At 47.1% G+C, this 72,089-nt stretch overlaps 1 protein-coding gene across 1 annotated transcript; it reads left to right on the plus strand.

The window, feature by feature from the left end:
* The first annotated feature begins 4,391 nt into the window (after positions 1-4,391).
* Positions 4,392-50,471, plus strand: gpr139 (G protein-coupled receptor 139). Its single transcript, XM_041206152.1, has 4 exons — positions 4,392-4,464; positions 16,276-16,367; positions 19,029-19,116; positions 49,537-50,471. The coding sequence occupies exons 1-4, from the start codon at positions 4,392-4,394 to the stop codon at positions 50,469-50,471; spliced, it is 1,188 nt and encodes a 395-aa protein (XP_041062086.1).
* The last annotated feature ends 21,618 nt before the right edge of the window (positions 50,472-72,089 follow it).

A 72,089-nucleotide genomic window follows, 5' to 3' on the forward strand; every position in this document is an offset into this window, starting at 1 on the left:
AATCTGGTTGTGGGAAGCTGGTTGTGGGAAGTTGGTTGTGGGAATCAGGTTGTGGGAAGCTGGATGTGGGAAGCTGATTGTGGGAATCTGGTTGTGGGAAGCTGATTGTGTGAATCTGGTTGTTGGAAGCTGATTGTGGAAATCTGGTTGTGGGAATCTGGTTGTAGGAAGCTGATTGTGGGAATCTGGTTGTGGGAATCTGGTTGTGGGAAGCTGATTGTGAGAATCTGGTTGTGGGTATCTGGTTGTGGGAAACTGATTGTGGGAATCTGGTTGTGGGAAGCTGATTGTGGGAATCTGGTTGTGGGAAGCTGATTGTGGGAACCTGGTTGTGGGAAGCTGGTTGTGGGAATCTGGTTGTGGGAATCTGGTTGTGAGATGCTGGTTGTGGGAAGCTGATTGTGGGAATCTGGTTGTGGGAAGCTGATTGTGGGAATCTGGTTGTGCGAATCTGGTTGTGGAAAGCTGATTTTTGGAATCAGGTTGTGGGAAGCTGATTGTGGGAATCCGTTTGTGGGAAGCTGATTGTGGGAATCTGGTTGTGGGAATCTGGTTGTGGGAATCTGCTTGTGGGAATTTTGTTGTGGGAATCTGCTTGTGGGAATCTGGTTGTGGGAAGCTGTTTGTGAGAAGCTGGTTGTGGGAATCTGGTTGTGGGAAGCTGGATGTGGGAAGCTGGATGTGGGAAGCCGATTGTGTAAATCTAGTTGTGGGAAGCTGATAGTGGGAATCTGGTTGTGGGAAGCTGATTGTGGGAATCTGGTTGTGGGAAGCTGATTGTGGGAATCTGGTTGAGTGAATCTGGTTGTGGGAAGCTGGTTTTCGGCATCTTGTTGTGGGACGCTGATTGTGGGAATCTGTTTGTGGGAATCTGGTTTTGGGAATCTGGTTGTGGGATGCTCGATGTGGAATGCTGATTGTGGGAATCTGGTTGTGGGAAGCTGATTGTGGGAATCTGGTTGTGGGAAGCTGATTGTGGGAATCTGGTTGTGGGAAGCTGATTGTGGGAATCTGGTTGTGGGAATCTTGTTGTGAGAAGCTGATTGTGGGAATCTGGTTGTGGGAAGCTGATTGTGGGAATCTGGTTGTGGGAATCTGGTTGTGGGAAGCTGATTGTGGGAATCTGGTTGTGGGAAGCTGATTGTGGGAATCTGGTTGTGGGAAGCTGATTGTGGGAATCTGTTTGTGGGAACCTGGTTGTGGGAAGCCGATTGTGGGAATCTGGTTGTGGGAAGCTGATTGTGGGAATCTGGTTGTGGGAATCTGGTTGTGGGAAGTTGGTTGTGGGAAGCTGATTGTGAGGAGCTGGTTGTGGGAATCTGGTTGTGGGAAGCTGATTGTGGGAATCTGGTTGTGTGAATCTGGTTGTTGGAAGCTGATTGTGGGAATCTGGTTGTGGGAAGCTGAATGTGGGAATCTGGTTGTGGGAATCTGGTTGTGGGAATCTGGTTGTGGGAAGCTGGTTGTGGGAATCAGGTTGTGGGAATCTGGTTGTGGGAATCTGGTTGTGGGAAGCTGGTTGTGGGAATCTGGTTGTGGGAATCTGGTTGTGGGAAGCTGATTGTGGGAATCTGGTTTTGGGAATCTGGTTGTGGGCAGCTGATTGTGGGAATCTGGTTGTGGGAAGCTGTTTGTGGGAATCAGGTTGTGGGAAGCTGGTTGTGGGAAGCTGGTTCTGGGAATCTGGTTGTGGGAAGCTGATTGTGGGAATCTGGTTGTGGGAATCTGGTTGTGGGAAGCTGATTGTGGGAATCTGGTTGTGGGAATCTGGTTGTGGGAATCTGGTTGCCATCATTGTCTCCTGTCCATTGAAACCTGAATTCCAGTGGTCAAATCATCCATGTAATGACTAGTGTGGGAACGAGTGACTGTCATTGACATCCATCCATTCATTTTCACCCCACTTCTCATGGTGACGAAAACAATGGCATTAAGCTGGGCAGGGCCAAGCAGACTTTGGTCAGCCACAGATTCCAGCTCCTCTGGGGGATTCCCAGGCATTTCCAGGCCAGCCGAAAGCTGTAATCCCTCCAATGTGTCCTGGGTCATTCTCGAGGTCTCTGCCCAGTAGGCCATGCCGACTACAACTCCAGCAGGAGTCTACCAGGGGCATCCTTATCAAGGATAATACCTTCGATGATAATAATAATAATATCCTCATTAAGACTGTATTTGACGTGTGGCATCAAGGAGCCCCAGCAAAACTGGAGTCAATGGGAATCAGGGGGTAAACTCTCCGCTGGGTGGAGTCATACCCAGCACAAAGGAAGATGGTTGTGGTTGTTGGAGGTCAGTCATCTCAGCTCCAGGACATCACTGCAGGAGTTCCTCAGGGTAGTGTCCTCGGCCCAACCATCTTCAGCTGCTTCATCAATCACCTTCCCTCCATCATAAGGTCAGAAGTGGGGATGTTCGCTGATGGTTGCACAATGTTCAGCACCATTCACAACTCCTCAGATACTGAAGCAGTCCATGTCCAAATGCAGCAAGACCTGGACAATATCCAGGCTTCGGCTGACAAGTACCAAATAACATTCACACCACACAAGTGCCAGGCAATGACCATCTCCAGCAAGAGAAAATCGAACCATCACCCCTTGATGTTCAATGGCATTACCATCACTGAATCCCCCACTATCAACATCCTGGGAGTTGTAACTGACCAAAAACTGAACTGGACTAGCCATACAAATACTGTGGCTACAAGAGCAAGCCAGAGGCTAGGAATCCTGTGATGAGTAACTCACCTCCTGACTCCCCAAAGCCTGTCCACCATCTACAAGGCACAAGTCAGGAGTGTGATGGAATACTCCCCACTTGCCTGGATCAGTGCAGCTCCCACAACACTCAAGAAGCTTGACACCATCCAGGACAATGCAGCCCACTTGATTGGCACCACATCCACAAACATTCACTCCCTCCACCACCAACGCACAGTAGCAGCAGTGTGTACCATCTACAAGATGCACTGCAGGAATTCACCAAGGCTCCTTAGACAGCACCTTCCAAACCCACGACCACTACCATCTAGAAGGACAAGGGCAACAGATAGATGGGAACACCACCAGCTGTAAGTTCCTCTCCAAGTCACTCACCATCCTGACTTGGAATCATATCGCCGTTCCTTCACTGTCACTGGGTCAAAATCCTAGAACTCCCTTCCTAACAGCACTGTGGGTGTACTTACACCACATGGACTGCAGCAGCTCAAGAAGGCAGCTCACCACCACCTTCTCAAGGGCAACTAGGGATGGGCAATAAATGCTGGCCCAGCCAGTGACACCCACATCCCATTATTGAATTTTAAAAATTAGAATTTTTGAAAAAGTTCGGAATAGTAGGACTAGAATCAGAGGTAATGAGGTTAGATGTTAGGAAGTATTTATTTTCACATAAATTTACCGATCTCTGGAATACACTGCTGATTTGTGACGAATTTGGACTTGCTACCTGTACTTTAAATGGTAACTTCATAAATTCCTGAGAGAGGCAACATTTCCATTTGTAAAAAGTGAATTGTCAGTTGAGAGTTATTATAGTGCATCACAGACAGCTGAGGTCTCTGGAGCTTTGTTTGATTCCCAATTTTATCTAAGTGTTTATATTAGACGCAAATAATTGTATATAATTATAAATGCATTTAATTAGCTACATCATTATGAAATCTATAATTATAAGGAAATGAAGACTTTACAAAACATTAAATGTTAAGTAATAACTGGAAACATATCTCATTATTTAAATACACAGGCAGCCAAGGTTGGCTTGAGTCTCCATGGGGAGTTTACAAATCTTTTGAATAAAGGATTGACATTTAAAAGCAGAATCCTCAAGTTATATTGAGAATGAACAGGATTGAAGTTGGTTCTGGCCTATTATTGTAAATGGATCACACACACCAACTGGGAGGCCTAAAGTTCACCACAAACTGGGCCTTGGTCCTCATCAGCTTCATTTGGGACCAGCTGCTGGTGCCTGTCACACCCCCACATGCAGCTCCCGTTTGCACCAGTTTCCCGTGTGAATGTTGAGCTGCCTGGCTCCCTGACAACAGCCTCAAAAGCCCTGGAACGTGGGTCACAGTGGCCACTGGGAAACCCTGAGCAGACAAGGCCCAACACCTGTCCACGCCTAACGTTTCATAAAGTGTGAAGATTTCAGTCGAGACCAGTAACTTTTTTTCAAAAAGGAAGAAATCCAAAATCCCAGTTATTTACTGTACGGGTGAAGCCATAAGAGTCTCCACTTTAAAACGAGAGAATTTTTACTATACAAGAGTCAAACTAGGCAAATATCAATTACCATCGCTAAATCCAAGAATCACCATAGGCCAGACATGAATTAACAGGCAAACTGGTGTTGGTTTTAAAAATAAATTACATCAGCCTGTAATGTCGGAACTCCAGGGCAGTGTATTTGGGGTTTGTCCCAAAGATGTTCTGGGGATCCCCACCAACTCCAACCGTAAGTTCCCAGGGGAGGGCTGTACAGAAATTACCCAGAAGGTCAAATTCCTGATGGGCAGTTGCCCTGTACTGGGAACCATCTGAAACTCTGATTTAAATGACAAACTTCGGATGGTTCTGACAGTGTCACAGCAACAGTTACCCAGAAAAAGTTACAAAAATTAAAACCAATTCTAGCTTGTGGGTACATATTGTACTGACCCATCCCGACCCCCCATGGGACCCCTGACTACACCCCCCAATACACCCTCCAACTTCCCCATGGGACCCCTGACTATCCTGCACTACACCTCCCCGACCCCATTATGGGACCCACCCCCACCCTTCAAACCCCACAGGATCCACCCTACACCCACCCCACCAGCCCCCACTGCCAACCTCACATCCCTTGACTGCCCAACTACACAAGCCCCCCCCCCCCCCCTCAGACCACCCCACAGCCCCCCATCAGGCTGCCGTTCCACCAGACCGCCTGACCTCCAGCAGCCCCCCAAGGCTGCCCATCCTCTCTCCACCCACAATCGAGCAGGGGCCGCTGGCAAATCTACAAGAGCAGGGGGTGGGGGTGGGGGTGAACCTGTCCGATTGGGGCAGCCAGGAGTGTTGTCAATTTGCAGATTCCTGCTGTCCATGTACAAACGTTAAAGGTCTGAAATGTGGGGAAAACAGGTCCTGGCAAAATCAAACTTGGGACACAGGATAATCACCTCTTCATTAAAAATCATCAAATCCTGGGATGGTTGGTCACCCTGAGGTCATCAACCTCAGTCAGAGCAACCTTCAAACTTTGCCTTCCTCATGAAGAATTTCAGCTCCTCATCTTCTCGGATTTAATCGGATTTCCCACTGACAGCAGCAACTCACCCAACCCGAGTCCCAGGGGCACAAATAGCCCAGAACCTCCTCAACTCGCTCTTGATGCTGTGGACCAACCCATCTTATCATCACATAGAAACCGCTGCAGCTGCTTATTCTCAGCTGCTGGGTCGAGCCTGTGTCTCCTTCAGCTTGCACTGGGGTCATCATCTGGGCTCTGGCTCTGTGTCCTTCTCATGTGGCTTCAGTTTTAGTCTCCAGAGATGTTTTGCCTTCCAATCTCAGTTTCAGTCTTAGGCCTAGATTTTCACAGAGTCACAGAGACTCCAGGGTCTATCCAAAATGGTGCCGGGAACCCGGATTCAGACGTCCCATCCCCATTTCCGACAGATCCTATTTTTGTCAGTCGGGGAAAGGGGGCCAGACATGGGAAAAACCCAAGCCCAGCAGGGCTACTTGGACTCAATCCCATTTCCATTTGAACAAGGCCCTGTGTAACTGTCAGGCTGCCAAGTTATTCAAACAACCTGCCTGTATCTGAGCTGAAAGAAAATCAGTGCTTGCAGCTTCCCTGGATGTTTGTTGACACAAGCCATTAATTGGCCAGCCAGCCTGAAATTGTAATCAGGGGCCGTTTGCAGTCAGGGGTCCATTTCCCAGACCCTCCCAGGCCCACCAATCACACACGCCCACCAAGGGTAAAATTCAGGCCCAGATCTGGTCTCACCAATGCCCTGTACAACTGAAGAATAACCTCCCTACTTTTGTAATCCATTCCCCTCACAGTAAATGATAACATTCTATTAGCTTTCCTAATTACCTGCTGTACCTGCATACTAACCTTTTGTGATTCATGCACTAGGACACCCAGATCCCTCTGAATCTCAGAGCTCTGCAATCTCTCACCATTTAGATAATAAGCTTCTTTGTTATTCTTCCTGCCAAAATGAACGATTTCACATTTGCCCACATTATACTCTATTTGCCAGATCTTTGCCCACTCACCTAACCTATCTGTGTCACTTTGTAGCCTCCATACGTTCTCTTCACAATTTACTCTCCTACCTATCTTTGTGCCATATGCAAGTTTTGCAACCATTCCTTCGGCCTCTTCATCCAAATTATTTACCTAATTTGTAAAAAGCTGTGGCCCCAGCACCGATCCTTGTAGCACACCACTGCTCACATCCTGCCAATGGAAAAAGACCTAGTTATGCCAACTCTCTGCTTCTGTTAACTAGCCAATCTTCTATCCATGTCAACATGTTAGCCCTGACACCATGAGCTTTTAATTTTCTGCAATAACCTTTGATGTGGCACTTTATCAAATGCCTTCTGGAAATCCAAGTACAGCACATCCACCGGTGGTTCTTCTTTATCCACAGGACATGTGGCTCCTTCAAAGAACTCCAATAAATTGGTTAAATATGATTTCCCTTTTACAAAATCATTTGACTCTGCCTGATTGCCTTGAATTTTTCTAAGTGCCTTGCTGTAACATCTTTAATATTAGCTTCTAACATTTCCCTATGAGAGATGTTAGATTAACTGATCTATAGTTTCTTGCTCTCTGTCTCCTTCCCTTTTTGAATAAAGGAGTTATATTTACTATTTTCCAATCTAATGGAACCTTCCCCAAATCTATGGAATTTTGGAAAATTAAAACCAGTGCATCAACTATCTCACTAGCCACTTCTTTCAAGGCTTTAGGGTGAAGTCCATCCGGATCTGGGGATCGATCAGCCTGCAGCCCCAACAATTTGCTCAATACCACTTCCCTGGTGATTGTAATTTTCCCGAGTTCCCCCCTCCCTTCCACTTCCTGGTTTACAGCTATTTCCAGGATGTTACTTGTCTTCTCTATAGTGAAGACCCAAGCGAAATACTTGTTTAATTCATCCACTATCTCTCTACTTTCCATTATCAATTCCCCAGATGCACTCTCTATCAGACCCTCACTTTGTTAACTCATTTCTTATTTAAATATCTATAGAATCTCTCACTGTCAATCTTTACAGTACTAGCTAATTTTCTCTTATACTCTAATTTTTCTCTCCTTATTAATCTTTTTGTTATTCTTTGCTGTTCTTTACATTCTTTCCAATCTTCTGACCTGCCACTTGTCTTTGCGTAATTATAAGTTTTTTAAAATTTGTTCCTGAGATGTGGGTGTCACTGGCTGGGCAACACCCACATCCCTGATCACCCTCGCTCAGAGGGCATTTAAGAGTCAACCACATTGCTGTGGGTCTGGAGTCACATGTAGACCAGACCAGGTAAGGACAGCAGATTTCCTTCCCTAAAGGACATGAATGAGCCAGATGTGTTTTTACAACAATCGCCAATTGTTTCATAGTCATCAGACTTTTCATTCCAGACCTTCATTGAATTCAAATTTCACCATTGGCTGTGGTGGGATCATGAACACAATCCCCAGAGGGTTACCCTGGGTTTCTAGAATACTAATACCAGTGACAATACCACAGCCACTGCCTCCCCTAACTTCTTTTATATTTGAAACTGCCTTTAACTTTTTTAGTTAACCACAGATAGTGGACCCTCCCCTTGGAATTTTTCCTGCTCGTTGAAATGTATATATTCTGTACAATCTGAAATATCCCTTTAAATAGACTCACAGACATTTACAGCACAGGAGGCCATTCGGCCCATCGCGTCCACACCGGTCAACCAAGATCTGGCTACACTAATCCCATTTTCCAGCGCTTGGCCCATAGCCCTGGAGGCTTTGGCAACGCAAGTGAATATCTAAATACTTCTTCAATGTTACAAGAGTTTCTGACTCAACCACCCTTTCAGGCAGTGAGTTCCAGACTCCCACCACCCTCTGGGTGAAAAAACTTCTCAACTCCCCTCTTAGCCTTTTACCTCTTACCTTAAATCTATACCCCCTGGTTATTGACCCCTCCACAAATGGAAAGAGTGCCTTGCTACCCACCCTATCCATGCCCCTCATAATCTTATACATCTCTATCAGGTCTCCTCTCAACCTTCGCTGCTCCAAGGAAAACAACCCTAGCCTATCCAAGCTTTCCTCATAGCTCAGACCCTCCAGCCCAGGCAACATCCTGGTAAATCTCCTCTGCACCCCTCCAGTGCAATCACACCTTTCCTATAATGTGATGACCAGAACTGCATGCAGTACTCCAGTTGTGGCCTAACCAGCATTTTATACAGTTCCAGCATAAGCTCCCTGCTCTTATGTTCTATGCCTCAGCTAATGAAGGCAACTATCCCATATGCCTTCTTAACCACCTTATCTACCTGTTACCTTCAGGGATCTATGGACATGCACACCAAGGTCTGCCACTGAACTTCTATTGGCCTATCCCTTAACCTCCTTTGCCAGTTCACTTTAGCCAGCTCCGCTCTCACGCCCTCATAACTGCCCTTATTTAAGTTTAAAATACTAGTCTTGGACACACTCGCTCCTCCCTCAAAATGAATGTAAAACTCAGTCACATTATGGTCACTGCTACCTGGGGATGTCTTCCCCAGGAGGTTATCAATTAATCCTATCTCGTTGCTCAATACCAGGTCCAGTACAGCCTGCTCTCTGGTTGGCTCCAGAATATGCTGTTCTAAGAAACTACCCCAAAAACATTCTATGAACTTCTCATCTACAATACTTTTGTCCATCTGATGTTTCCAGTCTATATGTAGATTAAAATCCCCCATGATTATTGCTGTATCTTTCTGACAAGCTCCCATTGTCTCTTCTTTTTTACTCTGTCCTACTGTGTAGTTACAATTAGGGGCCTGTACACCACTCCCACAAGTGACATCTTGCCTTTATCATTCCTCATCTCAATCCAAGCCTCTTCTATATCCTGCTTTCCTGAACTTAGGTCATTCCTCTCTAATGTGCTAATACCATCATTAATTAACAGAGCTACCCCTCTAGCTTCTCCTAACTTCCTGTTCTTCCTAAAAGTCACAGACCCTGCAATATTCAGATCCCAATTTATATCATCCTGCAGCCATGTCTCTGTAATGTTTATCAGATCGTACTTATTTATTTCTATTTGCGTTATCAGTTCTTCTGTTTTGTTCTGAAGGCTACGTGCGTTTAGATACAGAGTCTTTAGTTTTGTTCTTTTATTATTTTTGCAGCACCTAGCCTTATTTGCTGATTTACTCTTAGATTTGTACTCTCTGCCCTTTCCTGTCACAGTCTGTTTATCATTTCTCATATTAATACCCGTCTTTCTTGCCTTGTCTCTATTCTTTGGTTTGCCACATCTTCCCAAATTTGATCCCTTGATCCCCACTATTCAGTTTAAACCCTCTCTACTTCCCTAAATAGGCAGCTCACAATGACCCCAGCTCCAGCAGGCTTCAAGTGTAGACCGGCCCAAAGGTACAGATCCCACTTTCCCCAATACTGGTGCCAGTGCCCCATAAATCGGAAGCCACTTCTCCCACACCAGTCCTTGAGCCATTCAGTCATTTCTCTAATCTTATTTGTCCTATGCCAGTTTGCATGTGGCCCAGGTAATAATCCAGAGATTACTACCTTTGAGGCTCTGCTTCTTAATTTTGTGCCCAGCTCCTCATTCTGACTCTGCAGAACCTTCTCCCTCATCCTGCCTATGTCATTGGTGCACGATGGACAGAACGTGGTCGAGTTTGTTAATCATCATGTTCAAAAAATAACACCACTGATAGGAAATGACTATGAAACACCTACTCATTTACTCTGTGTGCTGACTCTAGAATTCCCAAAGTCCTTCAAAATGTTGTTGATTTCTAAATCTCCCACAATTCCAAATTTGTGCCTCTCCAATCAGGGACTGGCTTTTACACTGGGGTTGGGGGTCCCCTTCCCTGATGCGAATGTTAGGAGCGAGGCCACCCCCGCGTTGCTGGCTAACCCACAACCTTCTCACACCATCAGGTGGGGAGAAAGTCCCGCCTCAGAGATCTGACAACCAATCATATGGCTGGCAGGTCTCTGCACCCAGCAAAGCCTCCAGGAGCAATGGCCACTGCTGGGACTGTAGTGTGTCCCAAAGGGAAGCAAGCTGTGACAGAGTGGCAACTTTGAGGGAAGTCCAGGGTCTTTCTGGGGCCAGGCTGGTAAGCCGGAGCAGGGGTGGACAGGACAGGGGAGGAGAAGGGAAAACATGGGAGCCTGTCAGGAAGGCACCACACCCCACCTCCCCCACCACCACCCTTGGCCAGCCCAGTCAACTTGCCGGCCGGACAATTGACACTGGCCTCCCCCGACAGGATAAAATCCCAGTGGGGGTGAGGAATATGGTGCCCTGTAAAACCCAGCTCAAGGAGTCGAACATTTTCCCCCATGATTGGTTAAGCTTCCTTGGTGCTGTTAATTCATGATCTTGATATTCATTGGGTATCTGACATGCAATTGCATAATATCCTTTAATTGCCCGTTAAATCAGCACTACACACATTAGCTAAGTCCTTGTAAATCATTATTATGAACAAACATGCCCCAAGGTATCAATGCAACACTGCGAGGTTGAGAAAAATGGGTTTGGGAATATTTTTACTTTTCAGTGTTCTCGCACTGCTCAGTTGCTGCCAGTTTTTACTTTGCATAAAAATACAGCCACTTTTCCAAAGGCTGAGATTTGTAATTTCTTTCAATAGCTGTTCATGTTAAGTGTGAAAAATGGTAGGTTTATCTCGGTCTTCAGCACAACACTGGTTATCTTGACAGTAAACACTTCTGTGAAAATCTTGATACGTTGCAGTTTTGAATTAATTGAATTATATTTGAGTTATTTATATTTATTTGAATTTTATCCCTCTAGAAAAAATAGTTTTACTGAAATCAGGTGTCCTATATCCTGGTTCAGTCTTTTATTTCTCCATAGAAATTCAGATTTATTTTGGGTGCAATGAGTTCTTTTTAAGCACCTCTCATTATGAAGTTTTTAACAGACTGTGGGGGTTATTTTGATGTGTGTTAGCTGGGCACCAGCGGCAGTGTGAGAAGGATTGATTTTCTTTCCGAGCTTCTAATTCTAATATAATTGATATACAAGCGGTACAAAGCATGCTTCCCGATAGGCAGCTCAATGATCTAGAGATGGGGACTAGGGTTGAATGGGAAAGGTCTGTAACAGCACCTTAAAGGTGAAGGATCCCATTGTCCGAACTGAAAGAGGTTACATTTCAGAGCTGCAGGGAACGTGTACAGAAACCACAGCAGCAATCACAAAGCTTAATTGTCCAAAACCGTGAAGCGAGCAGGGCTCCCTTATTCAGGGAACCTTAGCATTTCCATCAGGTGTACAACGTTAGCCCTGCTACCACCATGTGATTATGCACTGACCAATTGAGGGGCATCCTGGGTTAGTCACAATCACTTACTACAAATAGGCAGAAATCCAAATTTAAATTCAAAATCAATAAATAAAATTCTCCCAATACAGTCACTCCCAATAAGTTACTGTGAAAAATATTTATGAAAAAAGCTAAAGCATTAAACTGGTAATTTCACAATATTCAGATTAGTCCAATTTGCTAACAACACTAACATGAATTTCACATGGTTTTCCTCATTTATTTATAGAACACTTTTCATCACCTCAGGACTTCCCAAAATGCTTTATAGACAAGTCCTTGTTCTGAAGAATAGTCACTGGGATATGAAAAGTAGCAGGCAATATGTGTGCACAGCATGGGGCTGGGGTGCTGTAGCCGGGGTAGTGTAGTGGTATTGTCACAGAACTGCGAATCCAGAGACACAGGGTAGTGCGCCAGGGACGCGGGTTCACATTTGAATTCAATAGAAATCAGGAATTAAAAGTCTAATGATGACCATGAAACCATTGTCGATTGTCATAAAACCCATCTGGTTCATTAATGCCCTTTAGGGAAGGAAATCTGCTGTCCTTACCTGGTCTGACCTACATGTGACTCCAGACCCACAGCAATGTGGTTGACTCTGAAATGGCCTAACAAGACACTCAGTTGTATCAAACCAATACAAAGTCACAAAAAAGGAATGAAACTGAACGGACCACCAGGCATCAACCTAGGCACCGGAAACAACAGCAGCAAACTCAGCCCTGTCAACCCTGCAAAGTCCCCCTTAGTAACATCTGGGGGCTGATGCCAAAATTGGGAGAGCTGTCTCACAGACTAGTCAAGCAACAGCCTGACATAGTCATCCTCACAGAATCATACCTTACAGATAATGTCCCAGACACCACCATCACCATCCCTGGGTATGTCCTGTCCCACCGGCAGGACAGGCCCAGCAGAGGTGGGGGCACAGTGATATACAGTCAGGAGGGATTTACCCTGGGAGGCCTCAACCTCAACTCCGGACCCCATAAAGTCTCATGGAATCAGGTCAAAGATGGGCAAGGAAACCTCCTGCTGATTACTATGTACCGTCCTCCCTCAGCTGATGAATCAGTGCCTCCTCCATGTTGAACACCACTTGGAGGAAGCACTGAGGGTGGCAAAGGGCACAGAATGTACTCTGGGTGGAGGACTTCAATGCCCATCACCAAGAGTGGCTCGGTAGCACCACTACTGACCGAGCTGGCTGAGTCCTAAAGGACATAGCTGCTAGACTGGGTCTGCAGCAGGTGGTGAGGGAAAAACATACTGACCTCATCCTCACCAACCTGCTTGCCACAGATGCAGCTCTCTATGACAGTAAAGGTAGGAATGACCATCAGACAGAAGTGCCGAGTGGATGATCCATCTCGGTCTCCTCCAGAAGTCCCCAGCATCACAGATGCCAGTCTTCAGCCAATTCGATTCACTGCACATGACATCAAGAAACAGCTGAAGGCACTGGATACTGCAAAGGCTATGGGCCCTGACAATATTCCGGCAATAATACTGAAGACTTGTGCTCCAGAACTTGCTGTGCCCCTAGCCAAGCTGTTCCAGTACAGCTACAACACTGGCATCTACCCAGCTATGTGGAAACTTGCCCAGGTATGTCCTGTACAAAGAGCAGAACAAATCTAACCCGGCCAATTATGCCCCATCAGTCTACTCTCCATCATCAGTAAAGTAATGGAAGGGGTCATCAACAGTGCGATCAAGCGGCACTTGCTTAGCAGTAACCTGCTCACTGATGCCCAGTTTGGGTTCTGCCAGGGTCACTCAGCTCCTGACCTCATTACAGCCTTGGTTCAAACATGGTCAAAAGAGCTGAACTCGCGAGGTGAGGTGAGAGTGACTGTCCTTGACATCAAGACAGCATTTGACCGAATGTGGCATCAAGGAGCCCCAGCAAAACTGGGGTCAATGGGAATCAGGGAGAAAACTCTCCACTGGTTGGGAGTCATAGCACAATGGAAGATGGTTGTGGATGTTGGAGGTCAGTCATCTCAGCTCCAGGACATCACTGGAGCAGTTCCTCAGGGTAGTGTCCTCATCCCAACCATCTTCAGCTGCTTCATCAATGTACTTCCTTCCATCATAAGGTCAGTGGGGATAATCGCTGATAATTACACAATGTTCAGCACCATTCGCAACTCCTCAGATACTGAGTCCATGGCCATGTGCAGCAACTTTCCCTATATTGACTGGGAATCACTTAGTGCTAGGGGTTTGGATGGTGCAGAATTTGTAAGGTGCATCCAGGAGGGCTTCCTGAGACAATATGTAGATAGTCCAACTAGGGAAGGGGCAATACTGGACCTGGTATTAGGGAATGAACCCGGCCAGGTGGTCGAAGTTTCAGTTCGGGACCATTTCGGGAAAAGTGACCATAATTCAGTAAGTTTCAAGGTACTGGTGGATAAGGATAACAGGAATCCTCGGGTTAAGGTGCTTAATTGGGGGAAGGCTAATTATAACAATATTAGGCAGGAACTGAGGAATCTAGACTGGAGGCGGATGTTTGAGGGTAAATCAACAACTGACATGTGGGGGGCTTTCAAACGTCAATTGATAAGAATTCAGGACCAGCATGTTCCTGCTAGGATGCAGGATAAGTACGGCAAGTTTCAGGAACCTTGGATAATGCAGGATATTGTGAGATTAGTCAAAAAGAAAAGGGAAGCATTCATAAGGGCTAGAAGGCTGGGAACAGATGAAGCCCATGGAGAATATAAAGAAAGTAGGAAGAAGCTTAAGCAAGGAGTCAGGAGGGCTAAAAGGGGTCATGAAAAGTCACTGGAAACCAGGATTAAGGAAAATCCCAAGGCCTTTTATACATATGTAAAAAGCAAGAGGGTAGCCAGGGAAAGGATAGGCCCACTCAGGGACAGAGGTGGGAATCTGTGTGTGGAGCCAGAAGAAATGGGAGAGATACTAAATGAGTACTTCTCATCAGTATTCACCAAAGAGAAGGACTTAGTGGTTGATTTGTCTAGGGAAGAGTGTGTAGATAGCCTGGATCATGTTGAGATCAAAAAAGAGGTGTTAGGCGTCTTGAAGAATATTAAGGTGGATAAGTCCCCAGGGCCAGATGGGATCTACCCCAGAGTACTGAGGGAGGCAAGGGAGGAGATTGCTGGGGCCTTGACAGAAATCTTTGTATCCTCACTGACTACAGGTGAGGTCCCAGAGGACTGGAGAATGGCCAATGTTGTTCCATTGTTTAAGAAGGGTAGCAGGGATAATCCAGGAAATTACAGGCAGGTGAGCCTTATGTCAGTGGTAGGGAAATTATTGGAGAAGATTCTTCGTGACAGGATTTACTACCATTTGGAAGCAAATGGGCGTATTAGTGAGAGATAGCATGGTTTTGTGAAGGGGAGGTAGTGTTTCTCTAACTTGATCAAGTTTTTCGAGGAAGTGACAAAGATGATCGACAATGGAAGGGTAGTGGATGTTATCTACATGGATTTCAGTAAGGCCTTTGACAAGGTCCCTCATGGCAGACTGGTACAGAAGGTAAAGTCGCATGGGATCAGAGGTGAGCTGGCAAGATGGATACAGAATTGGCTTGGTCATAGAAGACAGAGGGTGGCAGTGGAAGTGTGCTTTTCTGAATGGAGAGCTGTGACTAGTGGAGTTCCGCAGGGATCAGTGCTGGGACCTTTTCAGTTTGTGGTATACATAAATGATTTGGAGGAAAATGTAACTGGGCTAATTAGTAAGTTTGCAGATGACACTAAGGTTGGAGGAGTTGCAGATAGTGAAGAAAATTGTCAAAGGATACAACGGGATATAGATCGGTTGGAGACTTGGGCGGAGAAATGGCAGATGGAGTTTAATCCAGACAAATGTGAGGTAATGCATTTTGGAAGGTCTAATACAGGTAGGAATTATACAGTAAATGGCAGAACCCTTAAGTGCATCGACAGGCAGAGGGATCTGGGTGTACAGGTCCACAGGTCACTGAAAGTGGCAACGCAGGTGGATAAGGTAGTCAGGAAGGCATAGGGCATGCTTGCCTTCATCGGCAGGGGTATTGAGTATAAAAGCTGGGAAGTCATGCTGTAGCTGTATAGAACCTTGGTTAGGCCACACTTGGAATATTGCGTGCAATTCTGGTCGCCACATTACCAGAAGGATATGGAGGCGTTGGAGAGGGTGCAGAGGAGGTTTACCAGGATGCTGCCTGGTCTGGAGGTTATTAGCTATGAGGAGAGGTTGGAGAAACTCGGATTGTTCTCACTAGAGCAACAGAGATTGAGGGGTGACTTGATAGAGGTTTACAAAATTATGAGTGGCATGGACAGAGTAGATAGTCAGAAGCTTTTTCCCAGGGTGGAAGAGTCAATTACTAGGGGACATAGATTTAAGGTGAGAGGAGAAAACTATAGAGGAGATGTGTGGGGCAAGTTTTTTACACAGAGGGTAGTGAGTGTCTGGAATTCGCTGCCAGAGGAGGTGGTAGAAGCAGGTACGATAGTGGTGTTTAAGAGGCAGCTTGACAAATACATGAATAGGATGGGAATAGAGGGATACGGACCCCGGAAGTGCAAAATGTTTTAGTTGAAGGGCAATATGATCGGCGCAGGCTTGGAGGGCTGAAGGGCCTGTTCCTGTGCTGTACTTTTCTTTGCTCTTTGTTCTGAAGACCTGGGCAGGGGTTTCCTGGTGGTTGGGCTGGCTTGGTGGCTGGACCCGGGAGCCGACTGCCACCCACAATCAGGCTCCGACCACGATTTGGTTGGTTAATCCCAGCCAGCGGGAAAGGTGCAGCACAGCGCTCAGTGCTGTCGGGGTGGGGGGAGGGAGGAGTGTCTGCACACAGCACAGAGCTGCCTCAGGGACCTGAAGAATTTTGAAAACAAAAAATAAAGAAGTTAAAAATGTTAATAACACGTCCCTGCTCTTTTGACTCTGTCACGTGAGCAGAGACATGTCGGAAATTAGTCTGAATTTTTAAAATTTTTTTAATAACTGATTGAAATGGATGAGGTTTTGCAGAAAATCCAAAGAAATTAAATTTCATTCAATGAGTCCTGTGATGGTCTAAACAGGCCTGTTAATTGTCGGCAGGTGCACCCACCAACCGAAATATCGCACATGTGCGCGATGATGTCACAACACTCGCCTGACATCGTCACAAGTTAGTTTACGCTTGTTCGGGTCGGGAACGTGCCTACCAGACGAGCAGAATATTCCGCACCTGGACAGTATCAGGGTCGGGGCTGACAAGTGGCAAGTAACATTCACGCCGCACAAGTGCCAGGCAGTGACCATCTCCAACAAGAGAGAATCCAACCATCACCCCTTGACGTTCAATGACATTAACATCACTGAACCCCCCACTATCAACATCCTGGGGGTTACCATTGACCAGAAACTGAGCTGGACCAGCCTTATAAATACTGTGGCTACAAGAGCAGGTCAGAGACTGGGAATCCTGCGATGAGTAACTCACCTCCTGACTCCCCAAAGTCTGTCCACCATCTACAAGGCACAAGTCAGAAGTGTGATGGAATACTCCCCACTTGCCTGGATGAATGCAGCCCCAACAACACTCAAGAAGCTCAACACCATCCAGGACAAAGCAGCCCCGCTTGATTGGTACCACATTCACAAACATTCACTCCCTCCACCACCGACACACAGTAGCCGTAGTGTGCACCATCTACAAGACACACTGCAGAAACTCACCAAGGCTCCTTGGATAGCACTTTCCAAACCCACAACCACTACCGTCTAGAAGGACAAGACCACCACCTGGAAGTTCCCCTCCAAGCCACTCACCATCCTGACTTGGAAATATATCACCATTCCTTCACTGTCGCTGGGTCAAAATCCTGGAACTCCCTTCCTAACAGCACTGTGGGTCTATTTACATCACATGGACTACAGTGGTTCAAGAAGGCAGCTCACCACCAACTTCTCAAGGGCAATTAGGGATAGGCAAAAAGCAAGTTACCAGAAACAGCAATGTGTTAATCAGCAGAGAATCTGTTTTACTGATGTCGGTTGTGGGGTAAATATTGAGCAGGACACCAGGGAGAACTCTGCTGCTTTTCCTAATTGTGCCATGGGATCTTTCATATCCACCTGAGAGGCAGAGAGCGCCTCTGTTTGTTTAGAGATGGGACTTCCATCGGAACAGCATCTCATAGCAATTAACATGACAGCCTAGATTTTGTGCTAAGTCTGTGGAATGAATCTTAAACACCACAACATCCTGAAACAGGAGTGTGATAATCTGATGTGTAATATACCTTGAGAAAAATGTTATAATGGAAGATCACGTGATCTTAGTATCCAATAGCAGAGTAGCATGGGCTACCTTAGTCGTCGCTATTCAGTAGTGAGTAGTCTAGAGTAAGAGTCTGTAGTGTAGAGAGAGGGTTTTAGTTGTAAGCACACAAGTGTAGCTGCTGAGTTCCTTTGTAAATAAATAGAATGTGTTCTACATAAGAACTGTCTGCTGATCTACTCTGTCTATGGTACTAACTCAGCCATCCCGAAACAAGGGTGCTAGCTGCATTCATTAGTCCAACTAAACTAGTGACCAGGATGTACTCATTGTGACTATGGGTGAAGAGGATTTGCTTTGATAGGATAATTATATCTGGATTCTGAATGGAATGGCCTTAATAATTGGAATAACATTTTCCTGTTCTGGACTTATGTCCTTAGAGAAAACTTTTCTTCAGTTGGTAAAGTAAATGAGACAGTAACTGTGGTTGGACAAATGGTTTAGTGAAAAGAATAGGTCTGATATTCGGATCTGTTGCTTCATTCTGTCATTGTCTAATTTCTCTTCTCATAATCAAAGAATTGGTTATCCTGAGCTAATTGATTGAGATGTAAGAAGCTGAGTGCATCGGGGATTGTATGTCATCTCCTGGTGGGTACCACCTGATTGAGGCTCAGTCTCCAACTGAGACTTTAAATTGAGATATTATCTTCAGGTTCCAGCGGTTCCATTGAGCATTTGCTAATCACATTGAGCTAATTTGCAAAAGGATTGCTGAATTAAACAAAATAACAATAGTTCATGTGCTTCCTTACATCAATAGTAGGGAAAATGCTAGAATCTACAACAAAGGATGTGATAACAGGACACTTAGAAAATAATAGTATTGGGCTGAGTCAACACGGATTTATAAAAGGGAAATCATGGTTAACAAACCTGTTGAAGTTTTTTGAGATTGTTACTAGCAGAATTGATGAGGGGGAACCAGTGGATGTGGTATATTAAGATTTTCAGAAAGCTTTTGATAAAGGTCCCCCATAAGAGTTGGTAAATAAAATTAGAGCACATGGAATTGGGGCGATTATACTGGCATGGATTGTTAACGGACAGACAACCAAAAGTATAAACTTAGAATAAATAGACCATTTTCTGGTTTACAGGTTATGATCAGTGGGGTCCAGCAGGGATCAGTGCTTGGTCCTGAGCTATTCATAATCTATATCATGGATTTGGCTGTGGAGATTGAAGGTATTTTGCAGATGACACAAAACTAGGAGAAAGTGTGAGTTTGAGGAGGATGCAAAGATATTTCAAGGGGCTTTGGAAAGGCTAAGCGAGTGGGAAAAAAATTGGCAGATGGAATATAATGTGGAGAAATGTGAGGTTAATCACTTTGGTAGAAAGAACAGAAATAGAGTATTTCTTAAATGGTGAGAGGCTGGGAAGTGTTGAACTTCAAAAGGATTTGGGTTCCTTGTTCTTGAGGAGTCACTTAAAGCGAACATGCAGGTACAGCAAGCAATTAAGAAGGCAAATGGTACGTTGGCCTTTATTGCAAGAGGATTTGAGTAGAGGAATAAAGATTTCTTGCTGCAATTATATAAAGCCTTGGTGAACCATCACTTGTTGTATTCTGTGCAGTTTTGGTCTCCCTGCCTAAGGAAAGATATACTTGCCATAGGGGGAGTGCAACAAAGATTCACTAAATTAATTCCTGCAATGGAGGGATTGTCCTATGAAGAACAATCAAATAGACTGGGCCTTATTCTCTGGAGTTTTGAAGAATGAGAGGTGATCTCATTCAAAAATACACAATTCTTACAGGGCTCAACAGGGTAGATGTAGGAAGGATGTTCCCCCTGGCTGGGAGATCTAGAACCAAGGGGCACAATCTCAGAAATAGGGGCAGTTTTTTTAGGACTGAGAGGAGGATGGTGGATATTTGGAATTCTCTTGCCCAGGGAGCTGTGAAGGCTCAGTTGTTGAATATGTTCAAGACTGAGATTGAAAAATTTCTATTTATTAAAAACATCAAGGGATACAGGGAAAATGCAGGAAAATTGTGTTGAAGTAGAAGATCAACCATGGTCTCATTGAATGGTAGAGTGAGCTCGAAGGGCTGAATGGCCAACTCCTCTTATTTCTTATGTTCTTATTGCAAAATACCTCAGTGCATGGGAGCACTTTTTGACATTTTAAGAGTTGTGATAACATGTTATATCAATACAAGCCAACTTTTCTTTCCTAACCACGCTGTGTAAAAACCTTGCTTTTCTCATGTCACCTTTTGTTCTTTCCCATTCACCTTCAACTTGTGCCCTCTGCTTCTTGATCATTCCACCAATGGGAGCAGTTTCTCCCGAGCTACTCTTTCTCAACCCCTCATGATTTTGAACACCTCTATTGAATCTCCTCTCAAACTTCTCTTCTCTCAGACATTCATTCACCTTCACCTCTCATGTTTGGTTTCTTGTGGCACTGCATTCAGGCCCTTGGGCCCACAACTATCTGTTCCCTCTGTCTTTTGACCAAACATCTCCTCATCCTCTCCTGATACAGAGAGCAGAATTTTACACCCGTGGGATTTTACAGTCCCGCCAAATTCAAAGGAATTTTGAATGGCTCTCCGCATCTTATGGCCTCTTCCCTGAAGGAGATGGCTGTAAAATTCCACCCAGGACAAATCTGCTCTTCCACCACAAGCTCCAGTGCAGCATCGGAAAATGTTGGAGTCCGTTCTCTCCCATGTGGTTCCATTCTTCACTGCGTGCCAGGTGAGATTCCCTTCCTGCATGACTGCCTACCACCTCCAGCCAAAATGCATCTCCCCTCTAAGAGGGCATACTGTCTTTAAGCAACGCAGGTTTGGGTTTAGTAGCATTTGCCACCCAACATATTGACTGTTTTTATTGTTTGATGGGGCATGAGCGTCACTGGCTAAGCCAGAATTTTTAGTGCACACTCCTAAACTTCTTGAGCTGCTGCAGTCCATGTGGTGTAGGTACACCCACAGTGCTGTTAGGGAGGGAGTTCCAGGATTTTGACCCAGCGACAGTGAAGGAACGGCGATAAATTTCCAAGTCAGGATGGTGAGTGACTTGGAGGGGAACTTCCAGGTGGTGGTGTTCCCATCTATCTGCTGCCCTTGTCCTTCTAGATGGTAGTGGTTGTGGGTTTGGAAGGTGCTGTCTAAGGATCCTTGGTGAGTTCCTGCAGTGCATCTTGTGGATGGTACACACACTGCTGCTACTGTGCATCGGTGGTGGAGGGAGTTAATGTTTGTGGATGTGGTGCCAATCAAGTGGGCTGCTTTGTCCTGGATGCTGTCAAGCTTCTTGAGTGTTGCTGGAGCTGCACTCGTCCAGACAAGTGGGGAGTATTCCATCACACTCCTGACTTGTGCCTTGTAGATGGTGGACAGGCTTCGGGGATTTAGGAGGTGAGTTACTCGTCACAGGATTCTTAGCCTCTGACCTGCTCTTGTAGCCATAGTGTTTATATAGCTAGTCCAGTTCAGTTTCTGGTCAATGGTAACCCTGCAGAATGTTGATAGTGGGGGATTCAGCGATAGTAGTGCCATTGAACATCAAGGGGCAATGGTTAGATTCTCTCTTGTTGGAGATGCTCATTGCCCAGCAATTGTGCAGCACAAAGAAGTGACAGATGGAATACAATGTGGGGAAGTGTGAGGTCATGCACTTTGGTAGGAAGAATAGAGGCATAGACTATTTTCTAAATGGGGAGAGAATTCAGAAATCTGGAGTGCAAAGGGACTTGGGAGTCCTAGTCCAGGATTCCCTTAAGGTTAACTTGCAGGTTGAGTTGGTAGTTAGGAAGGCAAATGCAATGTTGGCATTTATTTCAAGAGGACTAGAATATAAAAGCAGGGATGTGCTGCTGAGGCTTTATAAAACTCTGGTCAGACCACATTTAGAATATTGTGAGCAATTTTGGGCCCCGTATCTCAGGAAGGATGTTGTGGCCCTGGAGAGGGTCCAGAGGAGGTTCACGAGAGTGATCCCAGGAATGAAAGGCTTAACATATGAGGAACGTTTGAGGACTCTGGGTCTATACTCAATGGAGTTTAGAAGGATGAGGGGGGCTCTGATTGAAACTTACAGAATACTAAAAGGCCTGGATAGAGTGGACATGGGGAAGATGTTTCCATTAGTAGGAGAGACTAGGACTCGAGGGCACAGCCTCAGAGTAAAGGGAAGACCTTTTAGAACAGAGATGAGGAGAAACTTCTTTAGCCAGAGAGTGGTGAATCTATGGAATTCATTGCCACAGAAGGCTGTGGAGACCAGGTCATTGAGTGTATTTAAGACCGAGATAGATAGGTTCTTGATTGGTAAGGGGATCAAAGGTTACAGGGAGAAGGCGGGAGAATGGGGTTGAGAAACCTATCAGCCATGATTGAATGGTGGAGCAGACTCGATGGGCCGAATGGCCTAATTTCTGCTCCTATGTCTTATGGTCTTATGAATGTTACTTGGCTGCCAGTATTTCACATGTGTCGGTGCAGACTCGATGAGCCGAAGGGCCTCTTCTGTACTGTATAATTCTGTGATTCTGTGATGATTCCAGCCTATGAAGAGCACAGTTGGCTCCAACTGGACACTGACCTTATTGAAATAAGCCAAAAGCATGAAATAGGTGCAATGCCAACATTGCAATCAATGGGCAAGGTTCATCACATTTAGCATCTGAGTACTTTCCTTTTTGCCTGGATGAGTGCAGCTCCCACAACACTCAAGAAGCTTGACACCATCCAGGACAAAGCCTGGTTCTCAATTGTTATTCCTACCTAACACCAGTCAGAAGCATGCTTTCTTCTTTATCTTAATCTCTACCCAATTTGTCATCCAGGGACATCTGGATTTGTTGGCCCTACCCTTCCCTTTCGAGGGAATATAACTTGACTGGGCCTGAACTCTCTCTTCTTTGAAGACAGCCCATTGCTCAGCTACCATTTTTCCTTCCGACCTTTGACTCCAATTTATTCTGCCCAGATCCATCACCCCTTGATGTTCAATGGCATTACCATCACTGAATCCCCCAATATCAACATCCTGAGGGTTACCATTGACCAGAAACTGAACTGGACTAGCCAAATAAATACCTGGGCTACAGAGGCTAGGAATCCTGTGGTGAGTAACTCACCTCTAGACTCCCCAAAGCCTGTCCACCATCTACAAGGCACAAGTCAGGAGTGTGATGGAATACTCTTCATTTGTCTGGATGTGTGCAGCTTCCTCAACACTCAAGAAGCTTGACACTGTCCAGGACAAAACAGCCTACTTGATTGGCACCACATCCACAAACATTAACTCCCTCCATCACTGACGCACAGTAGCAGCAGTGTGTACCATCTACAAGATGCACTGCAGGAATTTACCAAGGCTCCTTTGACAGCACCTTCCAAACCCACTGCTACCATCTGGAAGGACAAGGGCAGCAGATAGATGGGAACACCACCACCTGGAAGTTCCCATCCTGATTTGGAAATATATCACCATTCTTTCACTGTCGCTGAGTCAAAATCCTGGAACTCCCTCCCTAACAGCACTGTGGGTGTACCTACACTACATGGACTGCAGCGGTTCAAGAAGGCAGCTCACCGCCACCTTCTCAAGGGCAACTAGGGATGGGCAATAAATGCTGGCCCAGCCAGCGAAGCCCACATCCCCTGAATGAATAATAAACGAATAACATCCAAAGATGCCTTTTTTTCCTGTGTTTCCTTCTTTTGTTTACTAAGTCATTTTGAAAAAATCATTTTCAAGGAACTTTTGTTGCCTTGTTTGCAAAGATTCCAAATTAATTTATGGCTTCACCTACATCAAAAATTACATTTGACTTAACCTAAAGGATTTGGTAATGTAAATATCAGTGCATGTGGGAACACTGGAGAATTTATCACCGTTAACCTGAATGCTGAGCTGAGGCACAGTCCAAGGGAAAAAGATAAAATATCAGGAGAGATCTCAATGAGTTCCTACAGCTCCATGACCACTAAATCCAGAACAGGCTCAGGCTGCGACCAGAGCCTGCTCTCTCCATGATAGGGGAGACATTTGAGGGAGATGAAAAGAAATGTAGTAGCCTATTCTGAAACAGGATAAGGGTTTCACACTGCGCAAGTTCTGTATTGTTTGTATTCCTGTTGACAAAGGAAAGATTGAAACTCCGTGATATAGGCAGAGCTATCCTCTCCCTTAGAGTTACAAGAGATTGACCTAGATTTTGGGAAGCTGTTTTCTTTAATTCATTCATGAAATGTGGACATCACTGGATAGGCCCGCATTTATTGCCCATCCTTGCTTGCCCTTCAGAAGGTGGTACTGATAATGTCTATGATTCTTTTGTAATTAATAATCAGAAGGAGCAGTTTGGGTCTAGGTAGTACTTGGAGATTACTCCTATTTTAATTTTACTTATAGACCTCAGAGCTTAGATGGTGCCAACAGGTCCTGTTCATTTCACATAAATAAGGGATAATAACAAACAATCCTTAATCACTTGAATAAACACGAAAGTACCTCCTCCAGAGAGGGTACCTGGCGTTTCTGCCACAAAATAGTTGGTAGGGGGTTTACCTCCTATATTCCCAGTGGATGAGTTAGCAAATGTGGAAGAGGTTGGTGGATCTGAGAATAGGTTCAAAAGTAATGTTATTGCCAGCAGTTTCATACGGCATTTAGGCTTCTCAAATTGTGTGATGTAAAGTATATCTTTAGAGCCTGTCACTTTTACACTGTTCAAAACTTTTATACAACTTTACAGCCCTTTTGAATGCTTAGTGAGCATGCTCATATTGCAGTGTACATTGAAAACTGGTATTGCATCGGAATCTTAACGGCTCTTCACGTAACAAATCCTTTCAATCCACCCAGTGGGATGATGCATGTTCAGCGAAGGATGGTGAATAGGATATGATCAATGACACCCCCTCCCAGCCTAAACTTTAAAACCAGCATTGAAGGGTAGTTGGTCAACTGTTACTATTCAAAGAAAGGAGATGTTGATGCCAGTAACTACAGAATGTGCATCAGTCATTAGTTTGATATGTCTCTGGGCATTGGTTCTCCTCTGCTTCTGCCAGTGTATTTGGGCCTGCAGATCTAGACTGAGGTATAATGAAGGGTATGTCAACACTGTCACTTGATCTCATGACAAGACTTTTCTGACTCTCTTTACCATCAAACATGGAATATTGTTACAGAGATACTTTGAAAACGAGCCTTGTCTTGCTTTTATAATGAAAGAAAGGCACCAAACACCCACAAGGGACCGTGTAAACATGTTGTGGGTTCATTTATTGAGGATAGGCATGTGGGAACATTTATATATAGATATAAATCTTGAAGACATGAGAGCGGCAGAGCTCTGTGTGTGTGTGTGTGTGTGTGTGTGTGTGTGCTCAAAGCAAAAGTGAAAGTAAAACAGGATAACATGACACACTTCCTTTCTAGTGATGTCATACTGCTATCCCTTAAAGGCATATTACAACATTCCCTTTTTTTAAAAATATACCCCTGTCAGGAAGATATAATAATTTTCATAGAGTTATTGGAATTTATTGTAGATTAACAGTGGGGCCTGTGCCTTTGGGTGTGTGTGTGTTGGGGGGGGGAGTTAATTGAATTAAAGGAAGCTGGTCTGAAGGCTTTGATGTATCAGAAGATAAGCTAGATTTGAAATGTTAATTCGATAAACATGGGGGAAATTTTAGAATGTGAGGTGTAAAGGGAACAATTGCATTTTAAATAAACCAGACTAACCTGAATTCAAAGGAGGGGTGAAATGTTTCACCCAGCCAGGAGAAGTTAAGAAACAGTGTGTTTATTTTTCCCAAAGATTACTGGTAAAATTGGTACTATGAGAGATTTTTATTATTAGAGGTAAAGTCCAAAGACATAGTGAAACAATGGGAATTTGCATTCAAAGGGGAAAATTTGTATAAAGGAGAAAAGGCTGTGTGTAAGGGAAAGCATTCTAAGATCTAAAATAAGTGTGAAAAGCATCTAGCATTTAAGCCTCGAGCTGCTGTCTACAAAGAACTGAAGTTAAGAAAACTCACTTTGAATTGGATTGTTCAGGGTATCAAGTTTCTTTGCCTGGGTCTTTTAAAATCTATGTGTTGCCTTAACAAATGTGTAACTGAGAGTAAGATAAAAGCAAAAAACTGCGGATGCTGGAAATCCAAAACAAAAGCAAAAGTACCTGGAAAAACTCAGCAGGTCTGGCAGCATCAGTGGATAGGAACACACTTAACGTTTCAAGTCTGAATGACCCTTCAACAGAACTAAGTAAAAATAGAAGAGAGGTGAAATATAAGCTGGTTTAAGGGGGAGTGGGACAAGAAGAGCTGGATAGAGGGCCAGTGATAGGTGGAGATAACCAAAAGATGTCACAGACAAAAGGACAAAGAGGTGTTGAAGGTAGTGATATTATTTAAAGGAATGTGCTAATTAAGTGTAGAAAGCAGGACAAGCAAGGTACAGATAGTCCTAGTGGGGGTGGGGTGGGGGGAAGGGATCAAAAAAAGCTAAAAGGTAAAGATAACACAATGGATGGAAATACACTTTAAAATAATGGAAATAGGTGGGAAAAGAAAAAATCTATATAAATTATTGGAAAAAACAAAAAGGAGGGGGAAAATCGGAAAGGGGGTGGGGATGGAGGAGAGAGTTCATGATCTAAAGTTGTTGAATTCAATATTCAGTCCGGAAGGCTGTAAAGTCCCTAGTCGGAAGATGAGGTGCTGTTCCTCCAGTTTGCGTTGAGCTTCACTGGAACAATGCAGCAAGCCAAGGACGGACATGTGGGCATGAGAGCAGGGTGGAGTGTTGAAATGGCAAGCGACAGGGAGATCTGGGTAATGCTTGCGGACAGACCGCAGGTGTTCTGCAAAGCGGTCGCCCAGTTTACGTTTGGTCTCTCCAATGTAGAGGAGACCACATTGGGAGCAACGAATGCAGTAGACTAAGTTGGGGGAAATGCACGTGAAATGCTGCTTCACTTGAAAGGAGTGTTTTGGTCCTTGGACGGTGAGGAGAGAGGAAGTGAAGGGGCAGGTGTTGCACCTTCTGCGGTTGCATGGGAAGGTGCTGTGGGAGGAGGTTGAGGTGTAGGGGTGATGGAGGAGTGGACCAGGGTGTCCCGGAGGGAGCGATCTCTACGGAATGCCGATAGGGGGGGTGAAGGGAAAATATGTTTGGTGGTGGCATCATGCTGGAGTTGGCGGAAATGGCGGAGGATGACCCTTTGAATGCGGAGGCTGGTGGGGTGATAAGTGAGGACAAGGGGGACCCTATCATGTTTCAGGGAGGGAGGAGAAGGCGTGAGGGCGGATGTGCAGGAGATGGGCCGGACACGGTTGAGGGCCCTGTCAACGACCGTGGGTGGAAAACCTCGGTTAAGGAAGAAGGAGGACATGTCAGAGGAACTGTTTTTGAAGGTAGCATCATTGGAACAGATGCGACGGAGGCGAAGGAACTGAGAGAATGGGATGGAGTCCTTACAGGAAGCGGGGTGTGAGGAGCTGTAGTCGAGGTAGCTGTGGGAGTTGGGAGGCTTGTAATGGATATTGGTGGACAGTCTATCACCAGAGATTGAGACAGAGAGGTCAAGGAAGGGAAGGGAAGTGTCAGAGATGGACCACGTGAAAATGATGGAGGGGTGGAAATTGGAAGCAAAATTAATAAATTTTTCCAAGTCCCGACGAGAGCATGAAGCAGCACCGAAGTAATCATCGATGTACCGGAGAAAGAGTTGTGGAAGGGGGCCGGAGTAGGACTGCAACAAGGAATGTTCCACATACCCCATAAAGAGACAGGCATAGCTGGGGCCCATGCGGGTACCCATAGCCACACCTTTTATTTGGAGGAAGTGAGAGGAGTTGAAGGAGAAATTGTTCAGTGTGAGAACAAGTTCAGCCAGACGGAGGAGAGTAGTGGTGGACGGGGATTGTTCGGGCATCTGTTCGAGGAAGAAGCTAAGGGCCATCAGACCATCCTGGTCAGGGATGGAGGTGTAGAGGGATTGGACGTCCATGGTGAAGAGGAAGCGGTTGGGGCCAGGGAACTGGAAATTGTTGATGTGACTTAAGGTGTCAGAGGAATCACGGATGTAGGTGGGAAGGGACTGGACAAGGGGAGAGAGAAGGGAGTCAAGATAACGAGAAATGAGTTCTGTGGGGCAGGAGCAAGCTGAGACGATCGGTCTACCAGGACAGTTCTGTTTGTGGATTTTGGGGAGGAGGTAGAAGCGGGCCGAGGTTGGGAGACTATCAGGTTGGAAGCTGTAGAATGAAGATCTCCAGAGAAGATGAGGTCAGTGACAATCCTGGAAACAATGGCTTGATGTTCAGTAGTGGGGTCATGGTCCAAGGAGAGGTAGGAGGAAGTATCTGCGAGTTGACGCTCAGCCTCTGCGAGGTAGAGGTCAGTACGCCAGACAACAACAGCACCACCCTTGTCAGTGGGTTTGATGACAATGTCAGGGTTGGACCTGAGAGAACGGAGTGCAGTAAGTTCAGAGAGAGACAGGTTAGAGTGGGTGAGAGGAGCAGAGATATTGAGACGACTAATGTCACACCAACAGTTCTCAATGAAAAGATCGTTCCCTCCGGGACACCCTGGTCCACTCCTCCATCACCCCCTACACCTCAACCCCCTCCCATGGCACCTTCCCATGCAACCTCAGAAGGTGCAACACCTGCCCCTTCACTTCCTCTCGCCTCACCGTCCAAGGGCACAAACACTCCTTTCAAGTGAAGCAGCATTTCACTTGCACTTCCCTCAATTTAGTCTACTGCATTTGTTGCTCCCAATATGGTTTCCTCTACATTGGAGAGACCAAACGCAGACTGGGTGACCGCTTTGCAGAACACCTTCGGTCTGTCTGCAAGCATTACCCAGATCTCCCTGTCGCTTGCCATTTCAACACTCCACCCTGCTCTCATGCCCACATGTCTGTCCTTGGCTTGCTGCATTGTTCCAGTGAAGCTCAACGCAAACTGGAGGAACAACACCTCATCTTCCAACTAGGCACTTTACAGCCTTCCGGACTGAATATTGAGTTCAACAATTTTAGATCATGAACTCTCTCCTCCATCCCCACCCCCTTTCCGATTTCCCCCCCCCACCTTTGTGTTTTTTCCAAAAATTTATATAGATTTTCCTTTTCCCACCTATTTCCATTATTTTAAAGTGTATTTCCATCCATTGTTTTATCTCTACCTTTTAGCCTATTTCGATTCCTTCCCCCCACCCCACCCCCAATAGGGCTATCTGTACCTTGCTCATCCTGATTTCTACCCTTAATTAGCACATTCCTTTAAATAATATCACCACCTTCAACACCTCTTTATCCTTCTGTCTGTGACACCTTTTGTTTATCTCCACCTATCACTGGCCCTCTATCCAGCTCTTCTTGTCCCACCCCCCCACCACCCCCCCCACCCCCCCAACTTAAACCAGCTTATATTTCACCTCTCTTCTATTTTTACTTAGTTCTGTTAAAGGGTCATACGGACTCAAAACATTAACTGTGTTCGGCTCCATAGTTGCTGTCAGACCTGCTGAGTTTTTCCAGGTAATTTTGATTTTGTAACTGAGAGTTAGTTTACTTAAGGGATTTGGAAGTTACCATAGTAATAATTTGTAGCTCTACTTGTGTGCTTATTTCATTTCTTCTATTAATAAAGGTTTGATTTAGTTTTGTAAGAAACCTGTAAGACTTGGTGGTCTTATTATTACTGAATTCAAGGCACGCATTTTGAAAGTTATACAAATTGCAAGTATAACAAATATAATTTGTGGCAGTCATTTCAAGTTTTCCTTTGGGAATTGAGCAGCTCAGCATTTACCATCGGCTGTGTCGTGACAACTCCCCCTTCCCAAGAGCTGTAACTATTTACTATACATGTTCACATTTAGTTACCATTACGTAAGTGTATAGAACTGATGAATCTATGAGTCTCTGAAGTGTAGAGGTAAAATGCTGGTACGCTCAGATCTGGTAATGATAATCTTGTCTGGAGGTTTCTTTAATTGCTCACAGTGATCTGTAGGATTGTCATTCTTGGATGTTGTTCCTGTGATTTGTTGCATGTGAAATCTTCTCTTTGATGTAATAGGACTATACGGTGGTTGAGGAGCTGGAATGGATTTGATTTATCCTTGGTTATGTCTCACCATTGCACCTTTGTGTGTAATGACTTCATAGGACCGTGGTTCTGAACAGTTCCTTGTCACCTCGGCTGGTTGCCACATACCTTCTGTGGGATCCTGGAAGTAACATTGTTGTCCCAATGATAAACTTGGCAATTCTATACCTGCATTTTTATCGTGCATGTTGGTCATCTTCTCTTGCAGTTTTAAAAACTGCTCTCTAGTTTCTGAGAGAGTAGAATGGGTAAGAGTAAGTAAATTGGTATGAAGAATTGTCTGGTCTGCCAAATATGAGCTCTGCCAGTGATGGAACAGTTACACTTAAAGTTGTCGATCTCAGATGTAATATTGCAATGTGCAGATCTTACTTGGTCTGTCTACATTTGAGAATTAGGGATTTAACCATGAGAATCATTCATTCAGCTAGGCCATTAGATCTAGGGTAACAAGCAGGAGAAGTAGTGTGATCGATGTTCCACTTCTCACATATATCCTGAAATGACTTACTAATAAATTATCAACCGTTATTCCTAATGATCTCTCTAGGCTCAGCAAATAAACTGAAAATAACACTTAGAGTGTGCATGAGAGCTGTGCTTGATGTGTTGTGAAATTGTTGAATAATGGGGTACTTGGTAAAGTAGTCAACGATGATGATGTCAGTGCCATGGACGTGAAAAAGGTTAGATGTGATTTTGGACTGGGGATGGGTAGGAACTTCATGTGGAATCAATGGTTCTTGGTGCTGACTTCACATATGTTCTTGACATGTCTCGCACTGCCTGATGATGCCTTCAAAGTCATCGTTCTTTCCTGGCCAATAGACTGTCTGGTCCATGCCCATGTGTGAGTGATGAAGTTATTGAAGAATATCAGGTCTCAAAGATTCCGGTATGATGGACCTGCCTGCCTTTAAAAATGACTCCCTGGGAGGTGCCTAGCTCATCCCAGTGAGGCTAAAATGGTTTCACATGTTTGTGGGCAATGCTGAGTTGAATCAGGCCATCCTTCAGTGATTGTTTTCCAGAGCATCTATAATGTAGAATCTTTCACCATTTCTTGTTGTAGCTGTTGGCTTTGTTTGCACAAAATGTACCAGATCAATTTGGAGAACATCTTCAAGTTCGATGTCAATTAAATCAACTTGTAGACCTTAAGGGCATAGCTTCTGTTTTCACTGAGTTAAGCAATCTGCTAAGTGTGCCCGATATGACCATCAAGTTACCTGGCTTTACTTGATCTCATAGTCATAACCTTGAATCTTTATCAAGAGACATTGCAATCTCAGGGGTGCACTGCTCAATGGTTTTCATCAAACCATCTCCAGTGGCTTGTGCTCAGTGTCTACCAAATAGATAGGTATGAAAATGCATGATTCCAAACACTAAAGCTGATGTTTCCGGCTCGATGTTGGAGTGGTTGGATTGTGTTATAGACAAATGCAATTGATTGTCTTTTCATAGTCTGCATGCTCCCTGACCTTTCTGTGTGGCATTTATCTCCAGGGTAGTTGTCTCCCTAGAATTGTACAATTGCAATGTTGATGCTTCTGATAATGATGGTTTCAGAGCTTCGAAGGGTTATTGGTGGTCTTCGTGCCACATGAAAGACACATCCTGTCTCAACAATTCCCATAGCGATGAAAATTTTGTGGCAAAATTAGGAATGTTTTGGGGTAAGAAATTAAAGAAATTGACGGACTTGTATTCTTCTGTAAGTATAATGTTGCAGCTTCCTTGAAACTGCCAATTTTATCAAAACATTCTTGATATTTAGATGTTAGGTCATAAACTGAGGTGATAGGAGTAGTTTCTGAGGTTGATCTGCCTTGTGGTGTCTGAATGATTCCATAGGTTGCTACTAGTATGAGTTCATAGCATGATGGTAGACCTACAATGGCTGGGCCTTTAGTCTCCATGATGTAGAACATCTGTGATACCCAGGAGGATTGATTGCACCTGAACTCCAGGGCGATGGATCCTGCGCATGGAATTAGCTGAAAGCTGCACAGTAGTAGGTTTCACCATGGCCATCCATGTCTGTTGATGTGTGTCTTTTAGAATTTGCGGGGGTAGTATGTTGGCACTTACCCCTGTGTCAATCTTGACCAATAACAAATAGTTGTTAAATTTCTTAGGACAAATAATTTGAATCGTGGCAAGTACTTGGGACGATGTGACAGTGCCTATGTTTTCCACAGGACTGACGGGGTGAAACACGTGTTCACTGCTCTTCCTCTTGTCGTGCACATCACCATCATTTTCTGGTTTGCCAATCACCTCATATATATGTTTTTGATGAGATACCGGATGGTCTTTCTTATTGTTTGAAGGTACCTGTTTTCTACAGTCTGTTTGGATCAGTGCATGGCTCTTTGTAGCTGCATCAGCCTTTGCTCTAGTTTACTGCCACAGCCAATGGCCTTTTCTGCCATATGTCTTGCAAAATTGGTGGAAAGCTGGGCATTTCCTTGGTGCATGCAGAGATCACACCTTCCACATGTCTTGCTAGGCTTGGGTGTTCAAGTAGGTGCGTCAACAACTGGGATTTTACTTAGGATCTGGAAGCTTCATTGATCTGCGAGGATCACTTTGTATTTGTAAGACAGAGATAAATAGGTTCTTGATTGGTAAGAGGATCAAAGGTTACAGGGAGAAGGCGGGAGAATGGGGTTGAGAAACTTATCAGCCATGATTGAATGGCGGAGCAGACTCAATGGGCCGAATGGCCTAATTTCTGCTCCTATGTCTTATGGTCTTATGGTATTTACGTCCATCCTTGAGTAGCTCCTTGATGCTATTTGTTTTGGGTTTGTCTAGCAGATCTTTCTGGAATGCTTCCATGGGAGCGGATGTGATCACCAACTCAACAATTCTATATGCTAGCTCTGTGTTTGAAAAATCACAGTGCGTCCCCTTTTCTCTGCACCTGCTGACAAAGTGGGCTATGGATTCTGCAGGCTGCTGTTGAAATGACATGAACTCTATTCAATGAATATGGAAGTTTAACCTGATTCAGAAGTGGTCTTCCAAAATAGTCCATATTCTTTAGCTGTTCCATTAATCCTGATGTGTTCAGCTTGTGTTGACCTTCATTCCCAGTTGCCAGCTGAATTTTTATGGCTTGCTTGTCTGGTTCACATACACATGAATCAAGAAACCATAGGTTTGTATGCTGTTGTCAAGACCAATGCAGTTGGTAAAGTGGAGGTATTTTTAAAAACCCCAGAGGGAAACTTTAAACAACTGTCATAACCTATAATTTTAAGTGTTATGCCTGAGAAACTCAGGAATCAAACAACCAGTTCTCGATGCTTTACATTAAACTAAATGAAACATTTTATTAATTTACACAGGTTAAAATATATACACATGGCTACAAGTTACTACTATCATAAATTTTAACAAGTTCCCAAACTAATCTCCATTAAGGCAACAGCAACCCATAGACTTAACCAGACACCAGGCAAAGCATTTTCACCTTTCACATTCAAAATGAGGCTCCTTTCACTGTGGAGCCAGTTGGAGGTTTACAGCTGCCTTTTGATCTCACATTGCCTCTGCTCTGTACACCCGAAAACTACTGAAGTTATAGCTACCAGCCCCATTGAACGTTAATTCTCACTGTATCAACAACCTCTTTGAACTTCACCCTTTAACAATTAAACCCCTTTCACAAAGTATTCAATGAACAGCATGACACTAGGAAGTTCTGAGGAACAAAGGGACCTTGGCGTGTGTGTCCATAGATCTCTGAAGGTGGAGGGGCATGTTAGTGGGATAGTGAAAAAGGCATATGGGACACTTGCCTTTATCAATCAAGTCATAGATTACAAAAGTAGGGAGGTCATGTTGGAGTTGTATAGAACCTTGCTGAGGCCACAGCTGGAGTACTGTGTGCAGTTCTGGTCACCACATTATAGGAAGGATGTGATTGCACTGGAGGGGGTGCAGAGGAGATTCACCAGGATGTTGCCTGGGATGAAACATTTAAGTTATGAAGAGAGGTTGGATAGACTTGGGTTGTTTTTGTTGGAGCAGAGAAGACTGAGGGGCGACCTGATCGAGGTGTACAAGATTATGAGGGGCATGGACAGGGTGGATAGGGAGCAGCTGTTCCCCTTAGTTGAAGGGTCAGTCACAAGGGGACATAAGTTCAAGGTGAGGGGCAGGAGGTTTAGGGGGGATGTGAGGAAAAACCTTTACCCAGAGGGTGGTGAGTGTCTGGAATGCGCTGCCTGGGAGGGTGGTGGAGGCGGGTTGCCTCACATCCTTTAAAAAGTACCTGGATGGGCACTGGGCACATCATAACATTCAAGGCTATGGGCCAAGTGCGGGTAAATGGGATTAGGTAGGTAGGTCAGGTGTTTCTCACGTGTCAATGCAAACTTGATGGGCCGAATGGCCTCTTCTGCACTGTGATTCTGTGACTCTGTGATAATGCCAATTTTATTAGTAATATAAACATATTGCTTGGTAGCTGATAGAAAGGCATCAAGTTTTCACCCAACTCCTTGAATGGTCTATTCAAAAAATGCAAATACACTCTACCTTTCTGTTTACATCTCAAACCAGCATGTATTAAAGCACCCAGACTAGCTGGCTTTAATCCAATTAAAACACAACCGCAGAGTAAACCTCTATTTTAAAAGAAAAGTATTTTCCAAAATATTATATACATTAATAGCTTCATGACATTCCCCTCCTTATTGGAAAATGAAACATCATAATTCCAAAAGCTTCATTTTAATAACTCATCTCACACTATCCTCTACACTTATTACACTATTACATTACCAGGTGCATGCATTAGCATAACTATACACACACAAGTCCATGGTATGAACAGAAATCCCTCCAGTTCACTGTCCAGGCCTTTTGTTTTTAAATGTCCCAATTTCCTTTAAGCTTCAAACTCTTGATAATGCAGAAATAAAAACAAAATACTGCGGATGCTGGAAATCCAAAACAAAAACAGAATTACCTGGAAAAACTCAGCAGGTCTGGCAGCATCGGCGGAGAAGAAAAGAGTTGACGTTTCGAGTCCTCATGACCCTTCAACAGAGCTAGGTGAATCCAAGGAAGGGGTGAAATATAAGCTGGTTTAAGGTGTGTGTGTGTGGGGTGGGGGAGGGGGTTACGGTTAGGTTACACACCTTAAACCAGCTTATATTTCACCCCTTCCTTGGATTCACCTAGTTCTGTTGAAGGGTCATGAGGACTCGAAACGTCAACTCTTTCCTTCTCCACCGATGCTGCCAGACCTGCTGAGTTTTTCCAGGTAATTCTGTTTTTGTTCTTGATAATGCATCTGTGAACAGATTTTCTCTTCCAGCAATACATATAATACGTAGATTAAATAGTTGTAACAATAGACTCCATCTGAAAAGCTTTGCACTTTTGCCACTAAATTTGTTCAAAAACTTAAAGGATTATGGTCTGTATAAACAATTGTTTCTGATGAATTGTTTGCAACATAAATTTCAAAATGCTGCAACGCTAACACCAAACTCAAAGTCTCTTTTTCGATTGTAGAATATCTTCTCTCTTGTATATTCAGTGTCCGTGAAAAATACCCTATCGATTTATCAATTCCAGTGTTATCTTCTTGTAACAGTACAGCCCCAATGCCTATATCGCTTGCATCAACAGTCAACTTGAATTGCTTGGCATAATTGGGTAATGCCATAACTGATGTCGTAGTTAATACAGTTTTCAAACTATCGAATGGCTTCTGACACTCCTGTGTACATTGAAACTCCTTGTTCCTTTTTAATAGTTCAGTCACTGGAGCAACCACTTGGCTGAAGTTGGTACAAATTTTCGGTAAAACCCACTCATGCCCAGAAATCTCAAAACATCTCGTTTTGTTGTAGGCGCTGGGAAATCCACGATAGCCTTGACTTTCACATCTCTCAGAGCCACCTTACCATGTCCGATGATGTGGCCTCGATATGTAACTTGTGCTTTTGTAAGTTCACTTTTAGCCAAGTTCATCACCAAATTAGCTCCTTGTAGTCGAGTAAATAATTCTTCCAGTTGCTGTAAATGCTCCTCCCATGTCTGACTGGAAACAATTGGATCATCAGTATAAACAGCACAATTGCTTAGACCCACAATTACTTTGTTTGTCAGTCTTTGAAAAGTCACAGGTGCATTCTTCATACCAAACGGCATGACTTTAAACTGATATAATCCACTTGCATTATGAAAGCTGATATCTCCTTTGCCCTTTCTGACAATGGTACCTACCAATATCCTTTTAGCACGTCAATCATTGTCATAAATTTTGATTGTTCCACTTTCTCAATGTAATTCTCCAGCTATGGTATGGGATATGAATCCGCATTTGTCACCGCATTCACCTTTCGATAGTCCACACACAGTCTTTGTGTTCCATCCAGTTTTGGTACCAGTACAACAGGCGAACTCCAGTTACTGCAACTAGACTCAATGATGTCATTTTGAAGCATGGAATCAATTTCTTTTGTACTTGTGATAACTTTGTCGGATTTTATCTATAAAATTGTTGCCTCATTGAAGATGATATTTCTATACATACATCATGTAAAGTTAAATGTGTCTTTCCTGGCTTATTTCCATTATTAGGTTTGTGTGACTGTAGTAGCTCTTCCAAATCACTTTGACACTTGCTTGGAAGATAACTCAATATTTCATTTAAATTTTCAAGCACCCCCTCATTATCCAATTTGGTTAGAGGAAAATCAATTTCAAAGTCCTGCACTTCTACCTTTTTCTCATCATCCACCATCACTATCACCTCTTTTTGTTCCTCTTCCCTGTCAAAGTGTTTTTCAAGCATATTTACATGACACACCCTCTGCTCCTTCCTTAAATCTGGAGTATTTATTAAATAATTTACTTCACTCAATTTCTTTTCAATCCTGTAAGGCCCACTAAATCTTGCATTTAATGAATCCCCTAGTACTGGTAACAAATCTAATACTTTCCAGAAACAAAGCTGCAAATTTTAGCCTTCTTATCTGCTTTCACTTCCATCACTTGCTGTGATATGAAATTTGACCCCTGATCTGATTGTATTTCTTTAGGTAAACCATATTGTGAAAAATTTAATTAACTCCTCTACGACCTTCTTAGTTATAATATTTCTTAAAGGTATCGCTTCAGGAAACCTAGTAGACACATCGATTATTGTTAATAAATACTGATTTCCACTTTCAGTCTTAGGGAGGGGTCCGACACAATCAATCATGACCCTGGGTAAAAGGTTCTTCAAATGCTGGTATTGGAATTAAAGGCACAGGCCTAATCACTGCTTGTCTGACAGAATCAACCCTCTGTTCCTCCACATGAGTTCTCACTACTGAAGGGATTGAATCTTTAAATTCTTCCAAAAGAATTACTTCCCTCGGAGTTGCATATGTTGTCTCTATTTTTAACACCCGTATCCACCGATCAAAATTACTTTGTTTTACTCTTTCAAACTCAATATAAGTTTGCCCAGGCTGTTTTCTCATATTCCTGAATTCCTGCCTGTATGTTTGAGGAACATGATGGGAGGAACCCCCGAGGTCATCCCGGTCCCTTTAAATATTCAGGAAGGCAGGTGGACAGCGAAATCAGCTGTCCGCCCGCCGACCTGTCAGTGGCCAATTAAGGCCATTAACAGGCTAATTAACCTTATTAAACACCCTGCCCGGCCAAGGTTAAGGCTGGCGGACAGGCCAGGAGCCCCAGCGGGCTGTAGATTATTAATGAAACTTCATCCACTGGCGGGAGGAGGTTTCATGTCCGTTTTTAAAAAGTTTCATAAAGTTAATGTGTTTCTTATTAACATGTCCCATCTTGTGTGACATTGTCACATGAGGGGGACATGTTAATAATTTTTTAATGTTTCTATTTTTAAAGTTTTCTGGACTGTCACTGATCTCCCTGAGACAGCGCTTTGCCTCAGGGAGCAGTGCGCTCACTTTGACAGCTGGGGATTCCCTCCCCACCCCCTGCACAGGAAGTACATAGAGTTTCCCGTCGGGCAGGCCGCTGGGTGGGGCCTTAATTGGCCCGCCCACTCAAAATGGCGGCGGGGCCTGTTTCAGTGGTGGGGGTCAGCTGTCTGCTTGACGCCGAGCTGGTGGGGCCCACACACCCACCAAGGGCTAAATTCTGCCCATAAGCTTTAAGATCCACTAATTCCTAATCAAACAGGAATTAGAAATATCATTTATCCCAGCACAACCCCTAATTGTTATAACCGATGCAGTTGGTAAAGCAGAGTTAATTTTAAAAACCCCAGAGGGAAACTTTAAACAACTGTCATAACCTATAATTTTAAGTGTTGTGTTTGAGATGTGACTCTAGATTCAGGAATCAGACCACCAGTTCTCAATGTTTTACATTAAACTAAATGAAATGTTTTATTAATTTACACAAGTTAATATATATATATATATAAACATGGCTACAAATTACTACTATCATAACTTTTAACAAATTCCCAAACTAATCTCCATTAAGGCAACAGCAACCCATAGACTTAACCAGACACCAGGCAAAGCATTTTCACCTTACACATTCAAAATGAGGCTCCTTTCACTGTGGAGCCAGTTGGAGGTTTACAGCTGCCTTTTGATCTCACATTGCCTCTGCTCTGTACACCCGAAAACTACTGAAGTTATAGCTACCAGCCCCATTGAACGTTAATTCTCACTGTATCAACAATCTCTTTGAACTTCAACCTTTAACAATGAAACTCCTTTCATGGTACCAATGTTATTAGTAATATAAACATATCATTTGGTAGCTGCTAGAAAGGCATCAGTTTTCACCCCACTTCTTGAATACTCTATTCAAAAAATGCAAATACACTCTACCTCTCTGTTTACATCTCAAACTAGTACAGTAAAGCACCCAGACTTTAATCCAGTTAAGACACATCCGCAGACTAAACCTCTATTTTAAAAGAAAAATATTTTCCAAAATATTATATATATTAATAGCTTCATGGTAGCTGTTTAAACATTCTGAATTCTGATAGCAGGTCAGCTGCATCCCAACTCAAACTGGGGAGTTTTGTGGACATTTTGACAATATCCCTTTCACCTTCTTCTGCTCTACCTGGAATGAGTGTCACCTGTAGCCACTTTTCCGAAGCTCCGCCCATTGGAATCACCAACTTCGATGACCCAATTTTTATAACTTGTTTTTGTTTGACTTTCCCCCACCAACTATCAATGCTGCCCACCAGCCCTGTCACTCACCTTTCCTAGTTGAGCTAACCTGGTGTATGTTCGCTCGACGCGCTATCCCACTCACTGAAATGAAGGATCTGCCTGCTCACCAGCTCTTTATTTGAGCACTCTAGGCACTGTGTCTTTAACACTTTTCTGTGTAGTCACTACGCTGTTATTTTAACACTCTCCAATGCTGTGAACCTGTTGCAGTCTGACCAGAACATGGATAGACATCTCGTTCCATATAGTTTGATCTAAGACTGTTCACCAGGCTGTACCTGTGCTTAATCTTACCTCCAGGCTGAGCACCATGTTGTGTTTTTATAATGATATATAAAGCACCAATCACTCATACGAGAGTGACTGTCCTTGACAACAAGGCAGCATTTGACCGAGTGTGGCATCAAGGAGCCCCAGCAAAACTGGAGTCAATGGGAATCAGAGGGAAAACTCTCTGCTGGTTGGAGTCATACCTAGCACAAAGGAAGATGGTTGTGGTTGTTGGAGGCCAATCATCTCAGCTCCAGGACATCACTGCAGCAGTTCCTCAGGGTAGTGTCCTCGGCCCAACCATCTTCAGCTGCTCCATCACTTACCTTCCTTCCATCATAAGGTCAGAAGTGGGGATGTTCGCTGATTGCACAATATTCAGCACCATTCGCGACTCCTCAGATACTGAAGCTGTCCAAGCACTGTAGGAACTCACCAAGGCTGCTTAGACAGCACCTTCCAAACCCATGACCACTACCGTGTAGAGGGACAAGGGCAGCAGATAGATGGGAACACCACCACCTGGAAGTTCCCCTCCAAGTCACTCACCATCCTGAATTGGAAATATATCACTGTTCCTTCACTGTCGCTGGGTCAAAATCCTGGAACTCCCTCCCTAACAGCACTGTGGGTGTACCTACACCACATGGACTGCAGCGGTTCAAGAAGGCAGCTCACCACCACCTTCTCAAGGGCAATTAGGGATGGGCAATAAATGCTGGCCCAGCCAGTCACACCCACATCTCATGAATGAAAAAAAGGGAAAAGGACAAAGAACAATCTGGGATAAGAATAATTAACTGGGGGAAATCCAACCTGTAAGGGGTAAGATTAGATCTGGCCTAGCTAAATTGGAATCAAAGGTTGGCAGGAAACGCAGTAGCTGAACAATGGGCTACCTTCAAAGAAGAGATGGTTTGGGCACAGTCAAGGTATAATCTCTAAAAACAAAAAGAGAAACAGTGGGCAAACAAATCCAGAGCTCCCTGGGTGACAAAGGAGGTAGAAACGAAGATAAAGGAGAAAAAGTGTGCTGATGACAGGTGTCAGGTAGAAAATACAATTGAGAACCAGGCTGAATATAGGAGGTTCAGAGGGGAGGTGAAAAAGCAAATAAGAGAAGCAAAGAGAGAGGATGAGAAAAGGCTGGCGGCTAACAAAAAAGTAAATCCCAAAGTCTTCTATAGGCATTTGAATAGTGAAAGTAGTAAAAGGAGTAGGGCTAATTAGGGACCAAAAATGGGATTTATACATGGGCCGGGATTTTGCCCTTGTCGGGCAGGCTCAATGGGGCGAGCGAGAGTGATTGGGAAGTCCACCACCACCCACGATCAGACTGTGACCACGATTTACGCTGGTGGGTCGATTAAGGCCCCCCCCCCAGGCCCAGAGTGAAGTGTCTGCTGCAGTGCTCAGCGCTGCCTGTGTGTGTGGGGGTGGGGGGGGTGGTGGGGGGGGGAGAGCATGGAGTTTCTCACATGCAGCGAGAGGTAGGAAAAGATCCCTCAGGCACAGAGCTGCCTGAGGGAGATGAAGATATAAAAAAATAAAAAATAAAGAATTTTAAAATGTTAAAGAACATGTCTCCTCATGTGACTTACATGAGCAGGAACATGTTAGAAATTAGTATGAAATGTTTTTATTTTTTCTCTAATGACATATTAAAACCTCATCCTCCCCAGTCCGTGAGGCTTCACAATAATTGCAAAGGCCGCTTGGCCTTTTGCCTGTTCACCAACTGTAGGATTGGATGGGCTGCGAAACATTTAATCCAATTAGATTGTTAATGGCCTTAATAGGCCCTTTAAATGTCGGTGGGCGCGCTGCCAACTCCTGCACGCACCCATTGACCAAAATATCGTGCGAATGTGCGATGGTGTCAGGATGCTCACCTGAGGTCATCGCGTGACATTTTACACTCGTTCAGGGCAGGTGCGCACCCTCCCATGGAGACAGGGGGCAGGGCTGGGGTATTAAATAAATACTTTACCAAGGAAGAAGATGCTACTGAAGCCGGGATGCCAGAGGAGGAAACTCCGTCACCAGAAGAGTTTAGATTTGATAGGGAGGGGGTATTGGGTAGACGATGTTTAAAGTTGATGAGGCACCCAGACCGGGTGAGATGCTCCCAAGGACACTGAGGGAAGTGAGAGTGGAAATTGCAGGGGTACCGGCCATAATCTTTCAGTCTTCATTAGTCCCAGGGGTGGTGCCAGAGGCCTGAACAATTGCAAACATTACGTCCTTGTTCAAAAAAGGTTATAAGGATAAGCCCAGCAATTACAGACCAGTCAGTTTAATTTCAGTGGTGGGGAAACTTCTGGAAACTACAGCAAGAATTTTACTGTCGGCGAGTGGGGGTGGGGCTTGATCACCAACGCGGGACAATGTCAGGCGGATCCCCCGACCTCTCCCCACCTCATTTCCATTTTCAGGTCAGTTGGGGCACAGCCGAGTCAGCTGTCCACCCACCGACTGGTCAACAGCCCATTGAGGCCACTTAAACCACAATTAAAGCAATTACCAGATCTGCCCGTCCAACGGAGAACTGGAGGGTAGGAAGGGGGCTGGTGGGTAGGTCGGGGGGGCTGGAGGGTAGGTCAGGGGCTGGTGGGTAGGTCAGGGGGGCTGGAGAAAGGTCGGGGGGGCTGGAGGGTAGGTCGGGGGGGGGATGGTGGGTAGGTCGGGGGGGCTGGAGGGTAGGTCAGGGGCTGGTGGGTAGGTCAGGGGGGCTGGAGAAAGGTCGGGGGGGCTGGAGGGTAGGTCAGGGGGGCTGGAGAAAGGTCGGGGGGGCTGGAGGGTAGGTCGGGGGGGCTGGAGGGTAGGTCGGGGGGAGGATGGTGGGTAGGTCGGGGGGGCTGGAGGGTAGGTCGGGGGGGCTGGAGGGTAGGTCGGGGGGGGATGGTGGGTAGGTCGGGGGGGCTGGAGGGTAGGTCAGGGGGGCTGGAGAAAGGTCGGGGGGGCTGGAGGGTAGGTCGGGGGGGGGATGGTGGGTAGGTCAGGGGGGCTGGAGAAAGGTCGGGGGGGCTGGAGGGTAGGTCAGGGGGGCTGGAGAAAGGTCGGGGGGGCTGGAGGGTAGGTTGGGGTGGGTGGTGGGTAGGTCGGGGGCTGGTGGGTAGGTCAGGGGGACTGGAGAAAGGTCGGGGGGGCTGGAGGGTAGGTTGGGGTGGGTGGTGGGTAGGTCGGGGGCTGGTGGGTAGGTCAGGGGGGCTGGAGAAAGGTCGGGGGGGCTGGAGGGTAGGTTGGGGGGATTGGTGGGTAGGTCAGGGGGGCTGGAGAAAGGTCGGGGGGGCTGGAGGGTAGGTCGGGGGGGCTGGAGGGTAGGTTGGGGGGGTGGTGGGTAGGTCAGGGGGGCTGGAGAAAGGTCGGGGGGGCTGGAGGGTAGGTCGGGGGGGTGTGGGTAGGTCAGGGGGGGCTGGAGGGTAGGTCGGGGGGGGTGAAGGGTAGGTCAGGGGGGCGGTGGGTAGGTTGGGGGGTTGGTGGGTAGGTCGGGGAGGTGGTGGGTAGGTCGGGGGGGGTGGTGGGTAGGTTGGGGGGTTGGTGGGTAGGTCGGGGAGTGGTGGGTAGGTTGGGGGGGGTGGTGGGTAGGTTGGGGGGGTGGTGGGTAGTTCGGGGGGGTGGTGGGTAGGTCGGGGGGGGTGGTGGGTAGGTTGGGGGGGGTGGTGGGTAGTTCGGGGGGGTGGTGGGTAGGTCGGGGGGGGTGGTGGGTAGGTTGGGGGGTTGGTGGGTAGGTCGGGGAGTGGTGGTAGGTTGGGGGGGTTGTGGGTAGTTTGGGGGGGTGGTGGGTAGGTTGGGGGGGTGGTGGGTAGGTTGGGGGGGGATGGTGGGTAGGTTGGGGTGTTGGTGGGTAGGTTGGGGGGGTGGTGGGTAGGTTGGGGTGGGTGGTGGGTAGGTTGGGGGGGTGATGGGTAGGTTGGGGGGGTGGTGGGTAGGTTGGGGAGTGGTGGGTAGGTTGGGGGGTTGGTGGGTAGGGTGGGGTGTTGGTGGGTAGGTTGGGGGGGGGTGGTGGGTAGGTTGGAGGGGGTGGTGGGTAGGTTGGGGGTGTGGTGGGTAGGTTGGGGGGGGTGGTGGGTAGGTTGCGGGGGGTGGTGGGTAGGTTGGGGGGTTGGTGGGTAGGTCGGGGAGTGGTGGGTAGGTTGGGGGGGGGTGGTGGGTAGGTTGGGGGGGTGATGGTGGGTAGGTTGGGGGGGGTGGTGGGTAGGTTGGGGGGTTGGTGGGTAGGTCGGGGAGTGGTGGGTAGGTTGGGGGGGGTGGTGGGTAGGTTGGGGTGTTGGTGGGTAGGTTGGGGGGATGGTGGGTAGGTTGGGGGGGGTGGTGGGTAGGTTGGGGGGGATGGTGGGTAGGTTGGGGGGTTGGTGGGTAGGTTGGGGGGAGTGGTGGGTAGGGTGGGGTGTTGGTGGGTAGGTTGGGGGGGGTGGTGGGTAGGTTGGGGGGGATGGTGGGTAGGTTGGGGGGTTGGTGGGTAGGTTGGGGGGGTGATGGTGGGTAGGTTGGGGGGGGTGGTGGGTAGGGTGGGGTGTTGGTGGGTAGGTTGGGGGGGGTGGTGGGTAGGTCGGGGGGGGTGGTGGGTAGGTTGGGGGGGGTGATGGTGGGTAGGTTGGGGGGGGTGGTGGGTAGGTTGGGGGGGTGGTGGGTAGGTTGGGGGGTTGGTGGGTAGATTGGGGGGTGTGGTGGGTAGGTTGGGGGGGGGATGGTGGGTAGGTTGGGGGGGGTGGTGGGTAGGTTGGGGGGGGTGGTGGGTAGGTTGGGGGGGTGATGGTGGGTAGGTTGGGGGGTTGGTGGGTAGGTTGGGGGGGGGTGGTGGGTAGGTCAGGGAGTGGTGGGTAGGTTGGGGGGGGGGTGGGGTGGGTAGGTTGGGGGGGTGGTGGGTAGGTTGGGGGGGGTGGTGGGTAGGTTGGGGGGTGTGGTGGGTAGGTTGGGGGGGGTGGTGGGTAGGTTGTGGGGAGTGGTGGGTAGGTTGGGGGGGGGTGGTGGGTAGGTTGGGGGGTGTGGTGGGTAGGTTGGGGGGAGTGGTGGGTAGGTTGGGGGGGTGGTGGGTAGGTTGGGGGGTTGGTGGGTAGGTTGGGGGGGGGTGGTGGGTAGGTTGGGGTGTTGGTGGGTAAGTTGGGGGAGAGTGGTGGGTAGGTTGGGGGGGGTGGTGGGTAGGTTGGGGGGTTGGGGGTAGGTTAGGGGGGATGGTGGGTAGGTTGGGGGGCTGGTGGGTAGGTTGGGGGGGGTGGTGGGTAGGTTGGGGGGATTGGTGGGTAGTTTGGGGGGGTTGGTGGGTAGGGTGGGGTGTTGGTGGGTAGGTTGGGGGGGGTGGTGGGTAGGTTGGGGGGGGTTTTGTGGGTAGGTTGGGGGGGGTGGGTAGGTCAGGGGGGTTGGTGGCTAGGTTGGGGGGGGTGGTGGGTAGGTTGGGGGGGGTGGTGGGTAGGTTGGGGGGTTGGTGGGTAGGTTGGGGGGGGTGGTGGGTAGGTTGTGGGGAGTGGTGGGTAGGTTGGGGGGGGTGGTGGGTAGGTTGGGGGTGTGTGGTGGGTAGGTTGGGGGGGTGGTGGGTAGGTTGTGGGGAGTGGTGGGTAGGTTGGGGGGGGTGGTGGGTAGGTTGGGGGGTGTGGTGGGTAGGTTGGGGGGAGTGGTGGGTAGGTTGGGGGGTTGGTGGGTAGGTTGGGGGGGGGTGGTGGGCAGGTTGGGGTGTTGGTGGGTAAGTTGGGGGAGTGGTGGGTAGGTTGGGGGGGGTGGTGGGTAGGTTGGGGGGTTGGGGGTAGGTTAGGGGGGATGGTGGGTAGGTTGGGGGGGTGGTGGGTAGGTTGGGGGGGGTGGTGGGTAGGTTGGGGGGAGTGGTGGGATAGTTTGGGGGGGTTGGTGGGTAGGTTGGGGTGTTGGTGGGTAGGTTGGGGGGGGTGGTGGGTAGGGTGGAGTGTTGGTGAGTAGGTTGGGGGGGGGTGGTGGGTAGGTTGGGGGGTTGGTGAGTAGGTTGGGGGGGGGTGGTGGGTAGGTTGGGGGGGTGGTGGGTAGGTTGGGGGGGATGGTGGGTAGGTTGGGGGGGGTGGCGGGTAGGTCGGGGGTGTTGGTGGGTAGGTTGGAGGGGTGGTGGGTAGGTTGGGGGGTTGGTGGGTAGGTTGGGAGGGGTGGTGGGTAGGTCGGGGGTGTTGGTGGGTAGGTTGGGGGGGTGGTGGGTAGGGTGGGGTGTTGGTGTGTAGGTTGGGGGGGGTGGTGGGTAGGTCGGGGGTGTTGGTGGGTAGGTTGGGGGGCGTGGTGGGTAGTTTGGGGGGTTGTTGGGTAGGGTGGGGTGTTGGTGGGTAGGTTGGGGGGGTGGTGGTGGTGGGTAGGTTGGGGGGGGGTTGGTGGGTAGGGTGGGGTGTTGGTGGGTAGGTTGGGGGGGGGTGGTGGGTAGGTCGGGGGTGTTGGTGGGTAGGTTGGGGGGGGTGGCGGGTAGGTTGGGGGGGGTGGTGGGTAGGTTGGGGGGTTGGTGGGTAGGTTGGGGGGGTGGTGGGTAGGTCGGGGGGGTGGTGGGTAGGTCGGGGGGGTTGGTGGTAGGTTGGGGGGGGTGGTGGGTAGGTTGGGGGGTGTGGTGGGTAGGTTGGGGGGGTGGTGGGTAGGTTGGGGGGGGCGGTGGGTAGGTTGCGGGGGGTGATGGTGGGTAGGTTGGGGGGTGATGGTGGGTAGGTCGGGGGGGTGGTGGGTAGGTTGGGGGGGTGGTGGGTAGGTTGCGGGGGGTGGTGGGTAGGTTGCGGGGGATGGTGGGTAGGTTGGGGTGTTGGTGGGTAGGTTGGGGGGGGTGGTGGGTAGGTTGGGGTGTTGGTGGGTAGGTTGGGGGGTGGATGGTGGGTAGGTTGGGGGGAGTGGTGGGTAGGTTGGGGGGGGTGGTGGGTAGGTTGGGGGGAGGATGGTGGGTAGGTCGGGGGGTGGTGGGTAGGTTGGGGGGGTTGGTGGGTAGGTCGGGGAGTGGTGGGTAGGTTGGGGGGGTTGGTGGGTAGGTTGGGGGGGGTGGTGGGTAGGTTGGGGGGAGGATGGTGGGTAGGTCGGGGGGTGGTGGGTAGGTTGGGGGGTTGGTGGGTAGGTTGGGGGGGGGTTGGTGGGTAGGCTGGGGGGTGTGCTGGGTAGGTTGGTGGGGTGGTGGGTAGGTTGGGGGGGTGGTGGGTAGGTTGGGGGGGTTGTGGGTAGGTTGCGGGGGGTGGTGGGTAGGTTGGGGGGGTGGTGGGTAGGTTGGGGGGGTTGTGGGTAGGTTGCGGGGGGTGGTGGGTAGGTTGGGGGGGTGGTGGGTAGGTTGGGGGGGTTGTGGGTAGGTTGCGGGGGGTGGTGGGTAGGTTGCGGGGGGTGGTGGGTAGGTTGGGGGGGTGGTGGGTAGGTTGCGGGGGGTGGTGGGTAGGTTGGGGGGGTGGTGGGTAGGTTGCGGGGGGTGGTGGGTAGGTTGGGGGCTCTGGTCAGCACCAGTAAAAGCCCTAAATCTGACCCATGGGCGGGATGAGGTTTCATGACTGAATTAAAAAATTAACATTCACTTTTACTTAAAGTTATGTCCATGTCCCAACACACGTGACATTGTCACATGAGGCCACATGGATGGCAAATTAATTTTTGAAACTATAAGCTTTTCACTTTGGGAACCGATCTCTCTGAGGCAGCACTTAGTCTCAGGGGGATCAGAGCGCTCCTTTACATTCACCCCCACCCCCCACCAACCACCGCCCGCACAGGGACCACACTGCACTTCCATGCAGACGTCACGCTGGGTGAACCTTAACTGGCCCACCCACATAAAATGGCGGCATACCCCCGATTGGGACCACCGATCAGAGGGTCATCCACCCACATCCTCTCCCACACTTCCCCCCAACAGGGGCAAATTTTGCCCCATTAATCAGAGATACAAAATATAACAGAAATATAACTAAAAGAAATATAATGAAATGCAGGGAGTGTCCTCGGCCAAACCATCTTCAGCTGCTTCATCAAAACGTTCCTTTATAAACTCCAGCGTAGGATTGTTCGCTGACAATTGCGTAATGTTCAGCACTATTCACAACTCCTCAGATACTGAAGCAGTCCAAGTCCAAATGCAGCAAGACCTGGACAATATCCAGCCTTGGGCTGACAAGTGGCAAGTAACATTCACACCACACAAGTGCCAGGCAATGACCATCTCCAACAGGAGAGAATCCAACCATTGCCCTTTGACAATCAATGGCATTACCATCACTGAATCCCACACTATCAACATCCTGAGGGTTACTATTACTTTATATTGTCTCTTCATGTTCTTCCTACTGAAAGAAAGATCTGGGTGATGCTTGCGGACAGACCGAAGGTGTCACCCAGTCTGCGTTTGGTCTCTCCAATGTAGAGGAGACTGCATTGGGAGCAGGGACCTCCCTGTCACTTGCCATTTCAACACACCACCCTGCTCTCATGCCCACATGTCCGTCCTTGCACTGCTGCAATGTTCCAGTGAAGCTCAACGCAAACTGGAGGAACAGCACCTCATCTTCCGACTAGGCACTTTACAGCCTTCTGGACTGAATATTGAGTTCAACTACTTTAGATCATGAACTCTCTCCTCTATCTTCACTCCTTTTTAAATCCCTTTTTAAAATTTATTTTTATTTTTTATCCACTTATTTTTTATTTTTATTCATTTATTCATTGTTTTTATCCCCTTTTTATCCATTTTTTTATCCCTTTTCCCCAACCCACAAGGTCCATCTGTCACTTGTTCATGTTGTTCTTTCCAGAGTGCTGACCCTTGACCTGCTATTATCACATTCTGCTTTCTGACCTTAATGCCACCATCAGCACCTCCTTTAGCCAGTGTCACCACCATTAACACCCCTTTGTCCTTTTGTTCATGACATCTTTGTCAATCTCTCCTTTGTCAATCGTCCCCACCTATCGCTGGCCCTCTATCCAGCTTCACCCGCTCCACCCCCCATTAAACAGTATAAACTTCATCACATTTTTACTTCTCTTTAGCTCTGAAGAAGGGTCACATGGATTCGAAAGGTTAACTCTGTCTCTCTCTCGACAGATGCTGTCAAACCTGCTGAGCTATTCCAATATTTTCTGCTTTTATTTCAGATTTCCAGCATCTGCAGTGTTTTGCTTTTATCTTAGTTTTAAATTTTAAGAGTCTCCCTGAAGTCTCTCAGGTGAGAAGAATCAGCGGAAATTCACAATGATGTTTAATAGGTTTGAGAGTGAGGACTGGGCCAACATTGAGCACAATGTTTACACAAACAGTCACAGAAACTCAAGTTGGACTGGATATAATTTGTGCTGATTTGTCCCAGCTGCGGCAGAAAGATACAGGTCAATGCACACATTGGGTGTTCCAGTTTGAGCAGCTTGTAAAGGTGGGAGATTCCTCTGGATCGGTACAGATTGCCAGGTACATGATGGAAATTTGGAGATTGCTGATATTAGTGAGGTGATCCTACACACCTTCAGAAAGAGGAAAGTGGGCCTTGCTGGGAGGTCTGAGGCCAGTTAGGCCCATGTAGTGTAAGATAGGTTTTTTGGAGTGCTATCCGCTCCCTTACCAGTTGTTTCTTGGGTTGAGGAATGGACAAAAGTGAGAGCAGGAATTGCATCTGCTCCACCGTGCCCAGAGTAAGAGCGGGCACTGGACTTGGCGACAGTCTGGGGCTGACTAGCCCCTAAGGTGCACGTGTAAAATGCCCTTTCACCGATCAACACTCGTGACTGTAACCCTGACAACATAACCAGGATTGTAGACTGTGCAATTTCAGGGCCCTTTTAAGGGTGTCAAAGGGATCGAGATTGTTTCATATTTCATTTATCTCAAGGAAAAGCTCAAAATGTATGTTATTTTCTGATCTAGCAACACAACATAAAAAATTATGTGAAAGAGTGACTTGGATGAAAATGGAAAATGTACTTCCTGAAATCAATTGAGAGAGAATTCAGTTTTACTTTAGGCAAATGAAGTAACTGCAATGCACCAAGAAGTTCAAAATGACAAAATGCCTTGTAGTATCTGAGTGTCTGAATAAACTTTTCTTTCTTTCCCAGCTAACATACTGACAGTAATCATCCTTTCCCGGCTGGTGGCTCGAAGACAGAAGTCCTCCTACAATTATCTCCTGGCGCTGGCTGCTGCTGATATCCTCGTCCTTTTCTTCATCGTCTTTCTTGATTTTCTGCTTGAAGACTTCATTCTAGGCAAACAGCTGCCACAAGTACTGGACAAAATAATTGGCGTCCTAGAATTCTCTTCTAATCACACGTCTATTTGGATAACTGTTCCTTTAACTATTGACAGATACATTGCCGTATGTCACCCACTTAAGTACCATACAGTGTCATATCCTGCACGCACTCGGAGAGTGATATTGAGTGTGTATGTCATCTGCTTCTTGACCAGCATTCCATACTACTGGTGGCCCAACATCTGGAATGAAAATTATACAAGTACTTTCATGCATCAGATCTTGATCTGGGTCCACTGCTTCACTGTATACTTAGTGCCATGTTCAATTTTCTTTGTTCTGAATTCAATTATTATCCATAAACTTAAAAGGAGAAGTAATTTACGCATGCGAGGATACTCCACAGGGAAGACAACAGCTATTTTGCTCACTATTACAACCATATTTGCATTACTCTGGGCACCAAGAATGGTAATGATTCTCTACCATGTCTACGTATCACCGATAAATAATGGTTGGTTAGTGCACATCGTGTCAGACATAGCCAACATGCTTGCTTTGCTGAACACAGCCATCAATTTCTTCCTTTATTGCTTTATCAGTAAACGGTTTCGCACCATGGTGGCTGGGACACTGAAGGCCTTTGTTAAGTGTCAGAAACAGCCAGTACACTTTTATACAAACCACAACTTTTCAATCACCAGCAGTCCATGGATCTCCCCTGCCAACTCCCACTGCATCAAGATGCTTGTGTACCAATACGATAAGGATGGCAAACCTCTGAAGATATCACCATGAGTTGGGAAGATGTTGCTTTCTTAGGGAAATGTTATCTGAAGATCACAATGTCTGATCATTTAATGTTCAAATAATTGCATTTTAATGTCAACTTATACCTTTTGCACCAATTTAATATGACTTTGCTCACTATTGAGATGTTAGTACCTGCACATGTGGCATTTATATCATATTCCCCAACAGGAATGACATGTAAGTTAATAAGGTCTTTGTATGAAAAATGCAGCAAAAACATCTGTGGAAGAGGTAGCAAGCTGGTGCAAAAGGATTACAAATTGCAAAAAAAATGACTAAGTGCTTAATTTACAATCACTTGAACCAAAAGATTAAATGCTATATATTCTCTATTCAGTTATATTCCTGAAGAGTCCTTAAGGATTTTATGATACAAACGCTGACAAGTGAAGGACAGTATTTGGATTTTTAGTGTCTAATTCAATAGGATTCTACATAGCAAATATAGGTGAGTGTTTCCTGCAAATATATATGAATATGTTTAATTTATTCTGTTTGTGAATTGTTTAGAGATGCACTCAGGTGAAATATTTGAGTAGATGTGAACTCTACATTACCTGGTCTGTATCAATTGGAATTTTTAAAAACAAGTTCAGAGGAACTTGCTTTAATAGTTAGCGGTTAGAAAAAGGGGTGGGCATGGATAGAAGAAATTCTGGTTTTAAGTCCAAAAGTCCAAATGTTGCAGTCCACATGCTGTTCATTGAACAGTATGTAAATCATTTATCAAATCTGTTGTCGAGCAAAGAGAATAAGAATCAATTGGATTCCAGAGGATGTATCGCAGAAGTTCTATGGATTTATTCACAGAAGAAAAGATGTTGCTGTTCAACTGGATGCGCTGAATTTGTGAGCTTTTAGAAGCAGTCGCCAAGAAACAGTTTGTCAGCACAAGTTGCACTTAGAGGGCTTGAGGTGTGTTTGTTCGAGAAACAGCACATCAGGCATCTGCTGAAACACAGTGTTTGGAATTGTGTGCTAATAACAACATTGTGAAGATTGATATTACTGCACGCTGTATAACTGGACAACAAAAGACACTGACAGTAGTTTCAGTCCATGTTTCAACATGTTTATCTCAATTTCATTTCTATAATAGTTCTGTAAACACATTTTTAAAAAGTTGTAATTGTACAGGAGGAGTATGGTTTTCAGGACTGCTGATGATAAGAGGTCCACATTGTTATTCCTTACTCAAAACATCCAACTGACAGAATTAGAACTTTAAACACTTGTTTTTAATAAAGTAAATAATGGTTGTATCGTGAATGCACTGTAATTGTTGAACATTATTCTTCTTGCTTACAATACTTTGCACAATAAATTTAAAAGAATGCTGACAGGTTTTATATGATCAGTAATTATTAAATTTTCACCCATGGGCTAATATTAGTAGCTGAAGTGTTTTTACTGCCTTAATTATGGACATTATTGGGGAGTGAGCTTCTTATAAGCTACTTTCTTATTGTTAAGAAATTAACCAAAGCCTACACTTGCCATAGACTATAGTGGATCAGATTTGGTTGCCTTTGTTTCAGTAATGCTTTTCCTATAATGAAATTAATGTCAAAATAAAATGTTCTTTGTTTGTGTTTGATTTCCATAATTACTTTATTTCAGGTGATGTCCAATGTTGCTCGAGATTGATTGTGTAAATGTTTTCTTTCATCTCACCCTCATGTCTCTTTATGTACAGAACGATCTTTTCTTGAAGTTTCAGTATTTATGGAAAGATTTCAAAATGCACATTTCAGTTTATAAAAACGACCTGGAATTTGGTTGTCTCTCCATTACAAGTCATTATGTATTAGCACATAATGAATTATTTTCTAAATGACTTAAGTATTCTCTTTAAATTCTGTACATTTAAACAGTAAAAACGATGCTATAATATACCTGGATCTGAAAGTAAAGTGAAATGGCTGATATTAAAGTACATACTATCGCTATTATAATATCACAATACTGACAACAATGAAGAAGGAGGAGACAGCATACCTCCCACTGGTCACCAAAACATTATTATCAAAAATCATCATGAAATGCATTGTAAAAATTAAGTATCTGAGAAAATAGAGCCTAAAAATATAATTGTGAATATTTTCAATAGTAACTTTGTTAGAAATTATGCAGCAATATCTTTAAATTTCCGATAGTTACGGCTTTTCCTTATTCAGATAAAAACACCATAGACATCAAAATATCCAGCTATCATTAGATGATAATTAGATACTTGAATTACCAGTTACTTTGCTGCCATTCAAGATTGATAAATAAAACATTAGCTACAGGGATGGAACAGAAAGAGCCATAACAAAGCTATTGGGGTGAAGCTGGTCTCTGCCAGCCTGCGATGGGCTTACAGTGAATCCACAGCTGATTTTTCATCACACCCAATCCTCCTTCTACTGAAGTTCACACAACGAGAGTTCAAAAACTTTTTAGAGACTTGTTTCCTAGTCTCAGTGTTGCTTTTGTTTGGCTGGAAATTAAACATTTTGGCATTTTTTTTTCCAAATCAATGGAAATTAAATCTAGCCAGGTGAAAAATCAGCTGCCAATTCACTACAAACCTTTTCACACTGGAGGCAGAGACCAATTTTACGCCTGTGTGCAAAGACAAAGTATCCAGAAATATTATGTTACATGGATGTATCTTATTCCTTCATACATATCATCTAAGATTGCTGCTCCTATATACTTCAAACAGACAGTTATAGAAATTAGTCTTTGAATTAAATAACTAAGTCACTGTATAATATGGTGTTATGAAGAAAATTGAATGAAAATTGGTTAATAGATTATTTAAGATATGGAAGTTATAAAAAGAATTAAAATAAGCATTTAATACTGAGTTGATTTAAAATATGAATACAATATATTTAACAGTTGTATATGTCTAAATGTTTTTGTGAAATACAGGTTGTAATGTTTCTGTATTTTACAGTGTAGAATATCTACATATTGTCTTTTTTAAATAAAATATTGGAACGAATGAATGAATTTGCATTAATATAACATCTTCCATGACCTTAGGACATCCCAAAGCTGTTCATAGTCAGTTGTTAAATGTTGGGTGGAATTTTGTGCTGGCTGGATTTACGGTCCCGCTGGAGTCAGTGGAGTTTCAAACAACTCGCCTCATTTTACAGTCCGGCTCCCGCCACAACAGGGCCATAAAATTCCAGCTGTCGTCACTGTTGCAATTTCTCCAGCAGTTTCTGCTTTACAACAGTCCCAGCGTTTTGTTTCTTGTTGGTGCTGCTTTTGGTGATGGGGCTTGAGGGCTGCCTGGTGTGGCAAATGGAATAAAAAAAGGCACAAAAATCTCCCGATTGTTTCCTTCCATTAAATGAAATATAAAAGAGTAAGAACTTACCCTTCCTTACACCTTTCACATCCTCAACCTGTTGAAAATTGCTTCTTGGTCAATGAAATACTTTTGAAGTCAATTTGCAAATAGCAAAGTCCCATGAGAAGCAATGGAATAAACGCTCAGATAATCTGTTTTAATAATACTGGTGGAGGGAGAAATGTTGTCTGGGACACCAAGAGAATTTCACTGCTCTTCTTCATGTATCCCTTAAATCCAGCTGGGATAACAGGCTTATCTGAAAGACAGAGTGCCTGGCAGTGTAGCACTCCATCTGTACCACAATGGTGGGTGGAATTTCATGGCCCCCCACTTGGAGGTGGGTCCAGATGTTGGTGAGTGGGTGGGTGCAAGTGATTAGGCAGGAAGGAACAGGTAGAGATCCTGGCTCTCTCTAAATAAGTCCAGGGCAGTAAGGCTGTAGTGGCCACTTAACAGCATCATCCTGTCACCATGCAGGTGGGGGACATGTCATGTGGGACCGCTGTCAGATAAACCCTTGTGGGAGGGGGTTCCTACTTGTTGGATACTCTGTGCCCAACTGAGGCCCCCGCCAGTGGGAACAGAGCATCCAGAGTAAGACCCACATTTGGCTCTTTTGATCCCCCCCCAATCTCCAGTCTTCCTGGGGCCTTCTTGTCTCACTCCAGTGAACCCACCTCATTTACCTTATTCCTGGGCTCCATCATTGCTGCTCTGCCTAGGCTACACTGCAGTACTGGCAGTGGCCACTACTCCCGGTGGTGCTGCTGGTACTGAAGGCCGGTTAGCCTCTGATTGGAGATGTCCACCCCACCCCAGGTTTTCTGGAGGTCAAGTCCCTCACAGGAGCTGGGAAGCCCAACAGCTGGCCGGTAGATGCCTGACTGGGATTAAATGGCCATGGAGGGGTGGTAAACCAACCCCCCAGCCGATGGATGGGCCCTCTGCCCCGGTAATTCAATTCTACCCGGTGTGTCAGTTTAGATGTTGTCCTCAAATATCTGATGCTTCAAGCCATTTAAGTCAGAAACAAGGGCAGCATCACAGAGCCAAGGCTGCTAACTATTACATAGAGCAATGACCTTCAGGAATAGTTGCTAGTGCTTCATTATTCTTTCTGAGATTGCTTCCAGGATAGATAAGATGAGTTAAATGATAATTATTAAAGAATAATCACTATAGTGAGAAAACACATGGAGCACTGGAGAGAAGGGGGTGGCCAGGGTGGGGAATCATTCCGGTGGGTTAATGTGAGGATTCGGCAGTGATCGGAGAGGGGGGAGTTGAGGTGGCAATTTGACAGAGTCAAGGTGGTAATAGAATAGGGTTGAGGTTGTAATTTAGGTGGGTAGTTGTGGTCAGTAAGAGACCTGTGCAGTTGGAATGTAGACCCTGGAGTGATATTCAACTGGGGAAGAACAAAAAGACTGCGGCACCTTCTGTGACCTTAAGAAACTGGAATGTAATCACCACATAAAAATAATGTAAGCATGTACCGGTTTGACTGGCAGCTGTCACCAAGTCTTCATTCTGTGAGACATGGCAGCAGCAGCAGCATCACAGAACCCAGCACTGGCGTTCTGAACAAGAGGTCTGAGCACTGTAGGGAGTTTCTGCTCAAAGTGGGCACAATAAAGTCGTTTGCTGAATTCTGCACAATCCGGCAATGCAGAGAATTGGAATATAGTAGAAGCACAGCAACAAAAGGAGTCATTGTTAGATGAGGAAGATTAGGATGAAGACAAGGGCCAAGAAGGATGTGGCTAAACTCATTATGGTTAGGCAATCGGGGGAATGCAATCAGTCCCCTTAACCAACAAGTCAGATAAAGCCACTCAGCGTTCTACAACAATCAATGATAGCTTCATGGTCACCATTACTGAGACTAGTTTCCAGATTTATAAATGGGACTCAAATTTGGGATTTGAACCCATGTCCCTAGACCATTAGTCTGGGGATTACTAGTTCAGTGACAATGCCACTACCCCCATGTCTTCCCCACCCCCCCACCCCATGTCATAAAGATATGGATTGTATATCCAATCAGATTTATTTTGTTATCCAAGTGACTAATCCATTGCACTAAGATTTCCTAACACTCACTTCAAAGCTGGTGGTAAAAGGCTGCTGCTCATGTGCAGATATTTGAGTAGGTGATAGCCGGTGACTCCTGCCAGCTACAGCCAGCTGTAGAGTGCAGCTCTGCTGCTGGCACAGCCTGGCACAGCCTGGCACAGGCAGCCTCCTTGCCTATGGTTGGTAATGGGGGTTGTGAGGGAGCAGACATGTACCCACTGTGTTGGGAATCAGCAATTCTCCTGACCTATGGGAAAACAGAGTGCAGAAGATGAGTAACAATCATTTTCTCCATCAGTTTATCCAAGGTGAGTGGTTAAGACAGAAGGAACACAGCTGGGAGACCAGGGTCTACGTGGCCACTTTTCAATCTTCCAGGGAATCTGCAGAGATTGTGAGCATCACCTCTTGTCGTGTGGATTGAACTGAGGGTTCCTGGAGGTGGTTTTAATCCCCCAGGTTGTCTGTACTGTTGTATGAACAGCCACAACACACAAACTCGAAAACCTGATGTAGCTGCTTGTGTAAAACATTGGCCCTGATATTCCATTGTCTGGGTTGTTAGAATACGTACCACCCACGCTGCACATCAGGGCCCTGCGGAAGTTCCAACGCACTGACCCCCATGGGTGTCGGAGTCACACCCACCGTCAATTAAACGGCCATTAAAAACCCAATCGGTCCAGACTCTGCGTTGCCCACGCGATTTTGCACACGGCGCATGGGCAGACAGGCAGCCCACTGTCTTCAAAACCTCAATCAAAGGCACATTTAAAAAGGGTCAGCAGCATTGTCAGTGTGAGTAGCGAGGACTTTAGGAGATAGTTTGCTGCTGGTTGCTTATTGGTACTTGGCAGCTTCATCTCTGTTTGCAGTTTCATTGTTAGCATTTCCAAGCTTCATCTGTGGACTCACTGGTGTCTCCAAGGCCCCCGGAGTATTCAGGCTGTGTGGACCCTTCCAGGTATCAGACAGCCTTCCCTTACCCTGGGAATGGGGATTGTGGTCTCTGCTGGAGACACCTCCTCTGAGGAGGAAGAGAGGGGCAGAAGGGAGAAGACGCCAGTCTTCCCAATACAGCTTCCAGCGGAGGGACCTGTGGGAGGAGAGGCGCAAGCACAAGGGGCGCAGGGCCAAGAGGTAGTCCAAGGTGGAAGGGGCTGCAGAAGAGTCAGAGGGCGGCGTTCCAGAGCGGTGAGTATAAAAACCTTACCTCGGGGATTCTCGGACCTCGGGTCTTATAAAAGAAATTAAAAGTGGTGTTACAGTAAATCTGTGACCTGATTGGCTGGTAGAGAATCTACACTGAATTTGAAACTAAAACATTGTTAAACTAATTAAACCAAATAAATTAATCAATTAATTAATAAGTAGGGGGTATCTAGACCAGAATCAGGGGATTAGTTCTTAGAATTTTGCATTTATAGTAGAAATCTAGCCCTAGGGAACATATAGTTAATAAGGAGTCAATAAGCGGTTATTAGATTTAATTTAAATTATTAAATAGATCTAGAAGTGGCAGTTGCTGGGGTGAAGTGCTTCACCTGTGGGATGTGGGAAATCTGTGCTGCTTCAAGTGTCCCGGACAACTACATCTGCAGGAAGTGTCACCAATTGCAGCTCCTCACAGACCCGCATGGATCGGTTGGAGCAGCAGTTGGATGCACTTAGGAGCATTCAGGTGGCGGAAAGCGTCATTGACGGGAGTTTTGGAGACATGGTCACACCCACGGTACAGACAGATAGGTGGGTGACTGCTAGAAGGGGCAGGCGGTCAGTGCAGAAATCCCCTGTGGCTGTCCTCCTCTCTAACAGGTACATCGTTCTGGATACTGTTAGGGGGCTGGCCTATCAGGGGAAAACAACAGCAGTAGCCAGAGCAGTGGCACCACGGCTGGCTCTGTTGTTCAGCAGTGGGGGGGTCAAAGCACAGAAGAGCAATTGTCATAGGGAACTCTATAGTCAGGCACTCAGACAGGCGCTTCTGTGGTCGTGAAAGAGACACCAGGATGGTATGTTGCCTCCCTGGTGCCAGGGTCCCGGATGTCTCTAATCGGGTAAGGGACATTCTGAAGGGGGAGGGACAACAGCCAGAGGTTGTGGTACACATTGGTACTAATAACATAGGCAGGAAGAGTGACGAGGTCCTGCAGCGGGAGTTTAGGGAGTTGGGCAGAAAGTTAAAAAACAGGACCTCTAGGGTTGTAATCTCAGGATTGCTCCCTGTGCCACGTGCCAGTGAGGCTAGAAATAGGAAGATAGTGCAGCTAAACACGTGGCTGAACAGATGGTGTAGGAGAGAGGGTTTCCGATAACTGGATCAGTGGTATCTCTTCTGGGGCAGGTGCGACCTGTACAAGAAGTACGGGTTGCATCTAAACTGGAGGGGCACCAATATCCTGGCTGCAAGGTTTGCTAGTGTCACTCGGGAGGATTTAAACTAGAATGGCAGGGGGGGTGGGAACCAGAGCAATAGGTCAGCAGGTGAAATAAATGACTGGGAACTAGTGAATATGGTCAGTAGGACTAAGAGGAAGGGCAGGCAGGGGGAAATTACTGAACACAGTGGGACTGGGGGTCTGAAATGCATTTGTTTCAATTTGAGAAGTATAACAGGCAAGGCAGGTGAGCTTAGAGCTTGGATTAGTACTTGGGACTATGATGTTATTGCTATTACAGAGACTTGGTGAAGGATGGACAGGATTGGCAGATAAACGTTCCAGGATTTAGATGTTTCAGGCAGGACAGAGAGGGATGTAGAAGAGATGGGGGAGTTGCACTGCTGGTTAAGGGGAATATCACAGCTGTACGACAGGACGACACCTGGGTGGGCTCATGCAGCGAGGCAATATGGGTAGAGCTCCGGAATAGGAAGGGTGCAGTCACAATGTTGGGGGTTTACTATAGGCCTCCCAATTGCCAGCGGGAGATTGAGGAACAGTTATGTAGGCAGATTTTGGAAAGATGTAAAAGCAATAGGGTTGTTGTGGTGGGTGATTTTAACTTTCTCTATATTGACTGGGAATCACAGTGCTAGGGGTTTGGATGGTGCAGAATTTGTAAGGTGCATCCAGGAGGGCTTCCTGAGACAATATGTAGATAGTCCAACTAGGGAAGGGGCAATACTGGACCTGGTATTAGGGAATGTACCCGGCCAGGTGGTCAAAGTTTCAGTAGGGGAGCATTTCGGGAAAAGTGACCATAATTCAGTAAGTTTCAAGGTACTGGTGGATAAGGATAACAGGAATCCTCGGGTTAAGGTGTTTAATTGGGGGAAGGCTAATTATAACAATATTAGGCAGGAACTGAGGAATCTAGACTGGAGGCGGATGTTTGAGGGCAAATCAACAACTGACATGTGGGGGGCTTTCAAACGTCAGTTGATAAGAATTCAGGACCAGCATGTTGCTGCTAGGACGCAGGATAAGTACGGCAAGTTTCAAGAACCTTGGATAACGCAGGATATTGTGAGATTAGTCAAAAAGAAAAGGGAAGCATTCATAAGGGCTAGAAGGCTGGGAACAGATGAAGCCCATGGAGAATATAAAGAAAGTAGGAAGAAGCTTAAGCAAGGAGTCAGGAGGGCTAAAAGGGGTCATGAAAAGTCACTGGAAACCAGGATTAAGGAAAATCCCAAGGCCTTTTATACATATGTAAAAAGCAAGAGGGTAGCCAGGGAAAGGATAGGCCCACTCAGGGACAGAGGTGGGAATCTGTGTGTGGAGCCAGAAGAAATGGGAGAGATACTAAATGAATATTTCTCATCAGTATTCACCAAAGAGAAGGACTTAGTGGTCGATTTGTCTAGGGAAGAGTGTGTAGATAGCCCGGATCATGTTGAGATCAAAAAAGAGGTGTTAGGCGTCTTGAAGAATATTAAGGTGGATAAGTCCCCAGGGCCAGATAGGATCTACCCCAGAGTACTGAGGGAGGCAAGGGAGGAGATTGCTGGGGCCTTGACAGAAATCTTTGTATCCTCACTGGCTATGGGTGAGGTCCCAGAGGACTGGAGAATGGCCAATGTTGTTCCATTGTTTAAGAAGGGTAGCAGGGATAATCCAGGAAATTACAGGCAGGTGAGCCTTTTGTCAGTGGTAGGGATATTATTGGAGAAGATTCTTCGTGACAGGATTTATTACCATTTGGAAGCAAATGGGCGTATTAGTGAGAGGCAGCATGGTTTTGTGAAGGGGAGGTCATGTCTCACTAACTTGATCGAGTTTTTCGAGGAAGTGACAAAGATGATCGACAATGGAAGGGTAGTGGATGTTATCTACATGGATTTCAGTAAGGCCTTTGACAAGGTCCCTCATGGCAGACTGGTACAGAAGGTAAAGTCACACGGGATCAGAGGTGAGCTGGCAAGATGGATACAGAATTGGCTTGGTCATAGAAGACAGAGGGTAGCAGTGGAAGGGTGCTTTTCTGAATGGAGAGCTGTGACGAGTGGTGTTCCGCAGGGATCAGTGCTGGGATTTTGCTGTTTGTGGAATACATAAATGATTTGGAGGAAAATGTAACTGGGCTAATTAGTAAGTTTGCAGATGACACTAAGGTTGGAGGAGTTGCAGATAGTGAAGAGGATTGTCAAAGGATACAACGGGATATAGATCGGTTGGAGACCTGGGCGGAGAAATGGCAGATGGAGTTTAATCCGGACAAATGCGAGGTAATGCATTTTGGAAGGACTAATACAGGCAGGAATTACACAGTAAATGGCAGAACCTTTAAGTGCATCGATGGGCAGAGGGATCTGGGTGTACAGGTCCACAGGTCACTGAAAGTGGCAACGCAGGTGGATAAGGTAGTCAGGAAGGCATATGGCATGCTTGCCTTCATCAGCAGGGGTATTGAGTATAAAAGCTGGGAAGTCATGCTGCAGCTGTATAGAACCTTGGTTAGGCTACACTTGGACTATTGCGTGCAATTCTGGTCGCCACATTACCAGAAGGATATGGAGGCATTGGAGAGGGTGCAGAGGAGGTTTACCAGGATGCTGCCTGGTCTGGAGGTTATTAGCTATGAGGAGAGGTTGGAGAAACTCAGATTGTTCGCACTAGAGTGACGGAGATTGAGGGGCGACTTGATAGAAGTTTACAAAATTATGAGTGGCATGGACAGAGTAGATAGTCAGAAGCTTTTTCCCAGGGTGGAAGAGTCAATTACTAGGGGACGTAGATTTAAGGTGAGAGGAGAAAACTATAGAGGAGATGTGTGGGGCAAGTTTTTTACACAGAGGGTAGTGAGTGTCTGGAATTCGCTGCCAGAGGAGGTGGTAGAAGCAGGTACGATAGTGATGTTTAAGAGGCAGCTTGACAAATACATGAATAGGATGGGAATAGAGGGATACGGACCCCGGAAGTGCAAAATGTTTTAGTTGACGGGCAATATGATCAGCGCAGGCTTGGAGGGCCGAAGGGCCTGTTCCTGTGCTGTACTTTTCTTTGTTCTTCGAGTGGTTGCTGGGTGACAAGGGCTATCCCTTGAAGAGGTGGCTCCTCCACCCAGGAACAGAGACAGAGCAGCGTTACAATATGAGTCATGCCTCCACAAGAGCTGTGATAGAGAGAACCATAGGTCTCCTCAAGATGTGTGTCTGATTCCTGGACCAGAGCGGGTGTCACTGATAGTGGTTGCATGCTGCACTCTCCACAATCTGACACTGGAAAGGGGAGACTGACTGGAGGAAGTGGATCTTGACCCAGCTCCACAGGCCACAGAGGATGAATCCAGTGGTGAGTCAGCAGAGGAGCAGAGTGAGGAGAATGCTGAGGGTGTGGAGACAGACCTCGGTAACCTCCAGGGAGGCAGGGACACCAGGGACGGCTTGATCCACCTCTCCTTCAGCCAGGCTGCCAAAGATCTGCTACCACCTCAGGCCAGGGCTGCTGCCTCCATCCTGGGTGTCTGAAATGACCCTTTCATTTGAACCCAAATTTCCACTCAGTGCCTGTGCAATAAAGTGCAGAGCCACCCATGTCCAGCATTACACACTGGTGTACCCTGCACCACATTAAGTAAAAAGGTAAAGCAAACTCAGGCCATGAAGACAAAAACAAAATTTATCTCATTTTGTCAATAAAAAAGCTTACATAACCTTTCCTGGTCTTCATTCCCAGACCAGTAAAGATAAATCAAACATAAATGAACAGAAGCTCACCCATGTCCTGAGCCTCTGGTGCTCATGGTGCCTTTAATTTACGTTTCTGAGTGCTATGTCTTGGCACCAATACCCCCCTCGCTGGCACCAACATTGGAGACAGCCCACTGACTCTGCTGTTCTGTTGGCCTTGATGACCTTGGCGGTCGTCCTCTGACCTGTGCTGGCCCCGCCTGGGAGGAAGTGGCCAGTGGCATGGTTGGCATCTCCCCCAGTCACCGCAACCTCATCAGATGCCACAGTCACTGGCAGAGGGTCAGAGGAGCTGCTGCCCTCATCCAGAGCGCCCTGAGAGGAGCCCACAGAGACAACAGGCAGCTCGTGTGCCAGTGTGAGGTCGCTCTGGATCTCCCTGCTCCCCATTGATGGACGGGCACCGAGCTGGGAGACTGGGTGCCTCATCCATCTCCCACACTGGCACTGCCCACCTGAGGTCAGTGTCAGTGTGAGGGTTGCAGGTCCGAGCGCAACCCCAGGAACCTCTGATTCTGTCTCTGGAGCTGCCTCTCCACGAGGGTCACCACTCCCCCAACGCAGGAGGCAGTGAACTCGGCCATGAGGGTCAACACAGTGCTCCCACTCCGCAGGGGCTCCTCCATCACGGAAAGCATGGCACTTAGACCCTCATGGATCTCTACCAGATCCTCCTGCACATCCTGCTGGACATCCAGCATCTGCTGCCTAATGGACGACTCCAGAGGCTCATTATCTGCTTTCGACTGAGCATCATCCTGGTCTCCAGCAGCTCTCCGACTGCCAGCGCCCTGGGCACTCTCTGCCTCCGCCTGCTCCTCAAGCGAGTGTGAAGTGCCCTCACCAATTTGCACTGACATTCTAGTTGTTAGTGCCCACTGAGGTGCTGATATCTGTGCTGTCGCCTGGTTCAGAGAGCGGGTCTGACACAGGTACATGTGAAGCCTGGTGGTCCTCCAGTGTCAGGGGTAACCCTTCGGGGTCTGGAGTGCGAGTGCGTGCTAGTGAATCTAAGGGAGAACAAGGACATGTCATTAGTTAATGTCACCACACTGTCACTCTGCCGGGCACCCTGGGGAGACAATGGAGATCTGCATCATGGTGCCATCATCTTCCAATGATCAATGGGAACTCCAAGTTTGGGGCCCCCATCAATGAAGAGACTCCACTACAATGGTTGCACAAGCTGAAATTCTCACCCCGTGCACTGCATTCTTACCTTTGTCTGGCACCCCCGCCTCTCCATACCCAGTTGCACGGGGAGCGTGCCAGCTCTCCAGATCGAGGGGGTCCTGCTCCAATCTGCTGAGCAGCAGCAGGTTGGGCAGGGTCTCTGCCTGTATGTGCCCTCTCTGTCTGGTTATGGCTCATCTTCTCCTGAAAGGACAGAGGAGCAGTGATGAGACCCTCTCTACCTGCAGCTCCATTACAGCCTGGCCAACCCCAGCTGAGGAACACCTCACAGGGCACATCCGAGTCGTGGCCCTCGAGCCACAAGACACTCAGCCCAAGCAGCCAGGGCTCACCCCCTTGGCCAGCTCCGGCATCATTGACAGTTGGCACTCAGACTCTAGCACCCCTGAGCTCCACAGAGGGACGGCTGCACCTCAACACGTCTGTACACTGACCCATGCCAACATGATACTCACCCTTCCTGAGCACAGCAGGTCATTGAAACGCTTCTGGCACTGCACCCTTGTGCACCGCACCATGTCATGGCTGCTATCCAGCCCTGCCACCCATGCCCCCATGGTGAGGTGTGGTAGCCTCTTTGTTATAGCACAGCTGATGGTAAATGCTGAGTTGTTCAAATCCCAGAGGGAAACTTGAGACAACTGCCACAACTAATTTTTACGATTTGTACATTTCGAGATGCAGGCTTTGAATTCAGTAGTAATAAGATCACTGAACCTTATAGGTTTCTTACAAAACTAGATTAAACATTTATTAATAAGAAAAATTATTTTAAGCACATACATTTATCTACAAATTACTATAATAACTTCTAAATCCCCTAATTAATCTAACTCCCAGTTACTCCTCCATTAAGGCAACAGAAAGACACACCGATTTTGAAAGACTCAGGTAAGGAAACACAACACCCTGAACAATCCAGTTTGAAGTGAGGTTCCTTAGCTTCAGTTCTTTGTAGACAGCAGCTTGAGGCTTAGATGCTGAAGGCATTTCACACTTGCTAGATCTTAAAATGCCTGCCTTTACACATTGCCTTCTCTCCTTTATACATATTTTCCCCTTTGACTAAAAAGTCCCATTGTTTCACCATGTCTTTGGACTTCACCTCCCTGATCATAAAAATCTATCATAGTACCAATTTTACCAGTAATCTTTGGGAAAAATAAGCACACTGTTTCTGAACCTCACCTGGCTGGGTGACACATTTCACTCCTCCTTTGAAAACAACCCAGTCATGTTTATTTAAAAATGCAAATATCCTTTTACACCTGACATTCTAAACATCCCCCATGTTTACCTACGTCACATTTCATACCTGGCTTATCTTCTGTTACATCAAAGCCTCCAGACCAGCTGCCTTTAATCCAATGAAGTCACACACGGACACATATACCACTGTTATCCAATAAATTCCAATAACATTATTATGTCCTCCTGACTCCTCCTCCCATCTCTGAGGACAAGGGTGTCCCTCTTGGCAGCTTCCTCCTCCAGCAGGAACACCAGGCACTCGTTCGATAAGTGGGAGGGGCCAACTGCCCTCCGACCTGCCCTCCCTCCTGCTGCGTCCAGCCACACTCGACTCCATAACTCTCGAATGTTGAAGACGTAGAAGAGACGTTCTTCCGTGACAGCCTTCCAGGGCCAACCTGGGCCATTTTTAACCTGGTCACCAGGTCACCATTGGACCCTCTGACCCACGCTCAACCCTTCCCCACCAGTGTCGTGTTGTGTTTCATGCTGGGTGGGCCTTAATTGGCCCGGGGGGCTGATGGAGAGCGGCAGACTGATTCCCAGCCAGTCTTGGGCCCATCCACTGCGACAAAATCCTGCACGTAGAGTTGGAGTAAACAGCAGGAAACGCTCTTCAATCTAAGGTCTTCATTCATGCGCTCTGAGAACCATCAGTACGCAGCAGCTTTGGTTTCATAATGCACACAAAACCTGTGTAAATTTGGTGTCAGCTCCCACTCAGACACCCTTTACTCTGGAACTGCTGCAGAGTTGTTGGTGATAGTCGGTGGGGTCGTGTGGACGGACTCTTTGCTGGTCAGTGAGGGAACGTTGTAGCAAACAGATGCCGCAACCATGGAGAGAACCAAGGGGTTAATGGGGCACATTGAGCTGGGTGAAGCCGATGGGTTTGGATGTGGGGGGAGGTGGTCAAAACTGGGGAAAGTGACAAAGTCTTGTGAAGTTGGCCCCACCCACTGGCTCATTAGGTTGGGTGTGAGGCGTGTCGCAAATTAGCCGATGGTATTTGCTCAGTTAAATTGGTGACAGCACCACCTTGGTGATGTAAATTGAAGCCCCACTGAGAGGGCATTCAGTGCCAGTGGGGGCAGTTCCAGAGATTATGCCAGTTAGAATAAGCAGACATTCAGTTGGCAGCTCTGACTGGCTTCCCACAAGTGCAGGGGGTCATCGACCTGCACACATAGAAAATCCAGTCCTTTCAGAACAACCAGGGGTAATTCTCGTCACAAAAACGTCCATTCCATAAAACCATGGGTGGTATCGTCTGGTCCCATTGGTGCCGGGCATCATGGCGGGCAGGGGGGTGGGGTTGGGGGACAATATGGCAAGAAGGCCAAAAATTGGTTAGACTGACTCATGAATCCAGTTTGTGATTGTCCACTCTGCCCATCAGTGTCAGTGTTTCCCACCGTCCAACGTCAGCAACTTAATTTTAATGCATTTGAATCTCATCATTATGCCCTCACGCCGGAATCATCCCCCCCCAATAAATTTACCACCCACGTCGGCGTGACTTCAGAACGATGTGTTTGCACCAGGCGAGCTGAACATTGAGCGGAACTCAGAGGTGAGTGTACACAACCTTGCACAGCGCTGGCAGGAATCGCCTGTGAGACACCGGCAGGGGCTCAGGCAAGTTGTTTATTCCCGGCTGGGCTCCGGTGTGGGTCAGGCCTGGGGTGGTGGGCAAGGCAGCACAGACTGAAGGAAGTACGTGAACATATGCCTGGGGGGGGGTGGGGGGGAGGTGAGGATCAGGGAAGTGGCCGCGCGCTTGGAAAAGTTTGTCAGAAGTGAGCATCCTTCTAGCGCTGAGACTGTTCAGCTGCAGCTCCATTGACCTGCTGGGAGTCGGAGCCTCTGAAGCTTCTCTGTCCACTCAAGCAACACAAAAGCATGAAAGTGCCACCAAATACTCCAGAACATTTCCCCCCTCGGGCGCAGACTGCAAATTAATGTGAGTTTTAGGGGGCAGCTGAACAATTGGCCGACTGGGTAAGTTGTACAATCTCCTTGTGAAAGGTGGGGATGGCGCAGTCACTGGTGGAGGTGCTCACAGCTCCTTGTAACGTCTTTATTCAGGGTTGGACCAGTATCCCTCATGGTTCAAGCTAACAGTGCAGCCTTGCCATGTGGGTTAGGAGAATGCCTGTACCTGAGCTGAGAGCACAACGTGCAGTCCAATGGGCAAAGCTGCTGCCAATCGGTCAAGTGGAGTGGGGCGGAGGTGGGCAGGGTTTCGGGCAGCCAATCAGCGCACCACACACTGGCCATCCAAGTGGTGACCAGCACTCTCCTGCATGCGCGAAGGGGCCTTCAGACTTAACCAAGAGAGCGCCTTAGTACACCCATACTAACCCACATGTCTCTCTCCTTGATCCTGCAGGAGGAGAACATCAGGATCATGGAGCCTGGTGATTTAGTGGAATGCCTCATGGCTGACAGGGAGCAGAGAAGAAGAAGGAGAGAGTGATGGAGGCACCCGGCTCAGCAAAGGGAGGAGTATCTCCCTCAAGATGAAGGGGAGGCCGGGTCTGCTGTGCACACAGCTGAAGATCCACAGAGAGCCGTCGCTCATAGGTACATCACTAGACCCAGGGTCTATAGACACCGCCTGTCGTTCCTGCAGGTGACTGAGAACCAGTGTCACTGAAGACTGCCCATGTCTAGGGAACTGGTCAGTCACATCTGCAGGATTTGGTGCCAGGGGGACACAGAGGGCATCCACTGCCAGTGGCCGTGACAGTGACTGCGGTGCTTAATTTTTATGCCAATGACTCTCTCCAGGACTCCACAGGTGACCTGTGTGGGATTTCACAAGCCTCCAAGCACAAGTGTATCCAGGAGGTCACGGACACCATCTTCGCATAGGCACAGAAATTTGTGCATTTCACCCAGGATCAGGAAAACCAGGAAGCAAGAGCACTGGGATTTACACAGATCTCAGGTTTTCCACAGGTGCAGGGTGCCGTTGACTGCACTCACTTGTGCTTAGGTCTCCATGGCAACAAGCAGTTAACTACATCCACCGCAAGGGCTTCCACTCGCAACCACCACAAACATTGCCATCCAGCCAGTGTTGACCTCAGTGCGTTGGGATACTGGCACTATCACCCCAGCCTGAAGGAAGATGGACTCCTCCATCATACCTTACAATCTGAGGAGTGCAGCGGACATCCCTTCCTGGTGTTCCCGAGTTTGCCTTTGCGGCTCCAGTAACTGATTAAGGACCGAGTGCAGAGGCTGATCATCTGACTCAGACTCAGCAGGTTCCTTGCCTCCAGCAGCTTCCGAGTGCCGGTGACCAATGAAGTCCCAGCCTCCGCCTGCTGTGGAGCAGATTGTGATCCCGAGGCTGCTCTACTTCTGGGTCTCACCGAGGTGCGTGTCTCTGCGCTGGTGGGAGGTGTGGGTGAGCGCTTTGACGGGATTTCAATGGTGCTGCCCTCAGGGCCCTCATCCGAGGTGCTCTCGGATCTGGAATTGGGGTCAAGGTTACCTGAGGGCAATGTGAAAGATGTGCTGAGGAGAGAAAGTGGAGATTATTAGCTTAAAAGCAAAATACTGCGGATGCTGGAAATTTATTTTTTATTCATTCACAGAATGTGGGCTTCGCTGGCTGGGCCAGCATTTATTGCCCATCCCTAGTTGCCCCTTGAGAAGGTGGTGGTGAGCTGCCTTCTTGAACCGCTGCAGTCCATGTGGTGTAGGTACACCCACAGCGCTGTTAGGGAGGGAGTTCCAGGATTTTGACCCAGTGACAGTGAAGGAATGGTGATATATTTCCAAGTCAGGATGGTGAGTGACTTGGAGGGGAACTTCCAGGTTCCTGAAGTGAATCTGAAACAAAAACAGAAAATGCTGGAAAAACTCATCAGGTCTGACAGCGTCTGTGGAGAGAGAAACAGAGTTAACGTTTCGAGTTAGTATGACTCTTCTTCACAGATTCTTCTTCAGAAAACCCACCATTGTGGTTGCCTTGCCCTGGTGGCACTGCTGAGATCACTCATCCTTCCTCTTCACTAGATGGCCAGTCTCTTGTGTGCAGCGTTGGCACTGACCACCTCTGCCACCACCTCCCAAACCGGAGTGATGAAGCTGATGGGCTCCCTGCAGCCAGAGCTGGGGTAGAGGACATCATAGCGGCTTCCATGGAGTCCAGAAGGCCTCCCAGGGATGTGTCACTGAATCATGGGTCTGTATTATTCCTGGGCCAGGTCTTCACTAGGGCAGTCCTAGGCTGCAGGCATTGAGAAGTGTGGGCATGGTGCCTGGTGTGAGGCAGCGGTGAGGTAACATCACGGTGACCAATCAGAGGATGTGATCCAGCGTGTTTCCCATGACTGCATCATTTATGAGGCAGGAAGGGGACAATAGGGCTCGAAAACCCACCATTGCAGCCAGCAGGTAAAACAACGTTTCTCATGTCCGCTTCTTGTATTGACGGGGAGTTACCACAATGCTTTCGCCCTGCAGCTGTTGCTTTTCCTGATCTCTTCATATCTACAAGCCAACTAAGAAGTGGCAGCTCAGCAACAAGGGATCCCCACTTCACATTTAGCTCATCAAGCCCATCAGGAAACCCAGAGTGAATCCCTTGCCCACTCCACTGAATGCCCTGTGAGCACCATGTGTGTGATTGAATGCTCACCCTGTCCTTTCTGATCTAGAGCTGCCCATGAGTTCTCACCAGACCAGCTCTCCACAGCAACCATGGCTTGTCCATCACTGTGCAGCACCCAGCTTGGGTGGGCAGGAAGAACGAGGTGAAGGGTCAGATACTCATCGGACAATTCAGGGGGAATAGAGGAAGAAGATGGGAAAGGCGATGAGGGCAAGGCAGCACCAGCTGTGTGGGATTCCAGCGATGCCCTTTTTAATACAAGGAGCAATCAGTGTGATAAGGAAATGCAACAGTCAAACTTCCTGCTTTCTGAAATCCAGGAAACAGTCCTGTAAGAAACAAAGCATCCCGGAAAATCAGCCAATTCATACCCTTCAATTCACATCTTCCCATTTATCATTAAACAGTCACTCACCACCCAGCGTGGAATGGGACAAACAAATAACCTCTACCCCCGCCAAATAACAACAGAAACTTAGCAACACATTTTCAAAGATACCAATGTTCATTCCCTTGTAGAACTAGAAAGTATTGCTGAAAAAAGACATGTAGAAGCTTTTCCTCTTACACCCATCAGGACACTCGCAAGATACCAATACGAAGGCAAGACAACAATTTATAGGGCAGAATTTCCTGGCTGGTGGTGGGGGTGGATTGGGAGCAGGAGCAGGCGGGCATGAACCCTGTTGGCAGCATGTGTCCTTCGCTGGGTGGGCCAGCAGATATTGCCCATGCCGAGGTCACCCTGAGAGGGTGGTGAAGAGATGGGTTCTGCCCCCGCAGCATGTGGTACACTGAGACCCACATGACTGTTTTGGAGGCAACCTGGAGGAGCTGCACCTGGGCGCAGAGCTGGAACTCCAGGACATGTCCAGGTCAGGGTGATGAGATGCTGGGAGGGGAGCTTCAAGGTGGCGTTGGCACCAATCAATCTGCTCCCCTCTGCAATCCACGTGCTCACACCTCCTTGTTATGGAAGGTTAGACCGTGTGGTGCCTAATGTGATGTAGGCAGCATGTGGCCAAGGGGTGGGGAGGGGGGTGGGAGTGGGGGGTTGGTGGTGCGCAGTGGACAGGCCTAGCATCTTTGTGTGAGTGTTGGGCAGCAGTGGGGTGAGGTTTCAAGTATGGAGCCTACAGCCCAGGCTTGTCCTGGAGGTCCATCTGTGGTGTGCTAGCTGAAGGTTTGTTGGATTAAAGCCCTCCCGGGTGTCCCTGCCTCCCTCGAGTATGCCTGGGTCAGCGTCTACCCCCTCAGCATTTCCCTGTGTGTGCTCATCCTCGGACTCATTGCTGGATCATCGAGTGTAGCTGCAGCCACTGAGTCAACGTGTCCATCGTCCATTACGTCCCCCTCTTTCCAGCGCAGGATTGTAGAGAGTGCAGCATGTAACCACTATCACCAAGACACAATCTGGGGGGTACTGGAGTGTGACTCCTGAACGGTCAAGGCAATGGAAGTGCAACTTGAGAAGACCGATGGCTCTCTCCACCACAGCCCTTGTGGAGCCGTGTCTCCTATTGTACTGATGCTCAGCTTCTGTTCTTGGATGGTGGAGAGGCGTCATGAGCCACCTTCTGAGGGGATAGCCCTTGTCACCCAGCAGCCATCCATCCAGCCGCGCTGGAGCACTGAAGAGCCTCGGCACCTGGGAGTGTCTGAGGGTGTAGGTGTCGTGGGACCTGCCTGGGTACCTTGGACAGACTTGTAGAATCAGCATCCTGTGGTCACACACTATCTGCACGTTCATGGAGTGGAAGCCCTTCCTGTTGACGAAGGCACCGGGCTCACCTGCTGGTGCCTTGATGGCCACATTTGTACAGTCTATAGCACCCTGGACACGGGGAAAGCCAGCAATGGCCGCGAAGCCTCTGACTCACTGTGTCTGACTTGCCTGGTCACAACGGAAGTGGATGAATGTCAATACCTGTCTGAACAGAGCGTCTGTAACCTGCTGGACTCAAGTGTGGACAGCTGATTGGGAGACACCACAAAGATCACCCACGGACCCCTGGAAGGAGCCAGAGGCATAGAGGTTGAGGGCAGCTGTGACCTTCAGAGCCACTGGCATGGGGTGTCCACCCACACAGTTAGGGGAGATCTCAGGGCCAATCATCTGACAGATATAGTTGACTGTCTCCCTTGACAGTCGGAGCCTCCTTCGGCACTGCCCCTCAGACATATTGAGGTAGCTGCTTCACCACCTGTAAACCCTGGCAGCAGGATTGGGGCATCGTCTGCGGCCCCTTACACCTTGGACTACCTCTTGGCCCTGCGCCCCTTGTGCCTGTGCCCGGCCTCCCAAAGGTGGCTCCCCTGGAGGCTGATTGTCCACTCCTGGCCTCCTCCTTATTCTATCCCTCCCTTCCTCCTCAGAGGAGCTGCCTCCAATGGAGAGTTCAGCTCCCATTCCCAGGCTCAGGGAAGGCTTCCTGAATCCTGCAGGCCCAGAAAAGATCCCTCACTGCAGAGTGCTGACCTGAAGGTTGTGAGCCCAGATAAAGCTGTTGGGAAGTGTTTTGAGGTATTGCAGCTCACACAGGCAAGTTTCAATAACTCTTGACAGAGCACACTCGTGACCCCACCGAGCCCTCTTATCCCGCCCGTGGATGAGGTTTATATAAATGTATACTACCCGCCTGCCCTTTGCACCCGTGCGCTGACCAAAAAATCGCAGTCGGTTGGCGCCTTAAATGCCGGCTAAATAATGGTGGGCACGGGTCGGAGGTCATCGCATGCCTGCCCAACCAAATATCACAATGGGGCGCGGTGATGTTGGGACACTCGCCCTACATCACCATGGGTCATTTTACACATGTGCATGCAGAGCCCACCCCCACATGCCAACGCAAAATCTCTGCCCGTACTGTATGTGAAGAGAGCACTGATTGATTGGCAAGTGGTGTCGACATGAAGAATGCACCACTGGTGGTGACTGACAGTTAACTGCCAAGCATTGTTTGA

The sequence above is a fragment of the Carcharodon carcharias genome, chromosome 15, assembly GCF_017639515.1.
Source record: "Carcharodon carcharias isolate sCarCar2 chromosome 15, sCarCar2.pri, whole genome shotgun sequence".
Taxonomy (NCBI): domain Eukaryota; kingdom Metazoa; phylum Chordata; class Chondrichthyes; order Lamniformes; family Lamnidae; genus Carcharodon; species Carcharodon carcharias.

Bases quoted from the DNA above. Each gene is read 5' to 3' on its own strand.
- gpr139 (XM_041206152.1), top strand. From the start codon at position 4,392: ATGTCGGAACTCCAGGGCAGTGTATTTGGGGTTTGTCCCAAAGATGTT. The intron at 4,465-16,275 runs GTAAGTTCCCAG...TTTGTTCTGAAG, and splicing joins GATCCCCACCAACTCCAACC to ACCTGGGCAGGGGTTTCCTG. The intron at 16,368-19,028 runs GTTGGTTAATCC...TCTGGTTTACAG, and splicing joins CAGGCTCCGACCACGATTTG to GTTATGATCAGTGGGGTCCA.